The following is a 69,757-nucleotide window of genomic DNA, read 5'->3' as shown; positions in this document are numbered from 1 at the left end:
ACGGCGTGATGTAAGATGCTCTGGTGCTGTGGAGTTAGTCGTTTTTGCGGAGGCGAGAGGAAATGGGGGTGTCGTGTGGTGGGGGGAACTGGAAGTTACCAAAGCAGCCCCGACCTATTATGTCGATGATGGCGGTATTGTAACTGTTGTTCTCCGTGCACCAAGGACGAAAGGGGAATTTCAAATGCTAAAGACTAGGTGGCGGAAATTTTAGAAGGAGGCGGGAGATTTTGATGCCCGCGGGATCGTTCGTATCCAGTTTCAACTAATTTTGGACCGTGCTAGGGGGAAGGTCATGCGAGATTGTGTACACGAGGCACGCATCAGCAGTTAATAACTGGTGTGAAGTCCACCCCAGAAAAAAAGACAATAACTCAGGATGATGCACCGATAGCTTGGACGTTCACACGGGCGCGACCAATCGTACGGGTGTAGAGGCGTGTTCACAAAAAAAGTATCAAACGCTTAGCCTATGTATTTCTCGTGTAAATAGATAATTTAGTGCCATTGGTTATTTACTTTAAACATAATGCATTGACGTGTTAGTGTAGAGGCGCACAAAAAGAAATGGATATTGTAGTCCCATAAAAGAAATGGATATTGTAGCCCGCTACTTAAAAGTGTTACCTCATATGATTACATGGCCTCCATTTCATAAATTGCATACCCGTTGAATTCATATATGAATATTACATATATTACTTCATAATAGAACCTTAAATCATCCAAGACTAAAGAATTTGAATGCAAGACTAACAATGGTGCATGTACATGATAGCTACATTGGTTGTTTGAAGAAACATCACTGTAACTTTGCCATGCATAATTGAAAGGTTTATTTAGAAAGAAAAAATGTGATATGTGAGTGTCTAATCTTTATAGCGTTGAATCGATATTGTACCTTTGGCTACGATACGAAGTAGATATTGATTTATGTTCAAGCGATGCACGTCCACGATCGCTAGATAGTGATACGTGAATAATTGTGCAATCTCTCTCACACGCATACATATATTATTTCCCCGTGGGCATATCACACACACGCACTTTGTGTATTTCTCTCCCTCCATCAAGGTTAGAATTCGTCTTTCTACCCCGTCCTACAAGTCTCTCACACAGAAACACACACGCTCTCTCTGTCGAACACGCCCACCCCTTTAATTCCGCCCACCCACAGCCACTAATGTCTCAAAGTATAATTATGTCTCTCACACATATGCCTAAGGTTAACTCGAGTTCCGGAACCATATGAATACATACAATGGGATTCCAGCAGAGCACCTTTTGTTTTGAGATTTCGGTCTCTCTCTCTCACACACACACGCGCGCGCGTGTAGAGATTGTTTCTCGCTTCATTTTTTTGGCACTTGCAAGCACACCGTTTGTTTATCTCCGTGATGCTTTAAGTATGCCTCACACACATGCTATCTACCTATCCCTTAATATAGATATATGTCACACAGACTCCTTCTCCCTACTAGCAAGATGCCCATGCGTTGAACGAAACATCAAGATGCATTTGTATGAGTAGTGTATCTTATGGGAGAAAAGGATGAACGAGGGAAGGCCTTATTTGCAAATGTGGAGAGGGGTGTGGGTATCTTTTTGCAGAATTGCCATAGTTTCCTTCCTATCCGTCAGATATAAACCGGATGGCCTATATTGCAGGATGGCAGGCACACCATCATCACCAACTCTGTTTTTATAAGAGTAGAGATATCTAAGTGTCACTGCCCCCCCACACCCATAGACACACACTTCCCGACACCTAAGGAGAAGGGTGACAGCTCGATCTTGATACTAATCTATCAACTGGCTTTTCTCTCAAACACACATACACACACAACTCGACACCGAAGGAGTAGGGTGGCACCTCGATCTTGATAGTAATCTATCTACTGCTTCTCTCTCAAACACACACACACACACACACACACACTAGTTGTGCCTCTGTGCCTACCGCGCACACTCCCGATACGTCTTTCTCTCCCTCCCACCCCCCTCCCCATCCCCCACCCCAACAATGACAGCAGAACGGTGACAACCCGATCTGATCTTAATCTGTCAATTGGTTTTTCTCTCAAACATTGTGTCTCTGTGCCTCGCTCAGACACACTCGATACGTCTTTCTCCCCGTAGCTCCCTCGATATGTGGACTTCTCGCACACGCATAGTGACGATGACGCTGAACCCAGTGTGCCTTGTTTTTACTGGCCTCATGTGATAGTTTTCACCCTGTTTTCTGTTAATTAACAAGGCAAACTTTTATTTGTTACTACTAGTGAATCTAAAATCATTCGGGGCAGACATAAAATATATCACTTCAACCCAATTATCACAGTAACTATTTTAAAAGAAACTAGCTAGATGCCCGTGCGTTGCACGGAACATCCAGATGCATTTGTATGAGTAGTTTATCTTGTGAGAGAAAAGGATGAATCAGGGAAGGCCTTATTTGAAAACATGGAGAGGGGCGTGGGTATCTTTTTGCAAAATTGTCATAGTTTCCTTCCTATCCGTTGGATATAAATCCGATGGCCTATATTGCAGGGTGGCACGCACACCATCATCACCAACTCTGTTTTCTACTCCCTCTGTTCCTAAATATTTGTCTTCTTAGAGATTTCAACACATGACTACATACGAAGAAAAATGAGTGAATCTACACTCTAAAATATGTCCACATACACATCTGTATGTGGTAGTCCATTTGAAATATTAAAAAGACAAATATTTAGGAACGGGGGGAGTATAATAGTAGACATGGAGATCTATCTCCAGCATGGTCCACAACAAAAATGTGTTGGACTGGTTAGCGCCGGATGCTCGCAACACGATGACCTGAGTTTGAATTATGTCTTTAACTTTATATTTTTATAGTATATATTACTTATTTAATATATACTGCTTTCACTATTGTATTGACAGTAGAACCTGCAGAGTACTTAGAATACAAGATTAAGGATGGACTTGTTTCTTTTTAACTTTCTGTACGAAGCTGTAGCCACCCTGCAAGTCATGTGTACACTGTACATGCAATTAACTTTTTATAGAGGGAGAATCATACACGCAATTAACTCAAATGGATTGGATGTGACTCTATTATTTCTAGCTTAAGAGCATCTCCAACTGCAGCCAGCAAATTTCCTCCCGCTTCCTTCTGCGGAGGATGACATCAAACACCAGCGACATACATTTTGACAACTCTAACCAACCAGATGAACTTCGTGCAAACACGGACTGATTTCATATAAGCATGAAGGATTTCGTATAAAAAAGTCAGATCTTCATATAAAGATGATGGATTTCATTACATTTACATGAACTAAGCGGTGCTAATCCGTCTCTCTTGGTATAATTAATACTCCCTCCATCCGGAAATACTTGTCCTAGAAATGGATGTATCTAGACTTATTTTAGTTATAGATACATCCAATTTATCCATTCTTAGAACAAATATTTCCTGTCAGCCGGAGAGGGAGTACCTAATCTAAATGGCCGCATGCGGATCCCTTTGTCTTCCTCATGTCCGGCAGACACTTGCGGGGTCGACGAAGGTCCTCGGAAGAGATGAAGCAACAAAGAAACCACCTGAATGCGCAGTCGTCGCCTCGGTGGTGGCCTTCATGGGACCCAAGTGGTGGCGGCCTCCCGTGTTCTACTTCTCCTCGATGATGGCGGCGGACACGGAGAAGCTGGCCACCGACTTGTCGCTCTCCACGCACCCGACTTCTGTCTCTACCTGCATGGCGCTGCCGCAGGTACGGGAGGCACACACACAGACATGGAAGGTGCGGCCACCACAGACACTGGTGGTGCAGTACGACGCGGCAGCGATGACGCCCGTACCGACGTGCTCGCCGCCGTGCCGGTGTTGAGCAACTCGCCACTCCTCATTGATATGAACTGGAGCGGCGAGTTGCTGAACCACGCGCCGGCTTGGGGTGGCAACTGGCTCCATCGGGCCAAGCGAGGTTGGTGAAGCACTGAGCAGCCTCGCCCATATCCGGAGGGCTCGGCGGGCCACCCAGTCGGGTAGTATGCCGGAGAACGGCTCCTCGGAAGCCATTGGAAGAGTGGAGAAAATGGTGAAGGAGGAGATGGGGGAGCGGCGAAGGGGTGCGATTCTTGTCTGCTGTCTGTCTGGCCTCTTTTAAATAGAGGGCAGACGATAGGAGCTTGGCCGGCGTCTGGCCTCATTTAAACTGAGGGCGGACGGGAGGAGCTCGGTCGGCGTTGCGTTTAATTCCGGCCTGCTCATGAACGGGCGTGTGGCCGGAGTAGATTTCTTGGTTTGCATGCGGGTTTAATGGAGGGGTTTGATGGAGGCGAGGAGGCATGTTCAGCCGGACGTGCAGCGGGCGGCACAATACTATTCAATTTGACAGTGGGTGGTGCAGTTCTCATAACGGCTTTAATGCAGACGAGGGAGGGGGTAGTGGTTCCCGGAATGTTGAACGGCCAATGATGCATCCTCCTTCAATTAGCATCGTGAATGCATGAGGGAAGTAATGGGAGGAGGACCGGAAAAAGAGGCTGCACGATGTGAATGCAACGCTGTTTGCACTCATATAAAGATGCCCCTCCATTCCAATGCATCTACCACATCATACGCACCTAAGTATTTGCCTAAGCACCTACACTAAGAGAAAAAGTGCTCACTCCAGACCCATGGCGGCGATGCGCGCGAGCAGGCAGCGGCTATACCAGATGGTCCACGACGCCGGCCTACGGCATGGCGCCGAGGACCGTCTCCAGACAGTGTTGGCGACGGCTGGTGGACGACCGCCGTCGATGCCAACTACGACTCTCAGTTGGACCAGATGATCGTTGCCACCACCAACAAGTTCACCGTCCTCAAGAAGCTCGCGGACGACATCGCCGTACTCCTCCAGCCCGCGCGCCCGGGCTCCTCATTGCCTGCCACACTGATCGGCCTCCATGGCCGGAACCTCTTTCAAGCACTGGTGGCCCTGTGACTGCCCGCCGACACCATGAAGAATGTCCATCTGGAGGTCGCGCTCGCCACAAGGCGCCTTGCCCTGCAAGAACTCATCGACCTACACATCCACGTGTACGAGCAAATCATGTACATAGGTATCTACAAGGCCAGTGAGGATGCTACTACGTTGGCCTTCCTCAACCGGCTGGAAGCCTTGGATGCCTTTGCTAAGAAGCACCTTGACCTCGCCACAAAAGCCGCCGCTCCTTAGCCGCCAGTCGGTGGCCCGGCGCACTAAGTTGAGGAGGAGGAGGTCGTAAATTGATGGATGCATCTTTATTCTTGCCTCCTATAACCACCACTGTGATCGCATCATCGTGGCCTTAATTCTTATTGTGCTATTGCATTCTCGTTCCAGTCAATACCGACATGTACGATCCATTTGCTTAATTATATGCATCACTGTAACTAGTACTCCACCCATCAATTTATAAGTTGTGCTTACCTTTTCCATCAACTTCGTGCAACGCACGGGCATCTTGCTAGAAACACTAGAACATGTCAGACCGCATGTGACCAAACCGATGATGCGCCAACCTAGCTACTATGTACCCTGCTTATCTGGTGGAAATAGCCCCACCCTAGCATTTCCAATCGTTATTTCTACCTCGATCGTGCCAAGGAGCAGAACCAAATATTACAATTTATACGTGTTTCTCTACTCCTACTCCTATAAAAGACTCAGTTGGTGATGGTGGTGTGTCTGCCATCCGTCGTTTCTAACCATTAGATCTGCATCTAACGACAGTGAGGTAAGTTGTGGCATTTTCGCAACAATAACCAAATTATGTGCTCCAATTTGCAGAAACCCCTTATTATCTTGAAAGCAACCACATCCCTCCCTCACCTCATCAAAACAGCCTGAGAAATATATTTTGAGTGAAAAGCAATATATTTTTAGTGGTATATATGTATATCAAAATAAGAGTGATTTCTTTCAAGTTTGTGAACAAGTACTACTATTCTACTACTTTGGATCCGTCGCAACGCACGGGCACATTGCTAGTAAAAGGAAAAGGCATGTTGCATTCGCGTCGCACCCCCACACGCCCGGGAATCGGGAGTACTCCATGGCCCGTCCGGCACACCACATAGCTAGGGAAGGTGTGTTGCCTAGCATTTTCACTTTCATGTGGGACCGCCGTTGAGCAAACCGACTTTGGCAATCTGCACCCCACCCGCCGCCGGGTTGGAAAACAAAAACGAGGGGAAGATCTAGCTATAGCACGGAAGCCAAGAAATTTGGTGTCAGATGGGGCTCGTTGATAGAGTAGGGGCATTCCGTACTACTACTCCTACTAGTACGAAGTTTGTACTACAACTAGTACTACCTCTATACAACTAGGTACGTGCACGTCACAACATCGTAGGAACAAAAAACGGGAAGATCTTGTTTTGGGTGGTTTATCTTTTTTCAGTCAACGTAGTATGAATAATATGATCTGGGAGGCACCCATGAAGCTTATGTGGCTTGGTTACTTGGCTACGAAACGTTAGAGAAAAGTAAATAGATAATGTGTTTAGAGTGCACTCCACTAAATAGATATACTTTGGATCCATTGCAATGCACGGGCCGACACATTGGTAGTAGTAAGAAACAAATTTTGGGTTTGGCACGAGCTCGTAATGCGGGAGCACCACAAGGCCTGCCGCAGGAGTTACATTTCCCTCTTAGGGCCCACGGGACCGAGCTTCAGTGGCTTAGTGCATCGACCTATGAGTCAATGACATGTGGACCTTAAATGCGGCTGGCCCACATGTCATTCTCATGGTGGTGGCGTGGTTCGCGACTCACTCGTTCGAGATGAACCGGCTGGTGGTGGCGTGGCTGTGGCGAGGGTGCCACAGCTGGGCGTCGGGGCATTACAAGGCGTAGATGGCCACGCCGGCGGGTACTACATGTAGTATAGAAGTACTCCAGCTGATGATTGATGCCCGGGACAAAATGTGTCACAACCGCTGGATGAAAATTCGATGGCGCGGGAGTACGGATCGGAGCACAAGAGCGGAGCAGGCAAATCGCGTCCAATCGGGTGTGGCTGTGGTAGAAAGTTGATGGTAGCCGTAGTTCAGCTGGCCGCATGTCATGCACACAAAGGTAGAGGAGCGGTGGAGCCGAGAGGGATGAGGCACACGTCGGGGGACGTTGTGTCGTGGGTTGGAGCGGCGTCGTGGAAATCACATGTGGGTGTGGCAGTGGTAGAAACAAGAAACGTGATGGTCGTCGTGGTTACAAGCTGTCATGTCTGCTCACACATGCATTGCATACTGCTCACTGCAAGGAGCAATAGTAGAGAAAACTTGTTCCAAAGATACCATTTTTCTGATAAAATTCTCGACATATCATTAGTTTTTACACATGGGATTACTCCTTCAAGGGTCAATCACAACATGTGTTTTGTAAAAAAAATACATCTTGATGTTCCCTACAATGCACGGGCATCTTGCTAGTTATAGAAGAAGCCCACACGGGCATCTTGCTGCAGCGTGTGCCACCGAACCAAACTCAATTTTTTTCAGGCGGTTAGGTGCACCGGATGCCGTGCCAAGCTACAAAATGTGAAAATAGCTCTAATTTTTTAAAACATGTTATCTTCAAACCAGCCACACCCGTCCCTCACCTCATCAAAATAGCCCGAGGAATATATTTTGAGTGAAGCATGATTTATTTTTATTGATATATGTATATCAAAACTAGTGTTTATATTTCAAGCCCGGGAACAAGTATTATTCTACTACTTTGGATCCATTGCAACGCACGGGCCAGCACATTGGTAGTAGTAGTCTTTATCTCTATCTCTACTCTACTCTTATAAAAAACATAGTTGTTGATGATGGTGTGCCTGCCATCCTGCAGTATAGGCCGTCCGATTTATATCTAACGGATAGGAAGGAAACTGTCGCAATTTTGCAAAAAGATACCCACACCCCTCTCCACATTTGCAAATCAGGCCTTCCCTCGTTCATCCTTTTCTCCCACAAGATAAACTACTCATACAAATGCATCTTGATGTTCCGTGCAACGCACGGGCATCTTGCTAGTCTACTACTCTCTTATATCTTATAAAAAGTAGAGTTGGTGATGATGGTGTGCCTGCCATCCTGCAATATAGGTCGTCCGATTTATATCTGACGGATAGGAAGAAAACTATGGCAATTTTGCAAAAAGATACCTACACCCCTCTCTACATTTGCAAATAAGTCCTTCCTCGTTCATCCTTTTCTCTCACAAGATAAACTACTCATACAAATGCATCTTGATGTTCTGTGCAACGCACGAGGATGTTTCCTTGGGGGTCTCTCCAGTGCGGCGTGGCCGTAGTTGCAAGTTGACACCCCTTGAGATGCCGACGTTGAGGGGCACTCAGATTTTGTCCGATGAGTAGGTAAGATGAGTTTGATCACGTAGTAAATGCATTCTAAAGACTACTTCCGTGTCCATTTCCTAATTCTCCCCCTGCCCACTGTTTCACAGGTTAGGCTCGGTGCGAGTGGAGATTGGCTTGCATATGTATGGGACGGTACCAACATTAATTTGCAAAACATTTAAAATGGTGACACCGTTCTTGTAGAAGCTTTGTCCAACATTGGGATCAGCCATGCAATGGGCCACCACCCGAATTGGTACGATGGAACCACGGTGAGATTGAAGTAGAAATCATGGAAGGCCCGATAAGGTCGTCTGCCAACCAAAATTACACTCTCATCGCGGTGTTCGACATCGTGATTGCTTTCACGAACCTTGCACATGGCGTTCAAAGGTGGACCATGTTGTGTGTGGCCGATTTGTTGCCGTATGAGTACGAAGACGATGTGCTCCTTTCTAACCGCATCTTCGCGGTGACAAACCAGGGGACTTGTTTCGTATGGGACACATCCTACGGTATACTCCCTCTCTTCCAATTTATTTGTTTTGAATTTTTTTGTTTTATAAGTTTCAAATTCAAATTTAGAGCTCCCCATTAGATGTTGAGATTACAATGTCCATCAAATCATTGCGTGCATGTATAGTAAATAAACAAATCTTGAGTTTGGCACGAGTTCGTGCAGCAGTAGCACCACAAGGTCTGGCGCAGGAGTTACATTCTCCTCTCGGGGCCCTCGGGACTGAGCTTCAGCGCCTTACTACACCTGCCTTTGAGTCAATAACACGTGGACCCGATAGGTGGCTGGTCCACATGTAATGCTCCCGAAGGCAGAGGGGCAGTGGGGCTGAGAGGGGTGAGCCGCAGGTCGGGGGACATGTGGTGTCATGGGTTCGAGCGGCATCGTGGGAATTGCGTGTGGCTGTGGCAGAAACTTGATGCTTACCGCATTTTAGGTGGCCCACATGTCATGCACACAAAGGCAGAGGGGCGGTGTAGCCGAGAGGGGTGAGGCGCACATCGGGGAACGTGGTGTCGTGGGTTGGAGCGGCGTCGTGGGAATCGCGAGTGGTAGTGGATGAAACGTGATGGTCGTCGTAGTTGTACTTCCATGGACAAGTTGTCGTGTCTACGAACACATGCATTGCATACCGATCACTGGAAGGAGTAGTAGAGAAAGCTAGGCGGATAAATAGTTCCTTATAGTCAAGCGGACCCATACTTCTACTTGTTCCAAAGACATGCACACCATTGAAATAGTCCATCTATATCAGTATACACAGAGAGGGAATAATTTTTTTACAACAGAGGAAATAGTTCATCCATCCATAATGCCCTGCTGCTGGTGTATCTTCTTCTTCTTCTTCTTCTTCTTCTTCTAATTTTCTGTGGGAGACGGCTTCGCAGCAAGCTCTCTGGACCTTGCAGCTATCTCGAAACTCACATGGGCATCGAGGGCAGCATATTTTATCCGCTCATACGTCAAGGGAAAATTCTCCCATCCAGACGACCTTAATGCCAGCGTCTCGTCACCCTTCAGAAGATTTGTTCTGAGCACAAAATTTGCTACGTCGAATAGGGATGGTGTCGGTTTATCATAGTCTTCTACATGAATTTTTATTTTGGTTTGTACGTCAGCGATGCTTTTCAAATCAAGGTTGTACGGCTCCAACTTCTGTTTGTCCCCTGCGATGGCTGCCCCACAGAAGTATATGTCCTCCTGAGACAAGAAATCGTGAATCTCACCTGGTATGAAGGGCTCGTGTATGATGTGGTACACCAAAACATCATCTTCGAGGCACAGCTGAAGGACGGCGGCGCGTTGGATCTTCCCAGTGGCACACTCCGTGTACTCTGCGTCGAGACCGATGACCTTCATCTCCACCTTTTGGAGGGAGTTGGATACATTGTTGATCCACTTCCGAACAACCCTTGGGTGGTCGGTGACTGTGGCAACTATGCTCAATGAGCCTTCACGAGGACATGTTGGACGCTAAAAACCTGCATCTGGATCTCTTTCGCCATTTGGAACCGCTGGACCGGAGGGCTATGGTTTGGAGAATTAGGATTAGATGGCTAGTCTAACTGAATAAGATGATTATTTTAAGGGGGTTTCGGAATTACTCCAGGATGATGTGAAGAGGTTAAAACAATGTGAATGTAGTGTGGTTTGGATGCAAATGAAGATGAAGGAGAGGTGAAGAAGCCGAGGAAAATCGATTCCCGATGGAGAAGTAAATGGGAGAAGTGGCCTGCAGGAAGTTGATTAGACGGCTAGGTAGACTAAATGAAAAGGCTATGCGGGTAGTGTCGGTGTCAAAACCGGCCGATCTCGGGTAGGGGTCCTGAACTGTGCGTTTGAGGATCGAAGGTAACAGGAGACAAAGGGAACATAATGTTTACCCGGGTTCAAGCCCTCTTAATGGAGGTAAAACCCTACTTCCTGCTTGATTGACTTCGATGAGTATAGGGGTTACAAGAGTTGATCTACCTCGAGATCGTAATGGCTAAGCCCTAGCCGTCTAGCCTATATGAATTCTGATTGTCTCTATGGACTAAACCCTCCGGATTATATAAATACCGGAGGGGCCTAAGGTTGTACATAGTCGGTTTACAGAATTAGGAATCTATACATCCGGACGCCAATCTTGTCACCCACGCAAAGGAGAGTCCCATCCGGACACAGGGGAAGGCCTTCTACTCTTTATCTTTCACGGCCCATCAGTCCGGCCCATAACACACGGGTCGGACACCCGAGGACACCTTAATCCAGGACTCCCTCAGTAGCCCCCGAACTAGCCTTCAACGACGAGTAGTATCCGGATTATGTCTTCGGCTTTGCAAGACGGGTTCTTCATTATACTTCGTATCAATGTCAGTCCGGCCATGACCTTGATGTTCCTGCCTCTTACGCTTCCTCCCTGTTGCCGCTTCAATTTCCGCGCGCTAAGTGAATACGAACGGTCCATGCTTTTTTGCAAACAGGCCCCACCATGCTCAGACGACATCTATATAAGGGGTTGTAGATCCCCCAATGCCATCCCACAACGCGCAAAAAGGAAAAGTGCCAAGTTTAGCCATGAATAGAGCCCTCCATTATGGCTAGTGCCCCAAGCTCCTCTTCGTGCCCCATGGCCCTCAAGAGGGTGATTAGCAGAGTTGCTCCATGCCTCATCTTCAGCTGAGCTGACTCCAGACGTAGGGCTATCTTCCCCTCATGGATCTAGTCTCTGTTCGAGCGGGATTGGCCTCAATCAGCAACGACGTGATGGCTGAGAACTTCCCCAACCCCAATAAGGAGGAGAGGGTGTGTTTCGTCCCATTCCTGTTGCGGGGCCTAGGTTTTCCAATCCATCCCTTTCTCATGGGGTTATTGGAATTTTACGGCATCCAACTACACAACCTCACCCCAGGTTCGATTCTGCATATCTCAGGTTTCGTTGCCCTCTGCAAGCTATTCTTAGGCATCGAGGCCCATTTTGAATTATGGAAGAAGTTCTTTTGCCTCGTTCCCCGCCATCGAGGAGGTTCCATATTTGAAGTGGGCGGTGCCGAAGTATGGCGTATAGCCGGATCCGGATACCTTAGTGGAGAGAGAGGGCCGGCCAAGGCAGGGCCGCGCGCCCCCTCCCCTCTAGTCCGAATTGGACTAGGGAAGGGGGGGGGCGCCCCCCTTTCCTTCTCTTCTCTCCCTCTCCTTCCTTCCCCCTTCATCCTCCTAGTTGGACTAGGAAAGGGGAGTCCTACTCCTACTAGGAGGAGGACTCCTCCCCTCCTTGGCGTGCCCCAAGGGCCGGCCGACCTCCCCCCTTGCTCCTTTATATACGGGGGCAGGGGGCACCCTAGGGCACACAAGTTGATCATTGATCCCTTAGCCATGTGCGGTGCCCCCTCCACCATAATCCACCTTGGTCATATCTTCGTAGTGCTTAGGAGAAGCCCTGCGCCGGTAGCTTCATCATCACCGTCATCACGTCGTCGTGCTGACGAAGCTCTCCCTTGACACTCAGCTGCATCGAGAGTTCGTGGGACGTCACCGAGCCAAACGTGTGCAGATCGCGGAGGTGCCGTACTTTCGGTATTAGGATCGGTCGGATCTTGAAGACGTACGACTACATCAACCGCGTTGTCATAATGCTTCCGCTTACGGTCTACGAGGGTACGTGGACAACACTCTTCCCCTCTCGTTGCTATGCATCACCATGATCTTGCGTGTGCGTAGGAAAATTTTGAAATTATTGCGTTCCCAACATGTAGCGGTTGTGCGGCGGGGGCGACACCGGCTCGTCCTTCACACGGCGGAGATGCTAAGGGGATGCCGGATCCTGCTTCACATGGCCACCAATTTGGAGCCCGCGGTTGCGTGGTAGGGACACCGGCTCGTCCTTCACCTGTCGCAGTGGGGATGCCGACCCCCGCTTACGTGCGCTGGCGATGGCGGCGCCGGGCCCATGTGATGGAGGGAAAACCCCGTCATGATCTCCATCTGACAAACGAATTCTTCGTCCGTCGAAGCCGCCTCTGAGAGAAGATGGGGCCTCTGTTGTGGTTGGTCCTCCTCGTCGCCAGAGGAGCCCGCCGTCGTGGATGCAGATGGTCCCGCAGAGCAAGGTCGGCGGCACCACGATCCGCCTGAAGAGGAACTTCTACCGGCGCGGAGAACTAGGACTTCGGCATCGCCGATGGGCTCAAATATGAGGAAGGGCTCAGCGAGGTGACGGCGAGGGAGAGGAGGACGACGCGATGCCAGGCAGGGGGAGTGTGGATCTGTGCGTCACCAGTGTAGGTCTTAAATAGCCACGGCCAGGCCAGACGGAGGGTCGGCCAGCCCGCTTCAGTGTGGTGCAGCAGCTGAAGTAGGTTTCTCGTGATGCGGCGTCTGCATTGAAGCGGCGACACCCGAGAGGTCGCGTCTGTTTGCACCGCCTTCCCATTCGGTCAAATTGCGGACATCAATGCTGGACACTGCCTGCTTTGGGCCGACATGAATGCGGTACGGCAAGCAGCCCGACGCGTGGGATGAAAAGCGCGGGAGGTGGGTTTGGGTGGGCCAGTCGATTAGATGCGGGCTTGGGAGCGGTCCGGACGCCTACAAAGCCTCTACGTTTGCGAGAGAAAGTGCGTCTGGACTATCCTGTTAACCGGTACAAACCCGCACTGGATGACACAACATGTCCGGACAGCATGATCCGGACGTATGCAGGCGGGGCAAGGGTCTGTGTTGAAGATGACCTTATATTTTGTGGAACGTAAGGGATACTATTGCTTTTTTCCTTTGAAACTAGGGATACCATTGCTTACTACACCTGTCATACATTGCGCCACATCACGCGGTACGTGTAATACAAACAAGAGTAGGAATTCTCTGGTGAACCCCCAACCAACTGACCGGGGCCAGCCAAAGCCAGTCTATGGCGGCCACCTAATGACACGGACGCTACACAAAACACGCAAAGCCGGTGCGGTCACTAAACAAAAGCGCACTCGGTGGCTGCACAAGTGTGCGTCCCAGTTGACAAGTGACCTGTGACGAAGCTGATGAGAAGCCAAAAAAAAGAAAAGAAATGGCAAGTGAGGTAGCTCGCCACATGTCCTCACATGCCCGGTTGGTCGGGAAAGCAAGGTGGGATTTGGCCTCGCAGCCAGAGCCAGGTGGTCATCAGGCAGCGTCCCTGACGGCGATGCCCAAACGAAATGGCCGCAGTAAAAAACACTCCTACTCACAGCTCAAAAAAGAAATATCGTACCCTCACGCGAATGTACTATATCTCGGCAAAAAATAGCACATGGCTCGGGCACTGAGCAAAGCAAAGAGGGGGGGAAAAGGAAGAGAAAGCTCCCCGTCGAAATCCATCCGCATACTTGGCACCCACCTCAGGCACAAAACAAGGGGATAAATCCAAGGGGGGAGACGAGGCGGGGAGAGGGAAAAAAAACCCTACTTAACCGACAGTCTCGCCGGCGGGAGGTAGAAGCGCGGCGCGGCTAGTCGTCCAGGCGGCCTCCACGCGCGCCCGCGGGTGGTTGCGGCGGCGGCGGCGGCGGGGAGCTGGGGGTCGTGGGGGCGGAGTCAGATGCGCTCGGAATGGGGAAGCCCGTCGATGTCGAGCTCGGCGGCGCGGGAGGCCTCGCGATCGCCGGCGGAGGAGGAGGAGGGGGAGGGTGGGGGTGCGGCTTCGCCGGCGCGGTCGGCCGCTCCGTCTCGTTCCGGTGCGTCTTCGTGCTCGCGCTCGCTGTCGGGGTCCTCGTCCCGGCGCTGTTCCTCCTCCTGCCCTCCCGCCCCAAGGGTTACCTCTCCAGCGACCCCGACGTTCTCGCCGGTGAGCTCTCCGCCTCCACCGCTTAACTTCTTCTTCCTCGTGGTTAGCGATTAGTCGGTTTAGTTGGTCTACTGCGCGTGCGCGTGGGTGCAGTGACGACTCAGTCAATTAGGCCTTAGACAGCGGATCGACGAGATGGGACGACTGCGAGTTCATCACCTCGGGCTGCTGTTCGATGCTTCGATGCATCCGCCCTGGATCTAGGATTTGCACGATTTTACTACTCAACTTCGGTCGGCTGGTGCTCTGGGACAATTGGCTGTCTCTGGTTGGTGAACGATTGGTTCTCTACTTCTCTTCTTGTAATGAATTTCAGATTCTGGATTCAGTTGAAACCTTACTTAGATAGTTTGAATTACAAGTTCATATAGGTTTTGCTGTTATGACCTGGTGTTTGAAGGCAATTGTTATGATTGATGCAACATAAAAGTTATTCCTGGAAATGTCTTGTTAGAGCCTTAGAGGTCACTTGGACATGGTACTCGGGTTCCCGTATTTTTCTTTTTGTATACAGCCTGTGCCTGTATGATTTGCTCTCTCATGGGTTTCCCAACACACAGGGTGTAGCCTTCAAAAAAACACACACACACAGGGTGTAGAATTCTTGGCTTGTTTCTGTCAAAGTTAGATGTGTAATTTGTTTCCAGAGTACTCCATCTGTAAAGAAATACAAGATCATTTAGATCACTACTTTTGTCATGATAACAAGGGTCATGGATTTATGAATTTCCTACTGCATAAGCTGGTGGTAGTGTACTGGTGATTCCAGACGTGGTTGCTGTGTTTACTTTACCCTGCCTGTATAAGATGCTCATTTAAATGGAGGCTTGCCATACATGTCATTGGCTTCATTTATCACTGGCATTGCATGGTTGTGTTGGCTAGGCTACGGATTAATTACAATTTACAAGCGTCCTCGTATTTTGCTATTAAGTGTTTATGTGAAGTGTTCTCGGGTGTGTGTTATGTTGTTGACATACCTACCATACTTATGCACGCCTATGAATTAGATAAGAAATTGTTCAGTGAATGATTGAAGGTATATTTCTCTGTAGTTAAGTGTAAAATATGGTTATTGTTCTTTGCCCAGACCATGAAGTTTAAATAGTTGTATATTTGGGACCTGTATGAAGTGGCTTGAGCAACCTCACATTCTCAAACTCGTCATATTTTTCATCAAGATTTAATTGGGTTCTCACGTGTAATTAAACTCACACTACCTATGCTAGCATTTTCTTAGCCCTGGATTCTAAGGGCTTAAGTAGAATATAAACTCCTTACTTAAGGTGTCTCAAATGTTTGCAGGACAATAAAATCTTACCATGTAATTAAGGTACTCTTATCTAATAGCTCACCATGCAATCTTAATCTAATAACTTATATACGGTAGTGCCATAGTGCTCTACTGCCCTCTTTAATCTCTGTATCACTTGGTTCTTCTATATGCATTTTGTCTTTCCTGTTGAGATAAATTTTCTGTGCTAGTATATACTAAGTTTGACGCCTGTACATTCTTATCAGTAATGGTGGCTGTGCTAACTAGGGATAGCTTGTTTCGTGCCCTGGGCTGCATGCCTGGAGGAAAGTGCTGCCCCGCCTGGGCTTCTGGATTTTGATTTTTTGGCCTGGCCAGTCAGCCTGGACAGGTAGCTGTTTGGATCCTGCCCTAGGCCTGGGAAGCCATCAAAGGATTAAATAAATATATGTACTGACATACTGGCCTGTAATCCATCTGCAAAGTGCTGTATTAACGCCAGGCTGCTGCTTTCCATGATCCAGGCTACCAGAATAGGATGCCTGAGTCTAACCAACTGCCTGGACGATCCAGGTCATGCACTGGTCTAGTTTTTCAGGAATCTAACCAAACAAAGACCAGGCTGCTCCCAGGGAAGCTCCAGGCCAGGCGTTTGGCAGCAAGGACCCGAACCAAACACGCTCCCAGTCCCTCGCATTTGTGGCACATTTATGTCAAGTGCATTTGACCTGTAGCTTTTTATACCCCTAGTCACTCCCTGTCCGCGGAAGTGCTAGAGTGATTCTTTATTGACTGGTTGTTATCTCTCAAACCATTACTAGCAATCCTATTTTACCACTAGGTTAGTTATTTACTTGTACTGAACTGTGCTAAACTAAACAAAAGCTAAACCACATTGTCCCTTCATCTTGGCTAACTTGGCGAACATTTTCCTAGAGCTTGTCTATTTCTATTTGCCCATATGTTTGTTTGTAAAAATGTCATTTGCATTTTCTACTTCACAGAACTATATAGTGATGCGTAATGGTGGATTTGAGTATCGACTAAAGGACTCTTTTCTCTGTTTCAGCTGAAATCCAGGTTGGTTTCACGTTGGAAAAGCCAGTATCGTTCCTCGCTGCTCACATGGACAGAATAGGGAGTGACATATTTGAAGAGATTGGTGTACCTAATAGCAAGGTGACAGAATTTTCTTATTTCTCTTCTATTCTTCTGCCTTTACCATTGGTTAATCCAAATATGTTTTAAAACAGGTTTCCATTGTTTCGATGCACTCTTTAGCTTCTAAATACTCCACGCGTGTGGTTTTTGGTGTTCTTCCTTATCCAAAAGATGCTTCAATAAGTTTGCCGGCCCTTAGTGTACTGAGGTCATCCTTAATAGGGATGATGCTGAAGCAGCTGAACCTATCCTTGACACCATCAATTTTTGGTTATCCATCTTCCATCGAGTTGTTGGGATTCCCTGGAGGAATTACTGTTGTTCCTGCGCAATCTGGTTCTATATGGGCAAGCACAGACCCACTATTCAACTTTGTGCTGAACAACTCCATTGGTCAGATCTTGGGTAATCTTACAGAGCTAAAAAATCAATTGGAATTTGGATTGAACTTGAGGTCCTATGAGGTATCACCGATTTAATCACTTTCGACGAGGTATTATTACCGATTTTCTGGCTTCATTTTTTGAATTTAAGCTCACTGTCTATCATATATATGCAGAGAATATACTTGCAGTTCAGGAATGAAATTGGTTCTTCAGTTGAAGCCCCAGCAACTATTGAGGCATCGGTGTTAGATGGGACTAGTATTCTGTTGCCATATAGATTGAAACAACTAGCTGAGCTAATCAAAGAACCTGACGCGAGGAACCTTGGGCTTAATCACTCTGTATTTGGTAAGGTAAAAGGAGTTCAGCTGTCATCGTATCTGCAACACTCAATCTCATATTTATCTCCTAGTCCAGCTCCTTCACCATCTCCATATCCATCCCCCTCTCCATCACCTTCTACAAGTGTACCACCATCTTTGTCGCCATCTGGGAGTGTCCCGTACCTTGCACCCCCAACCTCTAGTCCCTCCCCTCGGGCTTCTCCCCCTTTACCAAACCACCCCCCTTGTTTTCCATGTTCTGACTGTAACCCCTTTCCTCCAGCTGGTAGGCCAATGTTAAAACCACCCTGCTTTGGTAGTGGCCCTAAGCTGCCTCCATTTGTGCATTCACCACAGCCATCTGCTGTTCCATCCCCCCCAGTTCATAAACCATACCTTCCTCCAGCATTTCCACCAATCCCTGGCCGTGTAGATCCTCCCCATCCCTTACCATCCCCCAATCATGTACCAAACGCAGTCCCTGGACCAACTTATCAAATGATGCCGATACCTTCACCCCCAGTGCCTCATTTTCGACATTCCATTCCTCCACGGAAGAAACGAAGTGGCACAACAACCAAGTCTCCTCCAATTGCTCCATCTCCGTATTGTAAGTATCTGATCTCTTATCTCTGTAGCATGTACTTAGGGTTGTATTTCTAATTTAATGTTTATTATTTGGATAGTTAGTTTGAAGTGCTTTAGTTCTAGCCAAGTAGCCATTGACTTTTGAATTGAGACACTCAATGAATCTACTGCATTGTTTTGTATCTAATAGATAAAGTATTAGGGTTATTTTCCTTTAAATGAAAATAAATGATCATATTGAAGATAGAAGATATGTACTGTATTATTTTGAATTAACCTAATATTTTGTCTTGTGGTGCATTGGGTGCTTCTTTCGTACAACACTACCCTATGGATTGATATGCAATCAGGTCTGGTGGACATTTGATTTATGTATGTATCCCGTTAGCGAAATTGCATTGATTGAATCCGAATTTCAAAACCCACAAGTCTGCTTCAGTTACATATGTGCTGCTTCAATTTGCTTTTCAGTTCTCTGCCCCTGGGTAATTTATGAGCAAAATAAATCTCATTCGAGTGTAAACTTGCAGCTCTCCTCCATTCCTGAAGTGATGGTCAGATTGCTTCCAATGTATCTGCTCCATTGTTCACAAATCTATCCTGAATATGAGGTCGATGTGGTTGCAATTTTGCTGCTTGGAACTTCCTGAACTGGGAAGATGCTGCAAAGGCGGGTTCTGTGTTTCAGTAAATTTTAACTGTATGGTGAATTCCGGACCATCTGAGGCGGATATAACTGTAGATATAGGTCTATATTATGCTAATTTACAGGGCTTTATGTCACGAAGGTGGCTGCCTTACGCCTTTACCAAATTGTAAGGTCTCACCGAAGGGTTGGGGACTTGTGGTAGAGAAGAATGTGTACTCTTAAGGTCTCGCCGAAGGGCTGGGGGCTTATGGTAGAGAAGAATGTACTCATGCTCTTACCTGTGACATATTCAGCATACTACAACGCTCATCTTTGATGTGGCATTTCATGCCGTGGGCCTTTTCGTGCTGAGTGGTAATTTAGCATTTGTACTGTGGCGCGCTTGCTTATGTTGTTGAAATATCAAAGTTAGGTCACAGAGGTTACAGCTTTTGGCTTGCCTTTCATGTGCTCCACCTCCACCTTGGTGGGAATAAAATGAGCCTATATTTTGGAGTGCGGCGTTTCAGCACCAGGGCTCAGATGAGCCTGGGCAAAATCAGAAAAGCAAGAAAATCTGATTTTTTTTCCAAGCAAATACTTGTGTGCGTGATGTTTGTGCAAAATCTGGTAGAATTTGGACATTCGAGAAGTACGTGACAAAAAAGACAAAATTTGGCTCTGTAAGGTTATTGTTCACGCACGGTTCTGGCCGAATTTCTCTTTTTTGCCACGAGCTCTACAGATGTCCAGATGGGATGAAATTTTGCACGCACATCATGCACTCAAACATCTTCCAGTAAAAAAATTTATTTTTTTTCTATTTTTAATCACTGCACTGTTCACCGGGCTCATCTGAGCCCGGGCACCGGAGTGGATTACCGTATATTTTGGCCAAGCTGTCAACATTATTAACTCAAAATCGAAATGGTGCCAAATTTGGTATGTTGAACTAGGTTGGTGCCACATTTGATCAGATTTACTGGAAAATAAAGGCGGAACTTCGCCAGAATTTGGCATCCAATCAAGTATCCCTTTGTAAAGAAATATAAGAATGTTCAGATCACTACTTTAGTGATCTATATGCTCTTATATTTCTTTATGGAGGGAGTATCCCCTAAAATACTTGTAAATGTTCACGTTAGTACTGTGAGCTCATGTTCAGTTAAACCAAGCTGAAGCCGGGAGCGCAAATCCCAAATCAAGGAAGGAAAAACGAGAAAAAGAACTTCAGGGAGAAAGGGGTAGCAAGTCCTGAATTTTGCTGGTGCGCAACTTACTTCTTTTTGAACACAGGTGCCCAATATATTTATTGGCATGCCACAACAGTCATCAGATCTTATCCATGCACCGAAATAAAACAAAGTGGTGACAAGAATGATCAATACCCATAGTTAGCAGGATCAATCATGAATTCAGTTACACAAATGATTATCAATGAGGTGCTACCAATGCTTGATAAATAAACAATGTAAAATACAATTGTCAGTACCGCCTGACCATACCCTGTCACAATCGTAACAGCTGCAGGTGATCCAAACACAGCAACTAGCTCCAAGTGAGCACAGAGGCACTGGTCTTCTCTGAGCTAGAGCTAGCTCAGCAGCCGCCACACATGGGCATGGTGGGTGATTTCTTCTGCAGAACTAGGTATCAGCCATGGTTTTCGGCTGCTCCCTTTGCTTGGTATGTTGTCCCAATCTTCCTTCTTACTTTCTTTTATCTTTCCTGTCCCACGTGTCTCAGCTATTATACACAGTAAAAATAGGAGCACGGCTATCATACACGCAGTTACCGTGATCTTTTACTGCCTATTAGCTGGTGAATGGGTGCCCTGTCTTTGAACACCATTCTTCCATCCTTTGCTACATACTGGTTTTGCCAAGCTGGACCAAGAAACCATGCCGCAGCCACTCCCCCGAGCAAGCCTCCTAGCTGTTATTAATCAAGTGAACTCATGAGATAAACATTTCATTACAGCGCGGAATGAATTATGCAGAAGTTTGGGAGACTTACATGACCCCAGTTGTCAATGCCCCTTGAAAGGAGACCCATACCCTGTATCAAACCGAATATATGAGATTTCTAGATGGGACAAAGCAAATAGCAAAAACAAAGAAACATGAGGTAAGTGGAAATATATAAATCACTACCATGTTTAAGATGACTACACGTGCTATCTGCTCTAAACTTTCCCTTCCATGCCCCAAAAGCTTTCTGTGCCTCCATGTATAAACAGCATATGCACCAACCTGATGATACACATAAGGTGATAAAATGATGTAGGAACGTATATCATGAATTTCTTAACTAAATAAGAATAGGCCTACGGTTCTTGTTGTTAGTACAAAATACTGGTGGCAATTAGAAATGATATTATTCAAATGCTCAAGTATGACAGATAAAACGATGTACATTAAAATTTAAAGGCCAGCTCAATCAAGATGTTCAAACAAAAGATACACCAATGTAGTACATAGAACTGGGTCCAAATGATATAATATTTTTCAAATGCTCAGGTACGAGTGTACGACAAACAAAACGATGTACATTAGGCCTTGTACAATGCAAGCCACTTAGGGAGGTGTTTAGTAAAATAAACCGATTTTTTCTTAAGCACCAGCTGCTTATCTCTATAGCAGGGGTGCCTAATTAAGCGTTTGTCCTCTGTAAATAAGCACCGGTGCTTAGACAAAAATCGGTTTATTTTTCGAAGTACCCCTCTAAGCACCTTGCATTGTACAAGGCCTTAAAGGCCAGCTCAATCAAGATGTGCAAACAAAAGATACACCAAACGTAGTACATAGAACTGGGTCAAGATGATATGATATTTCTCAAATGCTCAGCACGACAGACAAAACGATGTACATGCAAGCTCAATCAAGATGTGCAAACAAAAGATACACAAATGTAGTACATAGAACTGGGTCAAAATGACATTTTTCAAATGCTCAACTACGGCAGGCAAAACGATGTACTCCCTCCGGTCCTTTTTAGTCTGCATATAAGTTTTGTTTGAAGTCAAAGCATCTTTACTTTGACCAAACTTGTAGAAAAAGGTATCAATATTTACAATGCCAAATCAATATTGTTAGATTCATTATGAAATGTAGTTCATGGAGTATATATTTGGTATTGTGGATGTTGATATTTCTTAATATATATTTGGTCAAACTTTGCAAAGTTTGACTTGACCCGAACCTAATACGCGAAGTAAAAAGGACCGGAGGGAGTACATTAAAGGCCAACTCAATCAAGACGTGCAAACAAAAGATATACACTAATGTAGTACATAGAACTGGGTCAAATTGAAGTTTCCAACTTTGAGGTCGTAGAATAGAAAGAAATAATGATGAAACAATCTGAACAAATTACAACAGATGATCTATGTTCTGATCTACCAGTGACATTTCGTAATTTCATATTGCTAGTAAATTATGCCATGCTGTAGGGTTAAGCAACCATGATAAAGCATCATACATAATAAAATACTCATGGCCCCTGATGTATTTATGTAACTGTATTTTGGAAATGAACTAGACATACCAGTCCAAAAATGGCCCCTGATGCGCCAACAGAAGGTGATTGACAATAGCGATAACTCATTAGTGAACCTGTTACAGTTCGAAGAATGAAGAATCATTTATGAACCAAGAAGCAGACAGCAATCACACCGCCACATGAATTTACCGAAAACAGGTAACAAGGAGAAACAAACACCTGCCAGTGCGGAAGTGAAATAAACAGCAAGAAATCTTTTAGGACCAGTAACGAGCTCCACAGTAGGGCCAATCGAATTCAACGAAAAACAATTGAACTGCATTGCCACAATGATAGGAAGGAAAGTTAGCAATGGTCATTTTGTAGAGTATAGTTCTAATTCTCGATAGAAACAGGATCACATACAGCAAGATGAGTAAGATTTCCATGAAGAATTGTTGATGTAGCCAAACGCCAAAATTCCCCTCTATCAATTAGGCTGTTGACCTTCCATCGTAAATCATGGTTGCAGTCCCATAAGTCAAAAAATAAACAGAGTATAGGTGAAATGGAAATTTCAACACGTACCAACCTTTGCTCCCCACATAATAAGCTTTCCTTGCGATGCTATCTGAGCGATATAAGCCCTTTGGTTAAAGTAGTAAAACTGTGTTAATCCACAAATGCTGAAAGGAGGCTAATACTACTATCGAATAGAAGGGAATCATGCGAATTAAATTGAGCAATCACTCACAGGATATTAACAGCAAGAAGAACATTAGTCCACAGCCTCTTCTTCGAATTGATCCCACGAGGCCGTCTGGGCTGCAAATTTCCGCTACCGACGTATCTCCCACCTGATCTATTCCCACCGAAGAAAGCAGAACTGCAAACAAACGATGCGGAGCACACATTTCCCAGCGCCCCAAGAACGTGGTGTGTGTCAAGTGGCTGTAATCCTCCAAACCAAATGTCGCCTATTCTCGGTAAGACATCAAGAGACCGCACCTCCTACGCATTGCACAATTCAGTTCAGATCAAGTTATGCAGCGAGCTCACAAATTCTTAAACCAATTTCTAACATGAAAAGTTAAAGAGTTCAAAGGCAGCATAGGTGATCATGATAACAACCAACATCTGTATAACTAGAGACTGAAGGATATCACAGTATATTACAAGTGATAAGTCTTAACTAATAAAGCTACCTAAAATAGGCTTAGATGTCGCCAGTGAAAATCCGACAGTTTGCGTCATCACAATAGAAGAGTGAATTGAAGGCTAAGCGAGAGCGCCAGTACCGGCGAGCTGAGGAGGCCGGCGAGGCGACGGCGGAGGGAGCGGCCGAGGTGGACGCCGGCGATGGCCGTGACGACGTTGGGCTTCCAGTCTCCGCCGTCGCCTCCACCGCCTCCGCCGCCGCGGCCAGAGGAGGAGCCGGGAGGGGGCGGGGGAGGCCACGGGAAGGAGGGGAGCAGCAGCCACGGCGCCATGGGATTGGGGCACCACAAGCCTGCGTCGTGGACCCCGTTGATGCCTCTCGATTGGAGACCTTTCCTCTCGCTTTGCTTTTTTTTTTTGAGTAACTCCTCTCGCTTTGCTTGGAGAAGCGGCATCGGACCGTGCTACGGTTGGCCATATGGGCTTCTTTTGCCTAGCGACAACATCATGGGCCTTTCCGATGTCATAAGTACCTCTGCGGCCCGCAAGTTCTTCAAAAGTCAATATGACAATTACTCGCTGTAAAAATTAACTGTAAAAATCTGATGTCTGATCGAACGCATGGTAATTACTTGCTGTAGCGATTTTTTTTAACAATTTCCTTAAACTACATGACAATTATCTTTTTTTTTGCGGGGTACTACATGACAATTATCACTTTAGAACATGGTAAATCTTACACAGCAACATGACAAACTTATCTGTTTTTGTATGACAAATCTGTATGTTCGGTAGCACGTCAAATTTTTAACATTTACCAAACATAGCCATCCATATTGGAGTTTGAGCACAATATTTATATAGGTTTGGTTGTGTCGCTGTTAGATTTTTCAAGGAGAATAGTTTCAAAATGTTATCGTAATTGTTTATTTACATATTTATACAACAATTAACGGCCAAAATTGCACATTGGAGAACGTGCAGTATCTAAAATATCATGTGTTGTAGAACAAACATATTCTTTTGTATGCGCCTGCAAACTACTCCCTCCGTTCTTAAATATTTGTCTTTCTAGAGATTTTAACAAGTGACTACATACGAAACAAAATGAGTGAATCTACACTCTAAAATATGTCTATATACATCTGTATGTGGTAGTCCATTTAAAATCTTTAAAAAGACAAGTATTTAGGAATGGAGGGAGTATTTATGTTTTTTTTCTACCAAAGCATGACAACCTTTGTGAAAACTATTCCCTCCGTACCAAAATGTAAGACTATTTTTACACCGTGATAGTGCAAAAAAGTAGGCTTTTTTTTTGGGGGGGGGGGGGGGGGGGGGAGTAGCTAATTGGCCACCACCCCCTCAAAAAAGAAGTTAATTGGCCACCACTACACGTACACAAACAATTGATGTCATCCATCAAAACCAGTTTACTCAGTGGGATCGCAGCCATCCAGCATCCAGGTAAGTATTCGTAGTTGGACCCCAAAAAATGGTAAAGGACACACGTTCGTTTTGCAGGCAACAGCCCTGCGTTCGATGTTCGATCGGTCACCGGTCAGCCATAAATTCGTAAAGCGAGCCAGACATGGACAAATCCAAGCCAAAAGGGATCAAAGACGAGAAAGCGAAAGACAGAACCAACAGATCGGGGATCATGCCCGTGTCGTCGCTCCAGGCTCCCAAGATGATCTGGAAAGCGCGGGCAGGCGCGAGGGAATCGCACGAGCTCGCCTTGTCAATTCATTCATGTCACCCCAGCCCAGCCCAGCCCAGCCCACGGGCCGGCATTGCTCGTGGAAAGTAAACCGTCACGTTACAGTGGGGCCAGATCCCTGCATTTTCTAACCTGCACTACTAAAGAATGTCTCTACCACATTGGCACGTTGGCTGGATCGTTCAAAAGTGCAGTGCACCCGCAGCGTTCGAATCGAATCGAATCGAATCTGAAACCCGCGCGAGGCAAAACCGGTCTCGTGAGCCGCTGTCCTTGGCGGCGGCGCGGTCACCGGCCTACTCGCCGCGCCCGACACAGAGCCTACGGCAAGCCCACGGCACGGCGGCGGAGGATCACTTTTCTTTCTTTTTTACCCCAGCAAGAAAGACCGTGCCACCGCTGCGACGATTCATCCCTCCCTTTTCCCCGAAAACTTCACCCGCGGCGGCTACCGTGGTCGAATTCTCCGCTCCCTTTTGGCTTTTGGGCAAATTTCCTTTTCTTTACCCCGATGACACGAGAGCGCTTTGGCTTTGGGTTTGATCAGAATCAGATGATGATTTCGTCTGGAGAAACGCTGCTCACCTACTGGCAATAATTCGTTCGCTGGGACACGTCCCGGCCGAGCTTATCTACAACGGGAACGCACTGCCCCGGTTGAACTGGTCCCGCTGGATGGCGCTGTGCGCATACGTCTATCTATCCCGTCAAATCCGCCAGGCTGCTCGTAGATTGGATTGGATTGGGGAGGTTTCGTCTGCGCTGCAGGGCGTGGCTTGACCTGTTCGTCCATTGCTGAATTATCTTGTTCGGAAGAAGAAGAGAAATGATTGAGCAAGCAGCGACCTCATCATGTTACTTGGGCGACGCAGAGCACGTATGGCCACGATGAGCCACACGCGCCGGAAAGCTGTGTGTGCCGAGGTTTTGATAGCCCAACGTACTGCACGTACGTACGTACTTGTCGCCTGGCTGTGACAAAGACGGCGCTCCCGGCCATCGAGCGGCCAGCGGCGTGGCTGCATGCATGCATGCTGCATCTTGCATGGTCCATGCCGTGCCGTGCCCCCTCCACGACGCCAAAATTTCTTAAACGACAAGGCAAGCACGAACGAGATTGGAACGGCGCGCGCATCTTCACATTGCACTTGATTGGGTGCTCCTCTTCAGACCCGGACCAATAAGACCAAGATAACAACGGAGTTAATCACTGTGGCAGAGCGCTCTCTCTTTACTACGGCGTTAGTATTTCTCTGGGCAATGTCAGATGAAGTTCTTATTGTGTTCGTGGTTTTGCTCCCGGGATGGGCCATGGAAGCAGGCCGGAGTTACTGCTGCATGCGTCGCGATCATGGCGAGCCGAAAGACCAAAAGTATCGGGTACGATGCGGAGAAAGAAACGTGGATGCTGCAGTGCCACTAGGCTTCTATCTATCTATCTATCTATCCTCTGCGCGCGACTGCGCGGGCAGCTACGGTGGAAATTGCACGCAGCGACGTGTGCTTTCAGATTCTTTTCTTCTTTCGCGAATTGACTGCTGAATATTCTGAGATGCTGCTGCTACTGCAGAGATGCTGGCAGATCGTCCAGAGCTCGAGCAGAACGGCACACACGACGTAGAGTTGAGACGGAGGGAACAAAAGTAGACAGGTAGATTCAATGTAATTTTGAACTGCATTCGTCATTTCGTCATTCCGGCCTGCATCCATGGCCCATCCTCGGAGCAAACCACCACGTACACAATAAGAACTTCATCTGCATTGCCCAGAAAATACTAACACCGCAGTCAGAGAGAGAGAGAGCGCTCTGCCACAGTGATTAATTCCGTTGTTATCTTGGTCTTATTGGCTCGGGCCTGAAGAGGAGCACCCAATCAAGTGCAATGTGAAGATGCGCGCGCCGTTCCAATCTCGTTCGTGCTTGCCTTGTCGTTTAAAGCTGGTCATAGTGGGGAGTAACTTAGACTAGTGTCATATGCATGATACTAGTTTAAGTTACTACCTTTATAGTGCAAAGTATCTTAGTAGTAGTGCCATAGTTTGTTTCGTTTATTGACTTATAGACTCATTTTACCTCGGGAAGCGCTATGTTACAGTAACATATTAGACTATCCACAGTGAGAGTAACATAGATGCATATCTCTCTCCCTCTCACTCGGATATCCTTGGCAATGCCAGAGCATCAGCATGTGCGGGACGGGCGGGCGCCACCGGTAGCTGGTGGATGCATATGGTCCATGGAGCAAAGAAGGAAAAAGGCCATGTGATTTTGCGCGAGCGTGTAAAAAGACCACGCTGCCTTTTTCCTCCCCCTCTCTCTCCCTCTCGGTGGGCGACCGGGTGAGTGAGCTAGTGGAGGCCGAGAGATTCAGTCAGTCAGGTGTATGATCTGGACCATCGAAGGGTGCACTTGATCGGCCCGTGGCCGGCTTCGATCCAGGGCTGCGAGCAAGTGGCCGGGCGCTCGATTAGACGGGCGGAAGCTTGGCGAGGACGGAGAAAGCCGTGCATGCCGTTTCTGGATCGGGCCGCTGGAGTGGAGTGGCACGTACAGTAGAGTGTGCCGGTGATGAATTAGGGTCGGAATTCTCGCTAGGTGTAGCTGCTTTCCCTTTGTCTCACGCCCTGATTGCGAATCCATGCATGGCGAAAGCCTCTCGGAGGAGCAATAATTGCCCGCCACTACGTGCATGTGATCGACCTCTCGGCGAGGAAATTCGCAGCTACTTACTACGTGCAGCCTGTCTGTCTTGAGCACGCACGCTCCAAAGCGGGCGCCCCCGTCTAGTTCTGGTAGGAGCGGTGCTCGGAGTAGCATAGCGTCACCCACGCCAGCTCTGTCAACCAAAGAAGGAATAGTAGACTAGTGTAGAGTACTGCTATAGTAGTGGTAGTCACCTACTACCGTACTACAGTACATACGTAGCACATCTAGAGACGCGCCGAAGTCTACTGTGGGTAGGAGCAGGCGTAGGCGCGTCGCCTACAGCAGTGAGCATGCACGCCGGCACGCCCCCAAAGCCAAAGCAGACTAGTCGCCCGCCCGCCCGTCCGCCCATGGATCCGCAGCGAGCGACGTGCCGCCCGTCCGCCCCGCCCCCACCACCCACCCACCACCAGCCCCTCCGCCGCACCCAACCAACCAGCCAGCCAGCCAATTACCGTGACTGGCTGGCTGACCGGCACCGTCACGCCACACGACGCCGTCCATGGCATGAATGAACCGCAAAAAAAAAGTCGTACTGGGCGCCCGCCCCGGTCCGGGAACGGAACGTGACCCAGTCTTTCGCGCCGTGCCCCCGCTGGCGTCGTCGTGTAGGTGTAGGGGTGGGGGTGCTGCCGCCGCCGTGTAGGTGTAGGGGGCGCCCGCCAGCCAGCGTAACGTGGGAATCATCGGCGGAACGGGCGGGGCCGGCGGGGTCAAGTCAAGGCGTAGTACAGCGTCCGTACCGTAGACTGGCTAGGGTCGAGGAGGTTGAACTGGACCTGGGGCACGCGCCTTCGGAGGGAGGGCGTTTTGGCTTGGCCGCCAAGGCGACCGCGCGAGCGAGGGCAAGGGCGCCGTCGATGACCTCGAGGGCAAGGTTTTGGCTCACGACGTCAGCGCGAAGGTCATCCACCGACTACTTAAAACATCTCAATAGTCTACGGCTATTTGACTATGGCGATCAAAGCACCCACTGTCGATGCTTGAGACCGAGTTCACTGCATATACTAGACAAATTAGGAAAGAGCGCATCTGTGCATTTCCAGGAACCTTGGATCTTCACGGACGGTTTACGTGATATTTCCAGGAAGAAGGTCTCATGAGGTACTGGGTCTCTTGAAGTGCCCAGTCATGCAAGGTTGTCTGTTGCAATGTTGTCGCTTCTCTTGACATGGTGCAGCCCAATATCGTCGAATTTGCCCTCGAGTTCTCGCGACCTGTTGTACCACGAGATCAGGGGCCGCCTCGACAGCTGAAGTGTCGAATGCCCGTGGAGGCCACAATGTGGAGGCCATGGAGAAGGGCCTCGTACTTGGCAACGTTGTTGGAGTCCCAGAAGTGAAGCTGCAGAACATAGTTCATTTTATTACCTCTTGGGGACACAAGGACTACTCTGGCACCTAGTCCATGTAATGTCATCGATCCATCGAAATATATTGTTCAGTATTAGAGGTTGATCTTGTTGGGGACGTACTACGCCTCGGTCCATTCAGCCAGGAAGTAGGTGATCGCTTGTGACTTGACTTCCGAGTGTGGTTTGTAGGAGATATCAAATGGTAGAAGCTCGATTACCCAATTAGCCACGCGGCCTGTTTCGTCTTTATTTTTATGACGCCGGAGAGTGGTGCATGACTCGCCATTGTGATTGGGTTGGCCTGAAAGTAGTGTCGTAGCTTCCCTGGCGGCCATGAATACTTCGTATGTTATCTTTTCACAATGCAGGTACCGTGTTTTGCACGGCGTTAGTAGCTCACTGACGTAGTACACCGGGGGTTACACCCGCTGGGTCTTGCCGGTCTCCTCCCTTTCCACCGCGATCACCACACTTACCACTTGGGTGGTCACTGATATGTATAGCAACATTGGTTCAGATTGTGCCGGGAGGCGAGTAGTGTGTTTGATTGTAGTAGCCTTTTGAGATTTGCGAAGGCTTCTTTGGCCTCGTCACTCCAATAGAACCCGCCTCCTTTTTTCTGCAGCCTGTATAGCGGGAGTGCTTTCCCCTCAGCCTGGAGATAAATCGGTTGCCACACACCTGTCGAGCTTTTGCACGTGTCGAACTGTCTCTGCTGGCTTCAAGTTGATTATTTCTTGGATCTTCTCCGGGTTTGCTTCAATTCCCCGTTGGAACACTATGAATCCTAGAATTTGTCCTGCGGGGACCCCGAAGACACATTTTTGGAGTTGAGCTTCATGCTGAAGCCGCGAAGGTTGTTGAAGGTTTGTTGGAGGTCTGCGAGGAGGCTGGAGCCCTGACACGATTTGACCACGATGTCATCGATGTAGACCTTCGTGTTTATCCTAATTTGCTTGTTGAAACACTTCTGCATCGTTCGTTGGTATGTTGCCCCGACGTTCTTGAGCCCGAAGGGCATTGTGATGTAATAGAATGGCCCGTAAGGCATGATGAAGGAGGTCATCTCTTGATCTGACTTCTTCATTCGTACATGATGGTATCCGGAGTATGCATCAAGGAAACACAAACGTTCGCAGCCTGTGGTGGAGTCAATGATTTGATCAATTCTTGCGGTGGGAATGGGTCCTTGAGGCAGACTTTGTTGAGGTCGGTGTAGTCGACGCCCATACAGCACGACATGTTCTTTTTGCGCATCATGACTGGGTTAGCTAGCCACTTTGGATATGTGTCCTCTCTAATGAACCCGTCAGCCAAGAGCCCGACTATTTCTTCTTCGATAGTCATTCGCTTCTCTGTGGCGAAACGACGTAAGGCCTTTTTCCCTGTTCGTGCGTCCTTGCGGGCGTTCAGACATTGCTCGGCCTTTTAGGCTGGTACTCGGCATTTCGGCGGGTTTCCATGTGAAAATGTCCCATTTTGCTTGGAGGAAGGCAAGCAGTTCTGCTTACTGCTCGCTTGGGAGGTCTCCTCTGATTGTTACCGTTTTCTTCATGTCCTACGGGTGTACTTGGAATTTTTTCGTGCTTGAGCCGACTGGAAGACTGAACCTCGCCTTGGATTTTTCAGGAGCTCCAATTTTTATGGGTGTACATTCGCTTAATCTTTTCGAGCTCCGTGGAGGCCAAAGCGGCCTCGACGAGCTCCATGTTGGTGACCTCTGCTTCAGAAGCTCTTTCTGGGCTCCCGCAGGTGGTGATAGTGCCATTTGGGCCTGCCATCTGTAACTATAGGTATGCGTTTTTTACATATACTGGCTGATACGTCTCCAACGTATCTATAATTTTTTATTGTTCCATGCTATCATAGTATAAATCCTGGATGCTTTATATGCAATTATATGTCATTATATATCTTTTTGGGACTACTTATTAACTTAGTGCCAAGCGCGAGTTGCTGTTTTAGGTTTTCCAGGATATCAATACCAAATGAAGTCCAAATGCCATGAAACTTTTTCATGATTTTTTTGACACAAGAGATCCTAGAAGCTTCGGGAGAGGGCCAAAAGACAAAGGAGTGGCCCACAAGCCACCAGGGAGCGCCCATGGGGGTAGGCGCACCCTGGTGCCCCGTGGGCCCTGCCTCGCTCTGTTTGACCTAACTCCACCTCTATAAATTCTCTAAAATCAAGAAACCAATAGAGAGCCACCCGAAACACTTTTTCCGCCACCCCAAGCTTCCGTTCTCGTAGATCCCATCTGGAGGCCTTTTTTGGCACCCTACCGGAGGGGAAATCAATCACGGAGGGACTCTACATCAACCTTGCGGCCCTCGTGATGATGTGTGATTAGTTTACCATAGACCTACGGGTCCATAGCCAGTAGCTAGAGTGCTTCTTCTCTCTCTTTCATCTTCAATACAATGTTCTCATCGATGTTCTTGGAGATCTATTCGATGTAATCACCTTTTGGGGCGAGTTTATGATCAGATTATTGATACGTCTCCAACATATCTATAATTTTTGCTTGTTCCATGTTGTTATATTATCATTCTTGGATGTTTTACAATCATTTTATAGCAACTTTATATCATTTTTTGAGACTAACCTATTGACATAGTGCCGAGTTCCAGTTGCTTTTTTTTGCTTGTTTTTTACTTCGCAGAATATGAGTACCAAACGGAGTCCAAATGCATCGAAACTTTTTGGAGAATTTTTATGGACCAGAAGGAACAACTTGGGCCAAAGAAGTACCAGAGGGGTGCCCCGAGGGGGGCACAACCCACCCGGGTGCGCCTGGGGGCCCAGGCGTGCCCTGATGGGTTGTGCCCACCTCGGTGGCCTCCTGCACCGCCTCTTCGCTCTATAAAGACACCAATATTCCAAAAAACCCTAGGGGAGTCAACTAAAAATAACTCTAGCTGTCGCAAGTTCCAGAACCACCGAATCCAATCTAGACACCATCATGGAGAGGTTCATCATCCTCATTGGTGCCTCTGCGATGATGCATTAGTTCATCATAGACCTATGGGTCCGTAGGCAGTAGCTAGATGGCTTCCTCTCTCTCTCTCTTTTGATTTTCAATACAATGGTCTCTTGGAGATCTATTTGATGTAATTCTTTTTACGGTGTGTTTTGTTGGGATCCGGTGAACTTTAAGTTTATGATCATATCTATATCCATGAATATTATTTGAGCCTTCTTTTGATCTCTTATATGCATGGTTACTTATAGCCTCATATTTCTTCTTCGAATCTTTGGTTTAGTTAGGCCAACTAGATCGATTTTTCTTGCCATGGGAAGAGGTGCTCTGTGATGGGTTCGATCGTCCGGTGTGTTGGGGAACACAGTATTTCAAAAAAATTCCTACGATCACGCAAGATCTATCTAGGAGATGCATAGCAACGAGCGGGGAGAGTGTGTCTACGTACCCTTGTAGACCGAAAGCGGAAGCGTTGAGTAACGCGGTTGATGTAGTCGAACGTCTTCGCTATCCAACCGATCAAGTACCGAACGCATGGCACCTCCACGATCTGCACACGTTCAGCTCGGTGACGTCCCTCGAACTCTAGATCCAGCTGAGGCCGAGGGAGAGTTTCTTCAGCACGACGGCGTGTTGACGGTGATGATGAAGTTACCGATGCAGGGCTTCGCCTAAGCACTATGACAATATGACCGAGGTGGAAACCTGTGGAGGGGGGCACTGCATACGGCTAAGAGATCAACTTGTGTTTCTATGGGGTGCCCCCTCCCCCGTATATAAAGGAGGGTAGGAGGAGGAGGGCCGGCCACAAGGGGCGCGCCCAAAGGGGGGATTCCTACTCCTAGTAGGAGTAGGTTTCCCGCTTTCCTAGTCCAAGTTGGAGAAGAAGGAAGGAAAGGAGAGGGAGAAGGAAAGAGGGGGGCGCTGCCCCCTCCCTAGTCCAATTCGGACCAGCCCATGGGGGGTGCGCGGCCTCCCCTTGTGGCCCTTCTCTCCTTTCCACTAAGGCCCATGAAGGCCCAATACTTCCCCCAGCGAATTCCCGTAACTCTCCGGTACTCCGAAAAATACCTGAACCACTCAGAACCTTTCTGATGTCCGAACATAGCCTTCCAATATATTGATCTCTACGTCTCGACCATTTCGAGACTCCTCGCCATGTCCGTGATCACATCCGGGACTCCAAACAACCTTCGGTACATCAAATCACATAACTCACAATACATATCGTCATCGGGCGTTAAGCGTGCGGACCCTACGGGTTTGAGAACTATGTAGACATGACCGAGACTCATCTCCGGTCAATAACCAATAACGGAACCTGGATGCTCATATTGGTTCCTACATATTCTACGAAGATCTTTATCGGTCAAACTGCATTACAACATATGTTGTTCCCTTTGTCATCGGTATGTTACTTGCTCGAGATTCAATCGTCGGTACCATCATACCTAGTTCAATCTCGTTACCGGCAAGTCTCTTTAGTTGTTCCGTAGTGCATCATCCCGCAACTAACTCAATAGTCACATTGCTTGCAAGGCTTATAGTGATGTGCATTACCGAGAGGGCCCAGAGATACCTCTCCGACAATCGGAGTGACAAATCCTAATCTCGATCTATGCCAACTCAACAAACACCATCGGAGACACCTGTAGAGTATCTTTGTAATCACCCAGTTACGTTGTGATGTTTGATAGCACACTAAGTGTTCCTCCCGTATTTGGGAGTTGCATAATCTCATAGTCATAGGAACATGTATAAGTCATGAAGAAAGCAATAGCAATAAACTAAACGATCATAGTGCTAAGCTAACGGATGGGTCTAGTCCATCACCTTATTCTCTAATGATGTGATCCCATTCATCAAATGACAAGACATGTTCACGGCTAGGAAACTTAACCATCTTTGATTAATGAGCTAGTCAAGTAGAGGCATACTAGGGACACTCTGTTTGTCTATGTATTCACACATGTACTAAGTTTCCGGTTAATACAATTCTAGCATGAATAATAAACATTTATCATGATATAAGGAAATATAAATAACAACTTTATTATTGCCTCTAGGGCATATTTCCTTCAGTCACCCACTTGCACTAGAGTCAATAATCTAGTTCACATCGTCATGTGATTTCACACCAATAATTCACATCTTTATGTGATTAGTTCACATCTTCATGTTACTAATACCCAGAGGGTTTACTAGAGTCAATAATCTAGTTCACATCGCTATGTGATTAACACCCAAAGAGTGATCATGTTTTACTTGTGAAAGAAGTTTAGTCTATGGGTCTGCAACATTCAGATCCGTATGTATTTTGCAAATTTTTATGTCTACAATACTCTGCACGGAGCTACTCTAGCTAATTGCTCCCACTTTCAATATGTATCTAGATCGAGACTTAGAGTCATCTAGATCGGTGTAAGAAGCTTGCATCGACGTAACTCTTTATCACCTCCATAATCGAGAAATATCTCCTTAGTATTCTAAGGATAATTTTGACCGCTGTCAAGTGATCCACTCCTGGATCAATATCGTACCCCCTTGCCAAACTAATGGCAAGGTACACAATAGGTTCGGTACACAACATAGCATACTTTATAGAACCTATGGCTAAGGCATAGGGAATGATCTTCATTCTCTTTCTACTTTCTGCCGTGGTCGTGTTTTGAGTCTTACTCAACTTTACACCTTGCAATACATGTAAGAACTCCTTCTTTGACTGTTCCATTTTGAACTACTTCAAAAATCTTGTCAAGATATGTAATCATTGAAAAATCTTATCAAGCGTCTTGATCTATCTCTAGATTTTGATGCCTAATATGTAAGAAGCTTCACCGAGGCCTTTGTTTGAAAAACTCCTTTATGCTTTCCAGAAAAATTCTACATCACACTACAAAAAAAAGACACATCCGTGACATTTTGGGCCGAACAAAATTTTTTTCTGTCATACTTATGGCACTTCTATGACGATAATTGTGACAAAATCCGGTATCATCATAGATGTGGTGGGCTCCAACTTCTATGACAAAAAATCATGACAGAAAATGGGCTTTTCGTCCTGGGCGGGCAGGAGACGCAGCTGCATGACATCCTTTGGGCCGTCCATGACGGAAAAAACCGTGGTAGAAGCGAGGGCACTCCCCTTCCCTTCTTGAGCGCCTTTGCCTCCAGATCCGTGGAGGCCCCCCTTTTTTTCCTTCCACCCTCGGGGGGGGGGGGGGGAAGTTACTTTCCTCCTCCTTCTCCTCCTCCTCCTCGCCGTCCTCAGCAGCGGGGGAGGAATAGGTTTCATCGTCTTCGAACGTCACGTCCGAAGTGCCTTTATGGCGGAGGCCACTTCTGGTCCCATTGACCTTCTTCTTGGCCGTCTTCTCCGGCGCCTGGTAGGGCGCCGAAACCAGCATCTTCGTTAGAAGCGGGATAGCTGGGTTTTCGGGCAGCGGAGCCGGACACTGGATCCGCTCCGCCTTCTCTGTCGAGCCCTGGAAAGACAAATATGGAAGCTTAGACATCTTCCTTGAATACACAGGTGAAGGATACACCTTGCAATACGAAAAACTTACCGGACTGGCGGGATGGGCCAGGTTGTACCCACGGTCCTCGGTCGTCTTCGGCCACGTCTCATTGGCCTTGAAAAGCACCTTCCAGATGCCTTCGTGCGTGACGCCGAAGAACTGTTGCAGGGTCTGGTGCTTGGCCGGATCGAACTCCCACAGATTGCAGGTCTGGCTCTGGCAAGGAAGTATCCGATGTCCACAATCTCTGCTGTACGGCCAACCATGCAATTTTTTTGCATTTGAGAATGGCCCCACTCCGCCAAATGCACTCATAAGTTTCATATTTACTTTTACCATAAATGAGATCACGAAAAACCAAGAGCACATATTAGGCTGGTCGTAATGGGAGTATCATACGCGGTATTATGCATGCCAACTAGACTTTTTGAATGATGTGACACACAATTAAATGAGCAAAGAAAGGGTATGGTATCATATTAAATGTTGTACTACTTTATGTTATGCATGGCAATTAATAAAGTATTGTAAGATACTAACTTATGATACTATGCATTACGAAAGTAATATCATATACTAGTATGATACTAGTATCATATGCATGATACTAATATACTATACTCCGCATTACAACCAGCCTTAAGCTTTGCTAATTCATAATCGAACCAGGTTCGAGCTCTTTGTAGGCCCGGTTTGCGCTTTTGTCCGAAAAGAGTGGAAAGCACATCCAAGCCTCAATTGTTTCGAGCTATATATTGCTTTCCTAGTTATATTACTGGTACGATAAGTAAGGTAGAGTGAAAGTTGCCGAGCGCTCTTTACCACCGCTAACCTACGCCATCCATCTGCACTCCACGAGCGTAAATACATTACTCAAAAGACCAGTCGTTTCACTCCCATATAATCCAACAGAGAAGAAAGCGGCCGCTAAAAAGACAGCGAAAAAGCGAGCCTCGACCGAGAAAACACCAGGACGCGACGGTTTTTTTACCCCGAAAAGTCCCGCGGTCAAAAAGGGGGCAAGGCGGCCAGGGCACGCGGTGCCAGGAGCCCCCAGCCGTTTCCAAGCTGGGCACGCCGTGCCGCACACGGCCACGGAGCCGTATCGCGCGCGCGCGCCAGTCCAGTTCGTTTTTGGCCCCGTCGCCGCGCCTCGACCACCGTCCTCTCCTCGCCCCGTCCGTCCACCGGAAAGCTCCCCCCCGCTCGGCCGCACATGCCAGGCCTTGGACGCACTCGCCTCACCGCACCCTACCCTACCCCACCCCTTCCCCAGGGATTCAGATCCGGAACCGGCGGGCCCCGCCCACGCTCACGCCCAAAGCGCTCCCCGGTCGGGTCCGGCCCAGTTCGATCCGATCCCAGCCGGGTAGTACGGCCCCGGCCCTCCGCGCGCAGGGCCAATCAAACACCGGGAGTACAGACCAGACCCTGTCTTCTCCCCCTCCGCCCCGCGGAACACCCGGGTCGCGATCCCGCGGGATCCGTCAACGACCCACTGACCCCGGGCGCCACCACGGGAGGGCGCCCCACATGGCAGTGTGCGCAGCGCCCGCCGTGGGGCGCTAGGAGTTCCGGAGGAGGATCCGCTAGGCACGGACGGCGGGTCGGGGCCGGGGTCGAGGTCGGCGCCCGAGCTGGTCACCTCCCCCGCTAGTTATAAGAGACCCCTCAGCCTGCCTCCCCTCCCCTCCCTTCTCTCCGCTCCACCCACTCCCCCCTCTGCTCCCTCCCTGCTCCCCTCCGATCTGCGTTCGCGGCTCTCTCTCACGCCGGCGGCGGAGCAGCAAGATCCGTCGGAAATTGAGGAGCGGGACGGCGCCGGGGAGCGGCGGCGGCGAGCAATGGACGGCATAGGAGGCGCGGGCAAGCTCACGCGGACGCCCTCCTCGCTGCTGCGCTCCCCGACGGTGCGCAACTGCGCCTCCTTCCAGGCGGTGCTGGTGGAGGACCCGGAGCCCGACGACAAGAAGTCGCAGGCGCCGGCGCAGGGCAAGGCGCTGCACCCGCACGGCCTGCGCCCGGGCGGCCCGCCCCACCCGGCCCTCATCCTCGCGCTGCCGCTCGCGCTGCTCCTCCTGCTGCTCCTCCTCCGCGACGACCGCCACCTGCTCCTCCTCGCCGCCGCCGCCACCGCCGCGCTCGCCGCGGCGGCCGCCGCCGCGCGCCTCCTCCGCGGCCGCCTGCGGATGCGCCGCTCCCCGCAGTCCGGCTCCGTGCAGTGGTTCATCGGCGACGAGGACGACAGGCCGCACCACGCCCGGGACACCAAGGGCCGGGCCGCCGCGCACGGCCGCGTGGTGCGGGAGGGCGTCGAGTTCTACAGCAATGGGGACTGCTACGAGGGGGAGTTCCACAAGGGCCGCTGCAACGGCAGCGGCGTCTACAACTTCTTCGGCAAGGGCAAGTACGAGGGGGACTGGGTGGACGGCAAGTACGACGGCTACGGCATCGAGAGCTGGGCGCGCGGCAGCCGCTACCGCGGCCAGTACCGCCAGGGCCTCCGCCACGGCCACGGGGTCTACCGCTTCTACAGCGGCGACTGCTACGCCGGCGAGTGGGCCGGCGGCCAGAGCCACGGCATCGGCGCGCAGACCTGCTCCGACGGCAGCTCCTACGTAGGGGAGTTCAAGTGCGGCGTCAAGCACGGCCTCGGCAGCTACCATTTCCGGTGAGCCTCTTGCCAGCGAAATTCCCTGCTTTGATTTGGTCACACTGTTGGTTTCCATATCTCAGCAACTGTTCGATTGCTTCATTAATAACTCCCAACAACCTTACTAGTAGCAGTAATAATTCAAGCCTTACATCTTCATTCATTCACAGTAGTAATAATTCAAGCAACATCGGCGAGAAATTTGGTTGCTAATTTCTAACTTTCCATTGCAATTTGTTTCAGAAATGGCGATCGCTACGCCGGGGAGTACTTTGGGGACAAGATCCATGGCTTCGGTGTCTACCGCTTTGCCAATGGCCATTGCTACGAAGGCTCCTGGCATGAAGGCAAGAAGCAGGGGTTCGGAATGTACACCTTTCGGAACGGCGACAAGCGATCCGGGGAGTGGGACTTCGGGACTCTCAAGAGCCCCCTGCCCCCAACAGATCCTTCAGTCGAGCGCGCCGTGCAGGTACAAACCGATTTGCTTGGACATATTGCTCCCTAGGAGCCCTGCCACTGCAATTCCTTGTGGAATTCTAATGGTTCCATTGTATGATGATGATCAGGCTGCGCAACGGGCCGCGGAGAACGCCTTCCACCTGCCGAGGGTCGACGAGCAGGTGCACAAGGTGGTCATGGCCGCGAACAGGGCAGCCACGGCGGCGCGGGTGGCGGCGATCAAGGCGGTCCAGAACAGGATGGACGGCAAATTCTGCGACACCTATGTGTGAAGTGTGTGTGTGTGTTCAAGGAAACATGCCCCTTTCCTCTAACTGTACATTAGGGTAGCGAAGAAGGCCAATAACACTAATCGGCGAGTTTCAGACGACGGCGACGGCGACGACGACCGGGGCGGCACAACCGCCTGCTCCGAGTCAGTGTGAGAGAGAGATCAGCAACAAGGCGGGAGCGCCTCCGAGGAGGAGCGGAGCTGACAAGTTTTGCATTTCAAAAACAGCTCAGATCCTGCGACGATCGACGATCGCGATCGCGATCATCATCGGCGGTCCCTCCCTTCCCCCCTCTTCCTTCCAGCAAGCTGTAAATTGTACATAGATCCAAGTTGTATCAATGGAAGAGTGAGCCTTTCCAGTTCAGTCGCCCTTCTTGGTTCTTATTACCACTTGCTGCATATCCTAGGCAAGTTCTCTGTGTGCATTGCACTTGCACATACCACGAATGTGCTTGTGCTTCCGCTTGCACCTGCTGCATTTTCATGGCACCAATCTAAATCTTGACTGCCCGGGCCGGACGCCATGTGCGGTGATTCCCCATTTTGCAACGGTAGGACACGGAGATGCACATGGGGGATTGTGAATTTCTTCCGGTCTGGTACCCCCTTTGCTGCCTATCCACTCCCTGAATCTGAGCCCCACCGTGTTGATTCAAAACCGGCAGCAGCGATTCATAGCCCTGGGCCCCCCTGCTGCCCCCAGATTTTCCCACCAGAAACATGAATGCAGGGGAGGAAGAAATCATGGAGGAAATGTTAGGCTGTCGCAATTGCGTTGTTGTGTGCCGGGGGAAGTGCTGTTGCTATATGCTATCCGTCCATTTTGTGGATCATGACCATTTTGAGGATCATGTCCATTTTCTGGATCAGGACAATCATGCCACCAACCAATGATTCCGCTGCATTATATATGTTGCATATGCTTATATATTCCGTAATGTCAGAAATCCCCATTATTCCGAATGCCTCATGGTGACATGGTCGCTCTTATCTTCGCGCCGATCCACGTTAACGTCCCTTGGGAACATGTTTGCTGTTGAAACCGTTTGACCCGCAAGTCTGTCGATCGATCGCACAAACATTGGGCGCATAACACATGGTTCAAATGTGCTGTGGTGCCCTAGAAACATGTCGCGGTCCAATTGTTGCTGATAGCGGCCTCAAGCAGAGACCAAACAGGGGTTGTGATACTCAGTAGCCCCTACACTGCTCCAGACAAAACCTGCTTAGGTAGGAGCATGGATTAACTTAGTCCTCCAATCTGCTGGATTGCTCATCTCAAGGTGGCACACACTGTTTCTGCTTCTCACTGGCTGGCGGCTGCCATGCCTTCCTCCACAGACCACAGTGTGACGCAGTGTGTGCATGCATGGCGAGAGCTCCTGTTGTTTCCACAGTGCAATCAAAAACATGGGCGGGAAGGGGAGGGGAGGAACCAACGGCGGCCGGTTTTCTGGCCCCGGCAGCTTCTCCTGTTTCTGTTTCCGTTTGAATGAAAAAGCAGCAGGACAGGAGCCAACTTGTGCTTTCCATTCCAACGTCTTTTCTCCTTTTGTGCAGATGCAAGAGGGTATAGACATGATTATCATTGGCCTCGCACAAAGGCTAATTGCAAACCCGGCATGAGCCTAACACATCGTTAATTATATGTAATAATCTGCTTGCTTATTCTATGTCCAGGGCTTGAATCATACTAGTGACATGCCTAAACTAAGAGGAGCATCTCATCTGTTCATGACATGATTGTTGTGTTTTGTTTGATGCTCCAAACCATTTTTCCCTGCGACTTGCTCACCTGTTTTGGGACATGGAAAAATCCCCCTTATTTCTTTGAGCGCTAACTGAAAAAAATAAACAAATGAACTGAATTGTTCATCCGAACAAACGGGGCCTTGATCGAGCGTGAAGGAAGTCAACTCGCGCCTGCTGATCCCATGATGCTCTCTCGCTTGCGTGAGAAGCAGGTCACACATACTATGCATGGCCCGCAACGGCATGCATGGACCCGTTCATCCCTTTTACCATTTTCTTTCTTTAATTAAATAAATCAATTCACCGGCTAATATAGTAAACAAATTCCCATGGTTTCGTTCAAAGAATGCGTCGCTGCCAGCAGACATTGCTTTCGGTAGCCATCATGTGACCAGGCACCCGATCCATCCGTTGTTTTGTGATTTATATTTCCATGACGCATCGGTCATGGGCTACTTACTACTTATGATACTGCAATGCCGACCATTTTACAAGTAAGAAAAAGAAGGCGCCGCGGTGTGATCTCCGCTCCGACAAATAGTAAACAGGGGTAGCCGGCCGTGGAAAGGATCGCCCGCCTTGTAGCCTCCGCTTGTCGCCTGCCTGCGTTCAAAGCGCACGCAGACGCAATCACTTCACAGCAAAAAACATACGCGCACACGAATCTTTTTTTTGCCATCTACGAGTACCAAGTATTTTTCTTTTGTCCAAGCAAACAAGAGGCAACGTGCGGCTTTCCTCCGCTTGTGCATCACACACACGCCTCATGCAGTCGTGCTCGTGGATGGAGCAGGTGATCGACGTTCCAAACGAAATCGCCACATTGGTGGTGCATCTTCTTCTTTTCATACTCATTATACTTTCCTTTTTCAAGTTAAAAAACATTTTATTTTTTGTCCAAGTGTGTGGACAAGACTCAAGAGGAAGAGGAAGAAGAAGAAGATGGATTCGGTCTGCCCGATCGTGGCCCGTTTGAACTTTGAAAGATGAATGAAGATCGTGTGCCTGCTCTCGTCAACGGCGGTGACGCCGCAGGTCGGGCCTGCGTGCGCATTCACGCCATCGATCGTGCGTTTTCTTGGTGGTGCATTGGTTCAGCAGCGTACTAGCAGAGGAGCAGAGCAGCGCGCTCCGCCGGAGGGTCTCGTCGGGCAGGTGGGTGGGTGGTGGTGGTGGTGTTGGTGGGTGGCGGATCGCGGAGCCAGGTAACACGGGGGGAGTCTCGCCTCGGCTTTGGCGGGCTGAGAAACGGCCGGCAGTGAAGCGATTGAAAAATGCGTGCGACCCGACCCGACCCGACCCGCGCCATTTCGTTCACGTCCCAGCTCCTTTTTTTTTTTGACGAAACACGTCCCAGCTCCTTGGGGCGGCCCTTTTGACTGTTGACACCGAGGGGAGGGGAGGGGAGGGGATGGGCCGGGATTCGACCGATTCTGTTGGGTGTTTGACGCACACAAGAGTTTGCTGAGGTCAGAGGCCTTTTCATTTCGCTTCATTCATGCGTCCGTCCCAAGTCCAACCACGGGACGGGAGCAGTAAATGTGCGTGCGGGAGCACGTCGTTGGCGGTTGGGGCGTACGTCAGGTCACGGTTATAGTTACACAACGGACGTGTTTTATAGCACTCCTCCTACTGGCATTTGTGTTACTGTTAATACGTACATACTTCCTCCGTTTCGGTTTACAAGTCCTGCGCGGTGAAGTAATACTACTTACTACCAGGTTTGCTTGGTTGCTTGCGACGGTGATTACCAGTAGTACTTTGTAGTACCAGCATCCGATGTCCTTTGGTTTGGTACTAAGTACTAGTAAGTAATTAGCATCCGATGGAGTAAAAGAAAGAATACAAAAAGTTGTACTGGCACCGTGGGAGTAGATACTGGTACTACTAGCAGAGTGCCGTACTAAGCACCTGCTAGCAATCATAAACAAGCACCCCCACCGTACTGCTAATTCGTACCCCTTGGCCCTGGCGTGGAGATTCAATATTAGTACTACTCTATTACCAATCATACCAGCAGGATGGCCGGTCACTGCGTTGCATCTCGAATTCTCGATGCAGAGACCGCTCGGGAGCCGCACTTTTCTTTCGTGCCATGTGCGAGAAATTAGACGTTGGAAACTCGCCCGTACGCTTCTTTTATAGTACACACAAGTACTCCAGGTCGGCAACGGCAAACCAAGGGCGCGCAGGCAGACGCGCCGATCGCTCATCATGGGAGCAGCTTGTTTGCCAAGAGAAAAGAAATCATCTTCATGGTTGCAACCAGGCACAGACAGGGCTCGCGTGACAGCCACATGCAACTATGCTCGACAGCCGGTCTAAACTACAATTTCGATATTGTCCACCAGCGCTGTAACAAATATCGACGGGACAGTGCCGTTGACGAGCGCCGGGCCATTTGTTTATAGAGTATGTGTGTATATGTGTGCGCGCGCGATTATTCGTGCCGCAACATGCTGACGGCGCAAAGGCGAGGGATAATCTATTTTTCAGCCCGTCGCATCAGTCGCTGTCGCCTGTCGCGGGAGAGAGAGAGAGAGAGAGAAGCGAACGGCAATCAGCATGGCATGGCGCCGCATGCCGCCCGCCGTGCCATGGCGGCGTGCGTGAGGTGTGTGTGAACCCGGGCAACGGATTGGCATCGGGAGAAAAACGGTCGCGCGTCTGGTGCGCCACGTCCCGCCCCGTATGACCGACCGGTGCGACCCGGCGCGCCCGTTCTTATCGTCGTCTGATTCGTTTCCCAACCAACCGTCGTGTGTGGCGCTGGGTAACTGCGATGGTAACAGCAGGCCAGAGTTTTCATGGCGCACGCAAGAAACAACAACCCAATCCACGGGTGATCTACCTCCTTGGTTTGTGACGCAGCGTCGTGCACGGAATGGCTCGTTCGCGGCTACGAGTTTCGCGAATCGCACGGATGGTGCCGTGTGCGGGCGACGTTTTTGCCCGGACGTGTCGTGCGTGTAATGTGACAATCTGATCATGACACCAGGGGAACCGGTGTCGCGGAAGCAAAAGGGAGTGGGGTTGACACATTTTATTTGGCTCGCGATGATAGGGCTTTCAGATGTCAATGATAGGGCTCAAGCTTTGGTAGATCGATTATATTAGGAGGTAGAGCTTCACAAGTGCATGTTTTTCACCTGTAGTAGTACTACAGATCAAGCAGTCTGCCGTGCTCATTTGGATTGACGGAGCGATGACAGGACGGGTGAAAAGGCCCGAGCAAATACTAGCACTATCGCAGCCGCAGTTTTGCTCCGCAAAAGTTCTAGCACTCGTACGACCGTCAGCCGCCCCGAGCAATCACCATCGCCTTACACAGACAAAATAGCGAGGACGCAAGAGATGAAGTCACAGACAGGACATACAGATAACCGCCGCCAGGAAAGTGTTACTACATGCATCGCACCGGAATGCGGATCAGATCAGGCAGGACTTTATTCAAACAATCAATCAACAGCTACACGAAACCGCGCCGCCCAATCATTTCATTTCTTCCTCAGCTTGGCCTTCATCCGGTCCACCGCGGCCCTCAGCGTGCCGTCGTCCTTGCAGAAGGTGAACCTCACCAGGTTCTTCCCGTCCTCGGGGTTCAGGTAGAACACGCTCGGCGGGATGGCCACCACGCCCACCTCGCGGATCAGGTACTCGCAGAACTCGATGTCGTTGTCAAACCCGAACGGGGTGTGGTCGACCATCACGAAGTAGGTCCCGCTCGAAGGGTAGACGATGAAGCCCGCGGCCTTGAGCCCGTCGACCAGGAGTGCTTTCTTCGCGCCATAGTCCCGCTTCAGCTCCTCAAAGTAGCTGTCGGGAGCTCTCAGGGCTGCCGCCGCTGCTGATTGCATCGGCGTGGAGGTGGCGAATGTGAGGAAGGAGTGCGCCTGCCTCACGCCCCATGTTAGGTGCGGCGGTGCTATCGCCCAGCCGATCTTCCATCCGGTCAAGGAGAACGTCTTCCCCAGAGAGTTCATGGTGACGGTCCTCTCATACATGCCGGGAATAGAAGCCATTGATATATGATCCGCCTCGAACGCCAGCTTGTCGTAGACCTCATCAGCAAAGAGCAACACGTCATTTTCCTTGCAGAGATCAGCAATGAATTCAAGCTCCTCCCTTGTAAACATTTTCCCGGTAGGGTTGTGAGGTGTGTTGATCATTATTGCTCTGGTGTTCTTTGAGACTGCGGCCTTTAGCTCTTCAAGAGGGACTGCAAAGTCCGGAGGGCGGAGTGTAATGGCTTTGACATTCGCACCAGCCATGGACAGTGTAGCCTCATAAGAATCATAGAATGGAGCAAACAAGATCACTTCATCCCCAGGGTTGATCAGACCCAATATCGTTGCAGCTATTGCTTCTGTGCACCCAGATGTAACAGTAACTTCCTTATCTGGATCGATCTGCAATCCACTGTCCTTGAGAAATCTTTCAGCAACAGCTGAGTTCAGTTCAGGCACACCATACCCTCTTGCATACTGATTTTTCCCAGCCTTGATAGCCTCAATAGCAGCTTCTTTTACAAAGTCAGGGCCATCAAAATTGGGAAAGCCCTGACCAAGGTTTATTGCTCCATGCTTCACTGCAAGCATGCTCATCTGTGTGAAAATTGTTGTTTTAAACTTCTCCAACCGCTTCGCCACCTGCAATACATAAGAGATTAAATCACAAGCTCAAGTTTATATATACTATGACAAGAAATACAACTCTAACTCGTTTAAGAATGGATACAAACACAAGAAAAACCTATATTACTCAATAAAACTAGAATACATCGAAGCAAAATTTATGTTTAATCCTATCATCATAGAAGTCACAGAAGAATCCCTGGACATCTGGTTCATGCCAGTTGAACTTTAACAATACTTTACCAAGCATGAAAGTTATGCATCGTGCTGTACACATAATATGTTTGTAAAGTGGACAGGTTTTACAGTTTTGACTGTTGATTCGACATTACAAACGGTCGTGCCTTGGCAAAATCCAAGGTTCTAAGCAACAGTTTGGCTGACATTCTTATGTCCAACCTCTCTTCTGTCATCTATTTTGGAGTACCCAGACTCCGCACGCATACATAATAAAAAGAGAGAGATCAAAATGATCAAACTGCTCCAAACTCTGCAAAACAAAAGAAAATCGCGTAACCAGCAGGAGCTCTACCTTTTCATATAGAAGAAGAGAGTTGACCAGTTAATAAGGAAAACTGTCCGAAAACCGTCAAAATCTGCAATTGGGTGTAAAAAAATGTTCCTTGATTTTCTCTAACCAACATGCTATCCCTGGCGTCATGGCTGGCAATACCATGAAACTAAAATCACCTAGATACAGGGCATGCCGGGTTATGGCCATGATGAAGTAGGACAATCACAAAAGTGGCACCATTGTTTTTTGTCATGCACTCATGCCGATTTTTAGCCCTACATTATACAATATTGTACCCTTTCGTGCTGCACGAATTTCATCGGAACTCAACATTCTATCTTCCAATATGGCTTTCACACAAGTGTGTATTTTCAATTTCCCCGTGGGAAAAGTGTGTATTTCACTTCACATTTGTAGGTACGAATTTAATAGGAACTAGACAGGTATGGTCAGAGCAAGCATGGAAGTAGTAGTTGATGAGTAATAATGGGACTGACCAGCAAGATGCGAATTTGTGGTATTTTGGATGGTCTACCACTTTCTAATAAGTTAATAAAATCCAATAAGGAATGACCAACAATCTACATGCATGCTAAAAGTTTGTTTCTTTCTCCTAAACTTGTTTTGTTCCCTGTCTGATGTATATAATTTCCGGAGGAACCCCCTTTTTTTCTGTTGAACATAGACCCAATTTTTCCCTTTTTTTTTGATTCCTTAGAATCTTTTTTTTGTCTTTCTGGCGGTATCAAACAGCCACCTAATATCTTATCCGCCTCTCTTTTTTATACATAGGTCGTCGATTCGGCATTGGTTAAAAAAGGGCAGGGTGCCCCCTTTTTTTCTCTCTAGTAAATAGTTCAAACCATTTTATCGATATGAGTGTTCTATATCAGATAAATTTTACATTAGCTATTTCCCGTGGGCTATGTTCTGCATCATAAGTTGTAAAAATTCAGATTGTGCTAGCAAAACCAACTTCTTCCTATCTGCCTAAAACTCCCTACAGTAATTCTTTTGACTAATGGCATGGGAAACTGCAACCACGCCAAAATAGAAGTCCACTTTACCCTCTAACTATTGGCTTGGCTCACTATTTTTGGGCTATCTGGAGCATTTTATGTCATGGCCGATTTCTGCAAGGACAAAATGGATGTAACCAAAAAATGGAAATAAAGTAATAGTGTAGTCCGTAGGGTGGTACACGCACATATAAATTTTGGTTTTACAAATGACAATGTACAACCTGTTCTTTACATGGGTCATTGGCTCATAGCCGTGGAAAACTGGAAAATAGTAGCAGTCTAACATATGGACCTTTATGGTACATGGCAGAATGCAGAGTATAAACATGTATGGAACGAACATAAGCGGTACTAGAATTCTTTGAATAAGGCACATAGTTTCCATCTGCATTATTTATATATACAGCTATTGAATAATTGATACTCTCTCCGTCCCAAAATTCTTGTCTTAGATTTGTCTAAATACGGATGTATCAAGTCACGTTTTAGTGTTAGATACATCCGTCTCTAGAAAAATCTAAGACAAGAATTTTGGGACGGAGGAAGTAGATAATATGGGCCTGACCAGAAAGGTGGGAATTTCTACCCAAATAGAAAAGAAAGAAAGAAAGAAAGAAAGAAAGATGGGAATTTGAGATATCTTGGATGGTTTATGCCGTCACTTCTCTTCTTAAATGATTGCCGGACAGAAGGGATTCCGTTATAAGTTTAGACAGAGTCAATATTTATATTAAGATATTGATAATTTTCTCTTAAACATTTAATTGATATCCCCATTCTGATGTTCTTACATTCTGGAAGAAAAAACCACAGTAGTTAACTTCTGCAGCAAAAGCTGCGAACATTCTTGTGCTAGCTTCCTGTTATGCTTCTTAGCACTAATACTAAACAAATAACTAAACTAACTTCATATAACTCAGTGAAGTAGTACTTTTAACCAATCGCATAAGAAACTTCAAGTCTGCGACTACACAAAATAAAGAAGCTAAAATTGAACGGATATTGTCTACGACAGTTAGGTTTTCCCTTTCCTTGTTAAATGGACCCAACAAATGTTTCTCATCTACATACAGCTGAACATGCCATTCACAGTAGCAAATGTCATGGCATCGAACTGAAGTTATAACTAGCCTGAAGATTACTTTGATTTTCTAGCAATGCAGCTTGCCTATATTGGAGCTACTCCTAACCTCAGCTCACGTGGTAGGTGGTATGCACAGCAGAAGCTGCTGAACCGAAGCAACTCAAAGCCTAAAATCAGAATCAGCTGGTCTCCACTCTGCAGCAACTAGTTCGATAGATAGGAGATTGGGTAATAACGCTTTCAGGGCTATGCGTTTTGATTCCCGACTGTGAGTAGCCACATAGAGCCGCACCCGCGAGCTGGAACCTGAGCCACCGAACCCCACATAGCGAGGCGTCAGGAAGAGAAAGGGAGAGCGACGCGCACGGACCTGCACGGGCCGCTGCTCCGCGGGCTTGGCGGCGCCGTTGTCGGCGGGGGCGGCGGTGGAGAGGGCCGCGGAGGCGGAGGCGGGGGCGGATGCCATCGGCGAGATCTTCTTCCGGAGGGAGGCGAAGAGGGAGCGACGGAGCGAGGAGGAGGAGGCGGAGGCGAGGTTTAATGGCATGAGCCCATGGGCATGGAGAGGGACGGCCGTGGAGGTGGAGGTGGAGACGGGGGCGGCCAGATTCATGACAGGAGGAGCCGTGCGTGCGTGCGTCGCGCCGCCACCCGCTGTGCGGCGCCTTTTGGCGAGACGAGACTGCCAGGTGGGGCTGCGTGTGGGTTACAGTGAATGACGGGTGGGCCCGGACGCGTCGCTGGCCCGCGCGTCATTGTGGGAAACTGCTTTCCGTTTGGTCGTCTGCTCGTTTGGGACCGGAGATGCCGCCGTATGTGATTCGAGGTCGGGGCCCTCGTCGGCGAGTGAGCTCTATGGCTCCAGTGTTGTCGCGTGCCATCGAATCTGGACGGGTTTTTGCTGACCGTCCGTAGTGGTGGGCCAGCAACCAGGCACTCGGCAATGCGTCTCTGTGAAGCCCCATGCGGCCTGTTGGGCTGCTCCATGCTCCTTTACCAGCCCAGCAAAGCACCGAACAGCAGAAGCCCATTTCGGTCGTCCCATTTCCCAAATCATTTGCCTCCCCCAAATCCGGCGAGCCAAAACGGCAAAACCCCACCTAAAACCTCGCCAGCCCCCGCCACCACCGGCGACGGCGACCATGCGCCGTCACCTCGACCTGCTCCCCCGCCTCCTCCTCCTACGCCGCCACGTCCACCGCCGCGCCAGGCCCGGGGCCTCGCCGCCGCCGCCCCCGCCGCCCAACCCGCCGCGCCCGCCGCAGAAGCCCGAGCCCGTCACCATCCACGGGGAGACGTGGCACGACAGCTACGCCTGGATGGGCTCGCTCTCCGACGCCGCCGCCATGCGCCACATGGACGTCCACATGGAGGCGGAGGAGAAGTACGCCGAGGCCTGCCTCGCCGCCGCCGCCGCCGACCGCCTCGCCCGCAAGCTCCAGCTCGAGATGGCCTCCCGCCTCGCCTCCGACGCCTGCACGCCGCCCGCCCGCTGGGGCCCCTGGCTCTACTACCGCCGCGCGGACGAGGGCAAGCAGTACCCCGTGCTCTGCCGCCGCTCCGCCGCCCTCCATGGGGAGTTCGTCTCCTACAGCGACCCCTCCGCGGGGTTCGACTTCACCGCTGGGAAGCGCATCGAACAGAAATTGGTGGATTACAACAAGGAGGCCGAGCGATTTGGAGGTAATTAAATTTGACCTTGCTACTATTCCAGTCGTCTCGAGCATGAGGGCTTCTGTTACACAGTCATTGTTATTTTTACCTTTCAAAGTGCCGTGTCAATGGCTCAATGCTATTTACACCTCTTAATAATTCATTGCTATTATTGTGTGCATTCATTCTGTTTTATGGACTCGATAGACTGAGAGGTTTGATATCCTGGTGAAGCAAATGTGAGGTTTGGTGTTTAATTGCTGTAGCTGTTGTTTATATTTGATTTTATCATTGGTATATACATTTGTTAGCAGGACGAAATATTTTCTTGACTTGCTCCTACCCTTGTTACCTAGTAAGTACTCCCTCCGTCCGGAAATACTTGTCATCAAAATGGATAAAAGGGATGTATCTAGATGTATTTTAGTTCTAGATACATCTCTTTTTATCCATTTTGATGACAAGTATTTCCAGACGGAGGGAGTACCTTTTTACCATCTAGGCATCTGCCGCGTGTTACCTTAGAATTACCAGAAGTTTGGGCATTTGTTAGTTAGTGCCAAATAAGTTTGCTAGGTTGTACTCCCTCCGTTCCTAAATATAAGTCTTTGTAGAGATTCGAATATGGGCTACACACGGAGCAAAATGAGTGAATCTACACTCTAAAATATGTCTATATACATCGGTACGTAGTCCATATTGAGATCTCTAAAAAAACTTATATTTAGGAACGGAGGGAGTAATTGCATAATGATACTGCAGTTGATCATTGATGTGCTATAAATTATTGCTAATGATAACTGGTGAACGTCAGCTGGGAGGGGGATGGCAAGGGAACTTTTTTTTTGTGGCAACTTTAGCTGGTAGGAGATGGCAAATCCTGCCCTTTTTTGCCGCAAAATTTATCTTCTTTCCATAAATTGCCATGCGTTTTGTGAAGAAACTGGCAACCCCATACAACTAAACTTGCGATCTAAAACGTTCGCAAATGCCAACCCCTCCCAGCGAACGTTTGCCAAATATTGCGGTCCTAAATTGTTCTCCACAATCATGATAGTACTTGATTTTTATTTCATTTTTGCTGTTTTAATTCTATGATCTTGCTGTATTGTTCTTGTATCGGCTTGTGATCTGAATAGTACAAATATTGTACACTTACCAAATATCAAGTCGAAGGCTAATAAAGATACTCTGGTGCATCCCCACCCTGCCATTTTTTATGCTTTATGCACTTTGCCAACTCTGCACTAGAGAATACAGACATAAATACTTCATCTTTGGAGGAATACACTTGCTAAATCATTTTGGTACTGAAGTGGGCGTTCGAAGGTAGTTAGTCCTTTTTTAGTTCTGATTATTCATATTACAAAAGCTAAAGCCTATCGATATTATGCAGGATACTCATATGAGGAGCTATCTGAAGTTTCTCCAGATCACCGCTTCATTGCGTACACCATGTATGACAAAGATAAGGATTCTTTCACTTTAATGGTCAGGGATCTGGTGACGGGCACACTATGCGATAAACCTCGTGCTGATCGGGTCTCAAATATTTCATGGGCTATGGACGGGAAAGCACTAGTTTATATTGTTACAAATGAGGACAGAAGGCCATATAGGTTGGTGGATTTGTTTTTGTTGCGTCGGTTCATCTATGCTGTGCTGTATTGCACTGTAACTGAAGTTTTTCTTTGGTAGGCTGTTTTGCAGCATTATTGGATCAAACAAGGATGATATTCTTATATTGGAAGAACCTGATGAGAATATTTATTTGAATATCAGACATACCAAGGATTTTCGGTTTATAACGTTAAATGTCTTTTCTGACACACACTCAAAGGTTCTGCTTCTCGTACACCCTATCTTTATTATTCGTAGTTGGTCCCCTGTTTGTTACTCATTCAAGATTATCCTTTTGCAGGTATATTTAATAAGGGCTTCTGACCCCTTGTCCAGAATGACACTGGTATGGGAAGGTGAATCCCAAGTTCATTGCATTGTGGAGCATCATCATGGACGCCTGTATTTATTCACCGATGCTGCAAGAGAAGGTGTCTGTGTTAATTCACATTACCTAATGCAGTGTGATGTGGAATCTCCTGGGCCAAAGAGTTGGAAGGTTTGTGCTATGCATCTACTATGTCATGTCAAAGTTGTCCGAGTGCACCTGTCACGAAAAATGTTGCTCTGAGTTAATTGGGACAAGTGACTTTGTGCGGTCTATTTGACACTATTTTGATGTTTGAATTCAGAATGTCTTCCTTGAGGAACCAGGTATTATTCTTGAAGATGTTGACTTTTGCAATACTCATATGGTGCTTATTCTGAGACAAGGCAGAGAACTCAGACTTTGTTCAGTTAATCTGCCTCTACCTGAAAAAATCCAAGTAAGTCAATCTTCTTTTCGTATGATGTTATATACAAGAGCCTAAGTTGAGAAATGATCAAATGAATAATTATACATTTTCCTAGTGATGGCCTCCCACACAGTCTGTTACTCTTTCGGGAGTGACGACATTGCAAATCTTTGTTGTTCACTAAATTTACTCAGTCCGCAGTCATATAGCCTAATTGGATATCTGAAACTGAGCTATGATTCTCATCATTTTTAGCATATTTTCCTGTTATTGGCTATTCATATGCTGCAACCATAATTGTATATTATAGAACTATAACTTTTCGTATTCAATTCATTTCTCAGGTACCTGCTCATCTATCAGATTTTCACCCACTTGACTTGCCTCTTCCCGATCATGTGTGTCAGATATTATCTGGCCCAAATTATGATTACTATTCCTCAACAATGCGTTTCACAATATCATCACCTGTGGTATGCATATCTGGCTGCTGTTTGTCTGAGCTCATTGTTTCATCCTTCTACACCATCGACACTGGGACAGTTGTTTTTCGTTTTGCTTTGCACAGCAGGGCCAAATTAGTTACTTATACTTTTTTTCTATTTTTATGAAGTAACACCATCTTTCTTACGTATGGAAATGTTGATTTTGGACATCCCATTATTTGGTTGAGATAACTGGCCTTCATTAGTTTATGTAAATACTACCCTAATTGTCTGAGTTGGCTATTTCTCATAGAGAAAACATTTACATGAAAAACTTAAGATGTATTAGCCCTAGATATCCTTTGGTTCTGAGTGTCACTGAAGGTCTTCATTTATAAAGTAGCACAGCAGATGAATGATGCTACAAATGTATTGTAGAAGAAAACATATCCTTGGAAGCCACCTTTCACTCTGCCACCTTCCCAACAGTACACAGTATTTTATCTACTTTGCAATTTAAATCATCTCCTACCATGTTTTCAACGTTATATTTTCTTTTTCTTTTGCGAATTCAGTGCTATGCTTTATTTCCTTTACAAGGTGGTTAAGTGCTAGCAACTTAGTATCTCTTGTGATAATCTGCTTGCACAGTTGTTCATTAGTACATTTCGTTATTATTTCTTATCGTTGTTTTCTGATATCTAAAGGGTTGACTATGGCTGTATCTTGATTTAATTGGCTTATGTAATTGTTGCCTGGCCGCCTATATGTAAACGTGCATTCATACATGATGTCGCTGTTATCCATACAATTAAACCAAATGTAACAAAAAGTTCAACATTATTCATTAGCTGGACTTTTTTTCTTAATATATTTCATGGTAATTAACAAGCAACCTGTTATATATCTACTATACTAGTTAAAAACCTTTTGCTCTATTGTCCTTAAGTTACAACCAACTATTAAACTGTTACTACAATACCACTCCACATCTGGGAAGGTATTGCTTGTGAGTTGTAGCACCTTAGCATTACATTGCTGTCAACTATCTTTGTGGATCTTCTTATTTTGCCATCATGTAATTTAGCGAACTAAAATGGATCAATCAAAATTCGTATTTGTCAGTGTATTTTATTTCTTAGCAGTAACCTAATCTTTCAACTTAGATGCCAGATGCAGTTGTTGATTACAACTTACTAAATGGAAAGTGGCAAATAGTGCAACAGCAAAACATGCTTCATGAGAGAACAAAGGTACTGTATGGGAATGCTTTTGCTTCTAGTGCGGGCAAGCTGTCTTCAGATGGAGCTGATTTGTCAAGTGAAGATTTGGGAGATTGTGACTGGAATGAGCTCTCTGAATACTATGCATGTGAGTACTATGATGTTCCATCGAAAGACGGAGTTTTGGTTCCACTCACCTTGGTATATTCAAGAAAGCACAAGCAAGAGGGGAATCCAGGATTGCTTCATGGGCATGGTGCCTATGGTGAGATTCTGGATAAGCGTTGGCGTAGTGAGTTAAAGAGCCTACTCGATCGTGGTTGGGTGATTGCATATGCTGATGTTAGGTACGTATAGCCTACTTTCTGGAAAAAGGCGTCTTTACCTCCTGAAACAGCAAATGAATTCTTTCTGAAAAGATACCATAGAGACAATTTTCCAGGTCCATATTGACTTCCGTTGTCCCACTGATAATATTTTCAGTGAGAAATGGATGAGTTTGACTGATTTTGGTTCATGTGAGCTTATGCCATCTTCAAAAACATGCCTAACATGCCTGCTTTTGCCTTTAGAGTTTTTACTGGCAACATTCGTATTGACTTAAAAATATATGGTTTCAGGGGCGGTGGAGGTTATGGCAAGGAGTGGCACCGGGATGGTGCACGTACCAAAAAGATGAATTCTATATATGATTTTGTCTCTTGTGGTGAATTTCTTCTTGAAAAAGGTATCATACAAGAAAATAAGCTTGCTGGATGGGGATACAGTGCTGGAGGACTTCTGGTGGCTTCGGCAATCAATACTCGTCCAGATTTGTTCCGTGCCGCTGTTTTAAAGGTATGCATGATTTATGTGTAGCAATCAGTATGTCACTCCATGTTCCCCAAAATTAGATGTCCATGCTAAAGTTTCAAACGAAGCTAGACTCAGTTTGGTTTGCTGAACTGTTCTGGGCTGTGCTTATTTTATAATCTGCTGTTGAAATAACCACAAAAGTAGGCAAAAGCTGATCAAACAAACGCTAAAATATGCAAAAGCGGTGGGGCAAATGCAATAATGGTAATCCACTGCAATGCCAAATGCAGCCTAAATATCTGCCAATCACAAACCAACCGGCCCACACATTTCAAACTTACGTGCAGAATAACCTAGTGATTTTTTTTAAGCCCTTCCAGTGCTGTTTTCTTTGTCACTAGATATGATAGGTAAAAGCAACTAATGACCATTTTTAGTAATGGATTGCCTTCAGGCAAATTAATGTTCTTGAATGGTTTGCTGAGCTTGGAATGGCCATATTAGTCGTCCATTCTTGGTGATCTCCAAGATGTGCTATTACCGCATCTATTGTTGTTCATATTATTGATGATTCATTACCACAACTCACATTTTTCTTTCCCAGGTCCCTTTCTTGGATGTTTGCAACACTCTGCTCCATCCTATTCTACCTCTTACAGCCATTGATTATGAAGAGTTTGGGTTTCCTGTAGACCATGAAGAATTCCTTTCAATCAAGAAGTATTCTCCCTATGATAATATCCAGAAGGATGTCCCTTACCCAGCTGTGTTTGTGACATCATCATTTAATACAAGGTATGCATTACCGGGGTACAGAGTTATGCCTGGACCATTAGGATCCGCAGTATACTTGGCCAAACTTGCTAGTCCTCATTACTCCATACCTTCCAGCATTATAGTCTGCATTCCACTCCTAGGTCAAAACCTTTTGATGCACTGCACTTAATTCCATTTTACTCAAGTTATCTGCATCTGTAGTATACTACATTCAGAGATTAAATTGTAAGTTACCTGCATCTGTACTAATCTAAATTATAGAGGTTGAGTTATATCTGCATTTGGAGTATTTTACTAGAGCTATTGTAAATTGTCTGCATATGGGCTATTCTGCTCTGATCCTCCAGTTATTGTGTTTGACTAAACCAATTATTGCATTTGACAATGATAGGTTTGGTGTATGGGAAGCAGCTAAATGGGTTGCAAAAGTCCGTGAACTTACTCAATATGATCCAGAGCGGCCTGTAATTCTTAACTTGACAACAGATGTTGTGGAAGAAAGCAAGTATTTGGAAACCAAGGAATTAGCAACGGAGACTGCTTTCCTAATTAAAATGGTGAACAATACCTGAACAACATCCTTTGCCTTTCGGCTTCCGAAATTGTTTCTCAAACTCAATGATGCGGCCCATGTGGGACATGTGCTATGTCGCCAGTCCTCCATGTTTAACGAGATCTGAGGATTAGTCCATCGATTGGAGCTTATACGAGGTAACACACTCCTATTCTACTTTCTTACCAAGTAGAAATAACTTCTCTTCCAGATTCCAAGCACATTGATTGTAACACACATGATTGATTGATTCTCTCATCGACTTTCCAGATGTTCTAGGAAAATCATATGCACATATTCCTACATTATATGAGATAGCTGCCCACTCGAGCTATCTTAAATGGCCTGATCTCTTGCCACCACCGACCTGGTCTGCCACGGTTCTACCAATTGTATGATGTTATAATTGGATCATCTCAGTTGAACCATATCAGCGAAACAAGTATTGTTATCTTCCCCCCTTCCATCATGGAATTGACATCATATGTCATGAATTAGAGATGGAACACGCCGTCATCTACTCATTGGCACATTAAGTTAAATTAGGCCAAGATACGCATATTGTATATGGAAAGCTGATACTGCTAAACTGGATGCTAGGTAGGAGTATTGCAAACTCGATTCTTCATGGCCTTGGAGATGCACTGCTGCATAATAGGTGTGCACTATGACAGTGAGACCAGAACATACAACTCTTAGCAGCGGAAGCGCCAAATCAATCTTTCATCCTTTCACTGAAATTCAAATTCTCACAGCCTATGAACGCCTGTAGCAAAGTAAGGAATGAACAACGTGAACTTGGTGTGATAATCAGGGAGGGTGGAACAGTTGGATGACCATGTATACCATAAGTTTTTGTCGATGTGGGAACTTCTACCGATGAGAAGCTGGAAAGATGTCAAGAGGCATGAAGCATTGAACATGGGGGATTCAGTTGGAGAGATATTACATCTGGTTTTCATTTTTGTAGCTTATTTGCACTGGTGATGTTGTTGCTCTGTATAAACCGTACTTCCATCCGGTGCAATTCGGATTAACCGTGGTTGACACCTTGCAGGCTCGATGACAAATGTCCATATATTTGTACAGTACCATTCAGAACTGGAAAAAGAAAGCTAGAGTTCAGGAGTTGTAATGTGAACGAAGTCTCTTTGATTTTTATTTTCTGTCAATCAGTATATTACCTTCTGATAAGATCAATGCCCAACACGGCGTGCAGTCGCGTGTAGCATCATTGTCACTATTACCTTGGGAGAGTTACCAGCGGCAACGGGAGATGTTGTGGTTCCCCCTTTTATTTCAAATTTGATAAAATTGAAATGGCTGTATAGAACCAACTGGATGTCCTATCCTTTCTTAACATGTGTAATTCATGGAAGCTTCCAATGTGAGGGCTCCGTCGTGATGCGAGGGCTCCGCATGCTGTTGCAGTGGTGCTATGAGTGTGCAGATAGTGCTAAACTGGAGCACTGTCGAAGACCCCGAGCATCACTAGTGTTGCATTGGAGCATCGCAGGGCCACCGGAGCAACACCATTGTTGCAGCTCTCGCCGAAGCTACGTCCACGGCGCGGGGATGGAAGCGATGGCATGGTCCTAGTGAGGTCCTGTCATCAAGGAGTACGCAACGGTTGGTCAGGTGGCTGATATTTTACTTATCTTTTCCTAAGACCAGCGGACTGACGCCTAGCAACCGCCTACTGTTAATCATAAACTTAAAAAAACTCCATCCAAAATCCACTCCTAGCAAATCTTTGTATAAATTTCACAAAGTTCCAATACTTCAGAAGATTTCCTTTTGGTATTACCGAGTTAGTTGGGGTTATTATGCTCAAAGATCAAGCCCAATTTTTAGGTAAATTACTAATTGTTAACTATTTTTTTACCACAGTATATGTGAATTCTAACGTCCAAATTTGATGGATCATTAATTTACAAGGAGCATTTTAGTCCTAAATTATCATCAGATCAGTACCTCACATGCACACACAAATGAGCACAATAAAAGGAAAGGAGGGACTATAAATTAGAATATTGTCCTGCGGAGAGCTGGACAGTTATGCTCGAACACCCAACAGTGGATGTAATATCCAACACCCCAACAGTAGGAGTACATAATATCTCAGTGCAAACACATAAAAAGCTGATGGTACACATTGTCTTGCATAGAGTTTGAGGGGTCATCTTTTGATGAACATGCACCAAAATAGTCTCCAGATTCTCCATACTTTTGGTCTGCGGCCAAAACAGGTTTGGTCAATGGCACATTTCATAAAAAAACAGATATCACCTAGCTAGACGATAGAATATTATGGTGAATACCTATATATACAAAAAAACTAATTATAAATTGGAACTGTACTACTAGTGTTAGGATCAAGAAGGAGAAGTGGATTTTGTTACTAAGAATTGTAGTTGGCTTTGAGTTCATACTAATTTCTTTTGATGACATGACATAACCTAACTGCAATGTCACAACTTATGCTATTGTCTCGCTACTCACTAAATCAATATATAGTCTACATTTGCGATGTTATTACCCACATCTGGGCTCAACTGTGATGCCTTCTACTCCCTTCGTTCTAAAATAGATGACTCAACTTTGTACTAACTTTAGTATAAAGTTAGGTCATCTATTTTGGAACGGAGGGAGTAGTTGGCTAGGTGTTACCAATATTTTAAATAAATAGCAAGTTTCATGAGACACTTGATGCATATATATTTTTTCAAAATGGAGCAAAAGATTTGCCTCATCCATTAGTTAAGCAGAAAAGAGTTTCCCAATTAATTAATGGAAAAAGCCGGGCGAAAACCATACTTGATGCATATATATATATATATATAGAGTTGTGTAATTGCTCATGTACCACCCTTTGATCAAAACTTGTGTCATCGAACATGAAACAAAGCCTAATTACTCCTGGTATCTTCATGAATAAAATTCATTTTCTGCATGCATTTTATACCCAAGGAAAAGAGGGACCATAGTGCCATTTTTACTGATCGTTCACTCTAGACATACTGAATCACTAACACAAAATGTGTCAACTTAGTATGAAAACGTAGCAAATTTCATAGACACAAAAATTGCATCCAAGTTGTAGAATATAGGGAGAATATGCATACCATAGCTAGTTGATATAGAACAAGTAAACGAATGACAAGTTAAGCTAGATCACAGTACGTACCATGGTGCGGCGGCGGCAGTGTGCAAGTAGCGCGTGTAAACAGCGAGATGGTACCCATGGAAGCCAACCAAGACCATGAGCAACAGCCAATTGAACAACACGGCGAGGATAACAGACAGGAACATGATGGTAGGAGCGAGCGCCACACATGGGACCAGATAGGGAAGCGCATCCATCGGCCCAATAAGGAGAACTCCGCGCGTGAGATTACTAGAGGCATGGCATAACCAGAGGGCGGCATAGGGCCAGCCAAGGATGGAGAGGTTTAAGACAACATACAGCTCCTGAGTCATGTTCAGCCCGTAGATCATCACCGCCATGTACATGGTCCAGCCCACCGAGATGATGAATGCTTTCACGTAGACCAAGCGGGCGAGTTCTTTGGGTGTGTTCGTGCTAGGGCACGACGGCCGAGGCAGCTTGTCGATGCCCCGCTCGGTCCCCTTGTGCAGGCGGTGCAGGGCGATGGAGCGGCTGAGGTAGCCCGCGGCCCACACCGTGCTCCAGTGCAGGATGAAGATGGCGGTGCGAGGGCCGACGGCGGCGGCGGCGTAGAAGGCCAGCAAGGGGCCGTAGGAGAGGCGCACGAGGTCTGTGCAGAACCACCAGTCCCTCCAGATGAAGAGGGAGGCGAGGAAGGCGTATGAGCAGAGGGTGAGCGACATGACCCACACCTGGGAGGCTGGGACATCTCCTGCCCGTGGAAGTGCACCAGTAACACAGGGTGGGGACGGCCAAGGCCAGGATCAGCAAGGAGGACATGGTCACGAAGACGCGGATGATCACTGCGCGGGATGGCGACACTACAGGGAGTGGTTTGAAAAGGATGTGGGGGTTGCCGTGATCGCACTGTCGTGATGCACGAGCTCCGCGTGGTGCTACAGGAGCATCGACAATGCTGCAATGGAGCATCGCTGGGCCGCGTGTGGTGCTACGGGAGTGCAGATAGTGCTGCATTGGAGCATCGTCGAGGCCCCCATAGCATCACGGGTGCTACGTTGGAGCATCGTCATACCACCTGAGCACGGTGCTGCAATGGAGCACACCAATGTTGCACTGCGGGTAGCGGGGATGCCAGAGGCGATGCGGGGAGACATGGGCATGTTGGGGACGAAAGTGATGTCATGTGCTAGTGAGGTCCTGTCATCAAGGAGTACACGTGAAAATCAACGGTTTTCACGTGGTTGATCTTTTGCTAAGATCAGCCGACTAACGCCTAGCAACTTCCTATTGTTAATCATACATATATTCAAACTCTACAAATTCACTCCCGGCAATTCTTTGTATAAATTTCACCAAGTCCCAATACATTAGAAGTTTTCCTTTCAGTACTATCGAGCTACTTAGGGTTACTTATGCTCAAAGATCAAACCCAGAATTAGGTAAATCACAGTACATGTGAATTCTAATGTCCAAATTTGAAGGATCGTCAATTAACCAGGGGCATTTTAATCCTAAATTATTATCATATCAGTACCTCACATGCACACAAAAATGAACCAATAAAAAGGAAAGGATGGAGTATAAAATTAGAAGTATATTGTCATGCGGAGAGCTGAACAGTTATGCTCCACATATCCAACATCCAACACCGAACAGTGGAAGTACATAATATCCAACACCCCAAGAGTAGAAGTACATAATATCCCAATGCAAACACATAAAAAGTCGACTGTACACATTGTCTTGCATAGAGTTTTAAGGGGTCATCTTTTGATGAACATACAACAAATAATCTCCAGCCTCTCCATACTGTTGGTCTGCCGCAGAGACTTGGTCAAAGACACATTTCATAAAATAAGAAGCACCCGAGCACGAGAACTGACATGAGCACTACCGTCTAAACATATACTCCCTCTGTAAACTAATATAAGAGCATTTAGACCACTAAAGTAGTGATCTAAACGCTCTTATATTAGTTTACGGAGGGAGTACTATAATATGATGTAGATAGCTGACAACAACATCTGTAGAATCTTAAGAGAAGAACACAAGCATTGTAAAACATATTCATTACCATCTTCTCCAAGTTTTCCAACGATTTAGAATCAAAGGACAAAATAGCAATTTACTAGCCTTGAAAAAAAATGGGAAACCGAATAATTATCGATAGTTCTATACATTGTCTAGTGTATGAATAAGTTTGGATATAAGATTAATAGGTGGGAAACCAATCAATGACCTGATTGAGTCATTGGGAAATGGTAACTAGAAGAATCACCCAATTAACAGATCAATATATCCTATGACTAGAGATCAACACAATCTAATAACATTATTATGAATTTAAATTTAGTAAATTTTGGATTTATCTTTCTCACTAATTTGGATTTAATATTTTGGGGATGCTTTTCCAGAACACACTTTGCGGCTAAATTTAATTCACAATATCAAATTTTCATTATCTGATTTCGTCATTAAAGACATGGAAGATTTTGTTGTTCATTTACTCAACGTCATTATCCTGCTCTGCTTTCATTTTGTGATAACAAAATTAGTACTCCCTCCGTTCCAAAATAGATGACCCAACTTTGTACTAACTTTAGTACAAAGTTAGTACAAAGTTGGGTCATCTATTTTGGAACGGAGGGAGTACTATTTACTAGTACCAACTGGTAGTGGTATGCCTTGTTGCTTCAGTCTCAATGTAAATTAGCTTAGTAACACTGAAACCATGCTCATAAAGATGGAAAATTCAGCAACTATACTTGGACTGCATTACTACATTCCAATTGCAAGATAATACTTCCATCGATTACCTTCTCTGTCTCATAAAGTAGCTGCGCAGCTGCACATATATCTTCAGTCTCCCTCAAGTGCTTTTGTTTCACTGCAAAATAACACTTTCATTGATTACTTCTCTGTCTAACCATACTTAGGGCAAAGCGACCTATCAATGTGATGATAAAGTTGAAGTTGTTACAATGCATTCAATGGTATTTTTTTCCTTGAATAAGATTCATTTCTATGGGCATTCTGCTAAGACCAAGAGGACATATGCAATGTCATTTTGCAGTGCTATTAGTCTATAAACTAATCCCTCCGTCCCATAATATAAGACGTTTTTGCGAGCTAACATGTTCTATCAAAGAAGTGAAATTGTTGTCTCAAAAGAGAATGGTAAACACTGCATTATATACCCAGAGCTAATAAGGGTAACAATAAGAAAAATAATAATTGGATCATATATAAAACATATATCACCTAGCTAGCTAGTCGATAGAATATTATGGTGAATACCTATACAAAACTAACTAATTATAAATTGGAACTGCACTAATAGTGTTAGGGTCAAGAAGGAAAAGTGGATATTGTTACTAAGAATTGTAATTTCTTTTGATGACTTGACAAAACCTAACTGCAACGTCACATCTTATGCTACTGTCTCTCTACTCACTAAATCAATAGTCTTCATACAAACCTGCATTATTACACTCTAATAGTTTGGTTTACTGCAAAACAATTATATATACTTCTTCAAACAATGCCTAAATGGAACTTGGTTCAGAACATACCATGGTGACCACACAGCTTGATAAACTAAAGGGGGAGAGGTGGTTTTTTCAACTTTTGTTAGCAGCAACACAGAGGGAGGAAGTAACACTGATGATCAATGTTACAAAGTTTTAGTGTTATATAGTGCCGTGATACACAATTGCGATGTCATTACCCACATCTGGGCTCAACTGTGATGTCTTCTAGTTGGCTAGGTGTTGCCAATATTTTAGATAAATGCATGAAAGTTGCATGAGGCACTTAATGCAGCATATAAATAGAGTTTACCCTTTGATCAAAACTTGTATCATCGAACATGAAACAAAGCCTAATCCTGGTATCTTCCTGAATAAAATTCATTTTCTGCAGGCATTTTACCTAAGAAAAAGAGGGGTCGTAGTGGTATTTTTACTGATCGTTCACTCTAGACATACTGAAGACCATACTAAAGTTTCCCATAAAATCAGACATTAAATCACTAACACAAAATGTCAACTTAGAAAATTTGACACAAAAATTGCATCCAAGCTGTAGAACATATGAAGAATACACATACCCAGCTAGTTGATAGAATAATTAAACGAACAAGTTAAGCTAGATCACACATACCATGGTGCGGCAGTGTGCAAGTAGCGTATGTAAACAGCAAGATGGTACCCAAGGAAGCCAACCACGGCCATCAGCAACAGCCAATGTAACAATACCGATAACATAACAGGCAGAAGCAAGAGTGTAGGAGTGAACACGGCACATGGGATCAGATATGGAAGTGAATTCATTGGCCCCTTAAGGAGAACTCCGTGCATGAGATAGTTAGCGACATGGTATAACCAGAGGGTGACATACATCCAGCCAATGGAGGAGAGGAGTACGACAATAGACAGCTGTTCAGTCAGCTCAAATCCGTAGATCGGCAACGCCATGAACATAGTCCAACCCACCGAGAGAATGAGCACTCTGATACAGACCAAGAAGGTGAGTTCTTTGGGTGTGTACTTGCTATGGCACGACCGCCTAGGCAACTCGTGAATGCCCCGCTCGGTCCCCTTGTGCAGGCGGTGCAAAGCGATGCAGCAGCCCAGGTATCCAGCGGCCCAAACCGTGCTCCAATGCAGGATGAAGATGGCGGTGCAAGGGCCGATGGCAGTGGCAGCGAGTAGGCCAGCAGGGGGCCGTAAGAGAGACGCGCGAAGTCTGTGTAGAACCACCAATCCTTCCAGATGAAGAGGGAGGCATGGAAGGCGTATGAACACAGAGTGAGCGACATGACCCACACCTGGGCCATCTCCTGCCCGTGGAAGTGCACCAGTAACAGGGCAGGAACGGCCAAGGCCAGGATCAGCATGAAACCCATGGCCATGAAGGCGAGTATGATAAATGCACGGCGGATGGGGCTGAGCTTCCAGAAGGTCTGAAGCCAGTACTCCCTCCGGTCCTTTTTACTCTCCACATTGGATTTGCCGAAAGTCAAACTTTGCTAAGTTTGACCAAATTTATATTAAAAATTATTAGCATCTATAATATGAAAATATATTCCAAGACGAATCTAATGATATTGGTGTTGTTATGTGAATGTCTATAATTTTTTGTACAAATTTGGTTAAAGTTGAAGGAGATTGACTTCAGTCAAACCTAATATGCAGAGTAAAAAGGACCGGTCAAACCTAATATGCAGAGTAAAAAGGACCGGAGGGAGTACTTGTTCACCGGTAAGATGCGGATGAGCAGTGCAAGGAGGACGGGGTAGTAGTACTGGCCAAAGCGGCCTGGCCAGGATGTCTTCACACAGGCACTTCCGGCGTGCGGCGGGTGGGTCTTGGGACTGGCGGCGGAGGAGTTCCCGTCGCTGCACCGGTGGCCTTCCCCCTCTCGGTTTCTGTCTTGACCGGCGAGGCGCGGATGACGAGAGGGCCAAGTAGAGCTGCCCAAACCGGCCAAACCATGACGTTGCTTCCATGGCGGCGGCCTTCTCTTCGCCGACTTTGGCCTCCGTCGGCTGGATCTTGGGGATGGCGGAGGAGGAGTTCCCGTCTTCAGCGCCGGCGACCACTTTCGTCGGAGGAGGGGAAGCGGCCATGGGGATGGGCACAGCGGGTGGCGGCGGGCGGCGGCTACTAGGGTTCCCGCACATCTATCAAATAATGGCCCAGGTGTCCTATGGGCTGCTGCTACAGAGGCCGAAACGAAGCCCTCGGCCAGCCCATTCCAGCCCATTAATCTAGGAAGTTTTTTTTGTTGCGGAATCATTATCTAGGAAGTTAATGGACTGTACGCATGGAAGTAAGACGCTGCCCCATGCCAAAGGTGCATGGTGTATCCTTGGGGATTGTTGCTACGGCGTTAGCAAAATGGATCCCTGGGAGTACTCTCTCCGTCTCAAAATTTTTGTTTTAAATTTGTTTAAAGACGGATGTATCAAATCACGTCTTAGTATTGAATACATCTGTATCTAGACTAATCTAAGATAAGAATTTTAGGACGGATGAAGTATTATTTTTTTATAGTTTTATTTATACACGTGAAGCAGGGGTAATCATGTCATGCATGCTTTCCATAGTTCAGACACCAAATGTGAGGATAATTTTGGAATTGCGTTCGCGTTCATAGCAAAGATGATCTTAATCCCATCTCATCTTATTATAGAGTGCTCTGCACCACATATATTTATACCGTTGCTCTTGACAAAAATAGGTTTATACAGTCGAGCCAGCAAAATTTTTGGCGCCAGCTGCCTGTCAAATGGTTTCTTGTTTACTAAACTTGACAAATATATCTGTTTTATGGGCCTATGGTGTTGTGGCCTGACTGCATGAACCAATTGTGAAACAGCAGTTTGTTCTACATGCCTCCATCCTTGCATTAACTTGTTTGGTTTTCCTCCCTTCAAAAAAAAACTTGTTTGGTTTTCCTGGCAATGAAAAATGTATGTGAATTGTAATAAGAATAAGACCGAGTGTTGTTAGTTAGACCTTTTGGAAAATGAGCTAGGCACAGTAACTTTTATGGTTGAAGGATCAATTATGAATTGATAATTTGTTCTTCCATTAAAATTGTGTTTCATTGTAAAGATTTTTCTCTATCCGTATACAGTTTAAGGTTCGAAAGCTCATCCGTCTTCCTGCATGTTAGTCTCCTTACGCTTAGCTTTTTTGTCAGACCTGACGGACAGCCCTGTGTTGAGACTCAAGAGTTTAATTTGGTCGGAAACATGTTCATTGCAGTCGTTGAAGAGAGATACAAAGATGAAGGTAACGCTTCTGTGTTTTGATGGCCTTGTTTTGATGCGGCGGTCAATGCACTAGAGACAATGGATTTTTTTAAAGATAAAAAGGTAGCTCGAGGCCTACCTTATATTTCAAAACAGGCGCGTGCCTGAAGAGAGTACAAGTACATGTGCTTGTGTTGTGCACCCAGGTACAAAGGCCACAAGCAGCCCATGGTTAGAGAGAGGGAGGGGGACAGAAAGGAGAGTGAGAGGGAGAGAGCAACAATCCTACTAGCCTTCGATCATAGTAGCCCAAGATTGCAAAACCTTCCTATCCTGCTGCTTCGAAGCTCTGTTGCACCAAAGGCGAAGCAAACTGGCTGCATAGAACCTAAAAATAAGGCTCCGTCCAGTTTTTCTGGTTAAAGACTCGATTGTTCTTAGTGTGCCAAAGGGTTACCACACAGGCAGCAAACACAACATTCCACTTGCGCTTGTCGTCCAGCTGAGCTGCAGCATGATATACGAAGTACTTAACATTAGGCGAGTCACGCGCCAGGGCAGCCAACAGAAGCTTCTCCCAAAGAGTATTGACATAGCGGCAGCGCAGTAGCAAATGATCAGCTGATTCCATGGCCGGGCAGAGGTCACATCCAGCGTAGGGAGCAGCCATGGTCCAGCCTTTTTTCACCATGTTATCTTTTGTGTTCAAACGGCCCCAGAAGACCAACCACAGAAAAACCTTGTGCTTGATGGGAATGATGGGGTCCCAAATCCATGACTCGAAAGCCCACCGCACACCACGGAACGTGAGCAACTGATAGAAATAACTCGTGCTAAGCTGCTTGCTGGCGAGCAAGGGCACACGGGCATCTGAGTGATGGCTGTTAGGAGTCACATTAGTAAGCAGTTGGTTGAGCTCCAAAAGTTCCCGGGCAGTCGTGTGGGATAAATTTGGCTGTAGCCGCACATTCCAGCTTCCTTCAGTAAATTGAGACCAAACGGAGTAGAACTGGTTGACAGCGAACGAGCACAGGGTCAGGAAAATATGCCTTAAGCATCCAGCGCCCAGCCATTTATCATACCAAAAGAAGACATGGGAGCCAGCCCCAACAGAGCAACACGAGGAGGAAATGACCAAAGGAAGGCGGCCCTTGAAGCCCTTCCACATGGCAGTGCCCTTGTAACCAGCCCCATGTGGCAGAGAACCCTGGCAGTACTGTGACGCAAACCAGCGGAAGCACGGGATATCAGAAGGCTGAAGAACCCTGGCTGCGAACTTGCAAAGCATAGCCTAATTATGAGCCTCCAAATTCAGTATACCCAAACCACCATTGCAGCGTGCTATGATGACTGAATCTCAGGCCACAAGGCAATGACCTCCCTTGACCTTGCTTTTACCCTGCCAGAAGAAGGCTCTGAGGATACCGTCCAGCTTACCCAAGGATTCCTTGGGCCATGGAAAGCAAGCCATGAAATAGCTAGGTAAGCCAGCCAGGACTAAATTAATGAGCGTCAACCTCCCCCCCAGGGAGAGAAAAGTGGCCAACCAACCTGATAGACGGAGATCAACCTTGTGGATGACCGGCAGCAGCATACCATGCTTTAATCGACATCCGGTTCCACACAGACAGGAACCAAAGTGCTCTTATGAAAATTGATGCTCAGCCCCGAGAACCCAGAGAAAGCAGACAGGATATCCTTGATCACATTGGCTTGCTGCAGCTCACCTCTGAAGATAATCAGCGTATCATCCGCATACTGCAAGACTGGGAAGAAATCGTCCGATCCGAGGGGGTATAGTAAGGTGCCATTCTGAAAATGCATACAGCAGAGCCGTTGGAGCACATCAGCAACAAGGATGAAGAGGTATGGAGACAGCGGGTCACCTTGCCGGAAGCCTTTCTTGGCAAGAATGGGATCGCCCAGTTCCCCATTAAGCAGCACTCTTTATCGACCCGTAGAGAGGAGTGCATGGACCCATTGAATCCACCGTGGTGGGAAACCCCTCGCTTCAAGCACTTGGGTGAGGCAAGCCCAGGTAATAGAGTCAAAGGCCTTTTGGAAATCCATTTTTAAGGCTATCACCGGCATTTTCCTTTTATGTGCAGTTTGGACCAATTCAGCAGCCAGAGCAAAATTTTCAACTATCGAGCACCCTCTCAAGAAACCAGATTGCAGCGGGTACACCAAAGCGGGAACTTGCCTTTGCAGTTTGTTCGTTAGAACCTTAGACACAAGCTTGTGTGCGCTATGAACCAAAGAGATGGGTCGGAAGTCACGCATCTCCAAAGGTTGTCTTTCTTGGGCAGCAGCGTGATGAAAGCTGTGTTAATGCCGTCCAGGGCCACCTCTCTGCCATGAAAGTCTGTGAAGAACTTGAGGAGGTCATCTTTGAGGAGGTGCTTGGAAGCCTTGTAAAATTCATTTGTGAAACCGTCGGGGCCAGGACTTCTGTTGGCTGGAGAAGAATCAATAGTCTGGACAATCTCAGCCCATGAAAACCCGTCAACAAGCTCAAAGAGGTCGGCCGGAGCGAACAACGTGTTGAGCGGAACCGTAGGCAAAGAGGGGGCAGGATGGCCCATGATGTCAGCAAAGTATCTGGTTGCAATGCTAAGCTTCTGGCTGTTTTGAAAATGCTGCACCCCATCATGGACAAGAACCCTGACGTTGTTACGGCGTGCCTGAGAGTTGGCAGCCGCATGGAAAATTTTCCAGTTCTCGTCGCTTGAGAGACAATGGATGATATTTGGCTATTTGATAAGGATTTCATACAGTTCTGTGTTTGCAAGATGTTTCAAAATATTTTTTCTGCTGAAAGATGAGAAATTGTCGCGAATAGTAAAACTAGCTCCAGTTTGTGCCGTAGAAATGGAGTATATAGCAAAAAACTACCATTTTTTAAAAAAATTCAAAAAACTACCACAAAAATGGTGGGCTGTTCCAAAAAACCTAGTCGCCAAACAATTACATTTTAAGTGGGTTTATGACACATGGGGCCCGTCCGTCAGGGTTTTGACGACCAGAGGCTAACGGCGCGTGGGCGAACGGCCGTTAGGGTGAACCGTTCTGCCCACGGTCAAGATGACCAAGCGAGTCGTCTCCTCCTCTATTTTCCCCCTTCCCCTCTATCCTCTCACTCTGTCTCCCTCTCCCGCGATGTCATCGGCGGTGGCGAAACCAGTCGACGGTGCCACTGTACGGGGGAAGGTGGAACCATGGATGGCGGCAGAGATTTTTCGGAAGTGGATAACTGGCCGGGCAGCGACAGCTTTGCAATGCAGTCGTCGGCGTCGGCGCCATAGCAGACACATACTGCGATGCCACAGGCTACACCACCGTCGCCGGAGAATCAATAGTTCTCGCTTGAGTACAAAGCTGGCAGGGCTCTTGCTAGCACCGTCGTCGCGGATCTGGCTAACTCCCAGCGCTGGGCCTCGGCATTTGGAGGGATTGAGTAAGTCTATTTCTTCTCTACATCTACTATTGACTGACGTGGCTTGAGACTGCGTTGGTATTTCCCCAAAGAGGAAGGGATGATGCAGTACAGCTACGGTAGGTATTTACCTCAGTTATGAAATCAAGGTTATCGAACGAGTAGGAGAACCAAGCAACACTATGTAAATGGTACATGCACACAAAGAACAAAACCTTGCAACCCAACGCGTAAGAGGGGTTGTCAATCCCTCCTCGGTAAAAAGATAGATTAAATATGCAAATAAAACACAAAATAAAATATGCAA

General features: G+C 47.0%; 6 protein-coding genes across 9 annotated transcripts; 3 read left to right on the top strand and 3 right to left on the bottom strand.

Moving 5' to 3' along the window:
* The first annotated feature begins 14,180 nt into the window (after nt 1–14,180).
* LOC125509534 (uncharacterized) lies at nt 14,181–19,392 on the top strand. Of its 3 annotated transcripts, none has more exons than XM_048674520.2 (6): nt 14,181–14,687; nt 17,012–17,121; nt 17,196–17,567; nt 17,663–18,422; nt 18,751–18,772; nt 18,931–19,392. In XM_048674520.2, the coding sequence occupies exons 1-5, from the start codon at nt 14,453–14,455 to the stop codon at nt 18,765–18,767; spliced, it is 1,494 nt and encodes a 497-aa protein (XP_048530477.1). In that variant the 5' UTR covers nt 14,181–14,452; the 3' UTR covers nt 18,768–18,772; nt 18,931–19,392. The 3 variants fall into 3 exon arrangements, with proteins under 3 accessions (XP_048530477.1, XP_048530478.1, XP_048530476.1); XM_048674521.2 differs by having other exon boundaries at nt 18,872–19,392; XM_048674519.2 differs by lacking the exon at nt 18,751–18,772 and having other exon boundaries at nt 14,184–14,687.
* A 1,005-nt stretch (nt 19,393–20,397) lies between these two features.
* On the bottom strand, nt 20,398–24,085 carry LOC125509536 (RHOMBOID-like protein 10, chloroplastic). Its single transcript, XM_048674522.1, has 9 exons — nt 23,807–24,085; nt 23,263–23,519; nt 23,101–23,155; nt 22,935–23,015; nt 22,749–22,845; nt 22,575–22,642; nt 21,182–21,280; nt 21,045–21,086; nt 20,398–20,963 (listed from the first exon to the last, which is right to left on the bottom strand). The coding sequence occupies exons 1-9, from the start codon at nt 23,996–23,998 to the stop codon at nt 20,820–20,822; spliced, it is 1,035 nt and encodes a 344-aa protein (XP_048530479.1). The 5' UTR covers nt 23,999–24,085; the 3' UTR covers nt 20,398–20,819.
* A 13,538-nt stretch (nt 24,086–37,623) lies between these two features.
* LOC125509533 (uncharacterized) lies at nt 37,624–39,699 on the top strand. The gene is made up of 3 exons (XM_048674518.2): nt 37,624–38,617; nt 38,843–39,071; nt 39,169–39,699. Exons 1-3 carry the CDS (start codon nt 37,791–37,793, stop codon nt 39,331–39,333), a joined length of 1,221 nt encoding a protein of 406 aa, XP_048530475.1. The 5' UTR covers nt 37,624–37,790; the 3' UTR covers nt 39,334–39,699.
* Nucleotides 39,700–44,442: 4,743 nt separating this feature from the next.
* On the bottom strand, nt 44,443–49,010 carry LOC125509532 (uncharacterized). The gene is made up of 2 exons (XM_048674517.2): nt 48,712–49,010; nt 44,443–45,736 (listed from the first exon to the last, which is right to left on the bottom strand). The coding sequence occupies exons 1-2, from the start codon at nt 48,952–48,954 to the stop codon at nt 44,585–44,587; spliced, it is 1,395 nt and encodes a 464-aa protein (XP_048530474.1). The 5' UTR covers nt 48,955–49,010; the 3' UTR covers nt 44,443–44,584.
* A 27-nt stretch (nt 49,011–49,037) lies between these two features.
* On the top strand, nt 49,038–57,265 carry LOC125509531 (Prolyl oligopeptidase family protein). Of its 2 annotated transcripts, XM_048674516.2 has the most exons (12): nt 49,038–50,024; nt 51,391–51,613; nt 51,693–51,834; nt 51,916–52,113; nt 52,247–52,381; nt 52,696–52,824; nt 53,943–54,346; nt 54,620–54,836; nt 55,399–55,589; nt 55,963–56,282; nt 56,395–56,566; nt 56,725–57,265. In XM_048674516.2, the coding sequence occupies exons 1-10, from the start codon at nt 49,484–49,486 to the stop codon at nt 56,141–56,143; spliced, it is 2,361 nt and encodes a 786-aa protein (XP_048530473.2). In that variant the 5' UTR covers nt 49,038–49,483; the 3' UTR covers nt 56,144–56,282; nt 56,395–56,566; nt 56,725–57,265. The 2 variants fall into 2 exon arrangements, with proteins under 2 accessions (XP_048530473.2, XP_048530472.2); XM_048674515.2 differs by having other exon boundaries at nt 56,395–57,265.
* A 2,033-nt stretch (nt 57,266–59,298) lies between these two features.
* LOC125509530 (uncharacterized) lies at nt 59,299–65,163 on the bottom strand. Its single transcript, XM_087524132.1, has 2 exons — nt 64,506–65,163; nt 59,299–62,141 (listed from the first exon to the last, which is right to left on the bottom strand). Exon 2 carries the CDS (start codon nt 59,974–59,976, stop codon nt 59,299–59,301), a length of 678 nt encoding a protein of 225 aa, XP_087380258.1. The 5' UTR covers nt 59,977–62,141; nt 64,506–65,163.
* Nucleotides 65,164–69,757: the final 4,594 nt, after the last annotated feature.

Source organism: Triticum urartu, chromosome 5A (assembly GCF_056163025.1).
Source record: "Triticum urartu cultivar PI428250 chromosome 5A, HENAU_Tu73, whole genome shotgun sequence".
NCBI lineage: Eukaryota > Viridiplantae > Streptophyta > Magnoliopsida > Poales > Poaceae > Triticum > Triticum urartu.
This window is presented reverse-complemented; position numbering and strand designations above follow the sequence as displayed.

Coding starts and splice junctions, on each gene's coding strand:
- LOC125509534 (XM_048674520.2), top strand. CDS start 14,453: ATGGGGAAGCCCGTCGATGTCGAGCTCGGCGGCGCGGGAGGCCTCGCG. Junction 14,688..17,011: donor CGACCCCGACGTTCTCGCCG/GTGAGCTCTCCG, acceptor TCTCTGTTTCAG/CTGAAATCCAGGTTGGTTTC. Junction 17,568..17,662: donor TGAACTTGAGGTCCTATGAG/GTATCACCGATT, acceptor ATATATATGCAG/AGAATATACTTGCAGTTCAG.
- LOC125509536 (XM_048674522.1), bottom strand. CDS start 23,998: ATGGCGCCGTGGCTGCTGCTCCCCTCCTTCCCGTGGCCTCCCCCGCCC. Junction 22,846..22,934: donor GAAATCTTACTCATCTTGCT/GTATGTGATCCT, acceptor GTGGCAATGCAG/TTCAATTGTTTTTCGTTGAA. Junction 22,643..22,748: donor TTTCACTTCCGCACTGGCAG/GTGTTTGTTTCT, acceptor GAACTGTAACAG/GTTCACTAATGAGTTATCGC.
- LOC125509533 (XM_048674518.2), top strand. CDS start 37,791: ATGGACGGCATAGGAGGCGCGGGCAAGCTCACGCGGACGCCCTCCTCG. Junction 38,618..38,842: donor CTCGGCAGCTACCATTTCCG/GTGAGCCTCTTG, acceptor AATTTGTTTCAG/AAATGGCGATCGCTACGCCG. Junction 39,072..39,168: donor CAGTCGAGCGCGCCGTGCAG/GTACAAACCGAT, acceptor GATGATGATCAG/GCTGCGCAACGGGCCGCGGA.
- LOC125509532 (XM_048674517.2), bottom strand. CDS start 48,954: ATGAATCTGGCCGCCCCCGTCTCCACCTCCACCTCCACGGCCGTCCCT. Junction 45,737..48,711: donor CGGAGCAGCGGCCCGTGCAG/GTCCGTGCGCGT, acceptor TATGTATTGCAG/GTGGCGAAGCGGTTGGAGAA.
- LOC125509531 (XM_048674516.2), top strand. CDS start 49,484: ATGCGCCGTCACCTCGACCTGCTCCCCCGCCTCCTCCTCCTACGCCGC. Junction 51,835..51,915: donor TTTCTGACACACACTCAAAG/GTTCTGCTTCTC, acceptor ATCCTTTTGCAG/GTATATTTAATAAGGGCTTC. Junction 55,590..55,962: donor ACATCATCATTTAATACAAG/GTATGCATTACC, acceptor TGACAATGATAG/GTTTGGTGTATGGGAAGCAG.
- LOC125509530 (XM_087524132.1), bottom strand. CDS start 59,976: ATGTCGCTCACCCTCTGCTCATACGCCTTCCTCGCCTCCCTCTTCATC.